At 40.9% G+C, this 71,895-nt stretch overlaps 1 protein-coding gene across 1 annotated transcript; it reads left to right on the plus strand.

Annotated features, from left to right (window-relative positions):
* Positions 1-51,386: 51,386 nt before the first annotated feature.
* Positions 51,387-52,502, plus strand: LOC147432084 (putative hemerythrin-like protein C869.06c). Its single transcript, XM_086492089.1, has 3 exons — positions 51,387-51,625; positions 51,705-52,090; positions 52,184-52,502. The coding sequence occupies exons 1-3, from the start codon at positions 51,398-51,400 to the stop codon at positions 52,317-52,319; spliced, it is 750 nt and encodes a 249-aa protein (XP_086348215.1). The 5' UTR covers positions 51,387-51,397; the 3' UTR covers positions 52,320-52,502.
* The last annotated feature ends 19,393 nt before the right edge of the window (positions 52,503-71,895 follow it).

A 71,895-nucleotide genomic window follows, 5' to 3' on the forward strand; every position in this document is an offset into this window, starting at 1 on the left:
GTTAAAGCTACACTCAAGCAAGGTGGAAAGATGATCAGTTATGGAGAATACTTGATGGGGCCACATTTGATGCCAATGGTCTTTTAGCCCTAGTATCTCATCCTTCAAAATCCCATGTAAGTTTAGGAAGCCAAGCTTTGTAGAAAACCCTTGTACTACCATGTTTTTTCATTACAGCTTAACTCTCTCTACTAACTATGTATATGCCTAGAGTCTCGTGAGGGATGTTTTGTCATTACAACTTAACGCTCTCTACTAACTATGTATATGCCTACTTCTCGTGAGGGATGATTTTTTGGATAACATTTTGAATGCCTCTATACTGAGTGGTTAACATGTAACTTATTGGCAGCATGGAAGTTGAATTTATAGTTATTCCATTATGTCAGTTTAACATGGTTTGGACTCTAGTTTTTGTGCTTTGGCTCAATTTATGTTGTGGGTTGTGTGTGTTTGGTTGTGGCTGTTGGATGGTGCCACACACGTAAGTTAAGTGTTTTTGAGGCCATGTTGTGTAGTCATTAGAGGTCTCTTGTCATTATAATCATGTTGTGTTTTAGCATTCTAGCACTAGAAAGTAACAATACAGGTACCAACCAAGGTACTTGGTGTACTTGATGTGCAGGTAGATATTCTAAAAGGGAACTTTCAAAACACCCACAATGGTAGTTTAGGGTACCCTATCTGCAAACAGATACATGTGAAGAATGTTGGCACAATAAAAAAATTGGTACTTAAAGTAACTAATTTATAGATATGTTCCATGCATGTTACTTTAAGTACCTAATCTACATACTTCTACATTGTAGAACATGCACTAAAAACATGTCATTGGTACTTTGAGACTACCTGGATACCCCCTTTACATACTTGAACAAGTAGTCAGATGCTTGAAATCTGAACTATAGTTAGTTTAAATTTACTTTGAAGTACAAATGTTGTACAATAAATGGAAGATAGATAGTTTGTTGCCTACACTCTGATATCATGTGAGAAGTGGTGGTGGGAGAGAGAGAGAGAGAGAGAAACACCACACATGGACTGTAGAAAGAGAAAACAGAACTAGGAGGCTACATTTGTAATTAGGTGTTTTGGGAGGACTCAAGTACAACAAACAATAGTTGCAGCGAGTGAAACAACTGTTTATTAGGCTCAAAGATACATAGACCTACAACACCGTTGGCATGCTGTTGTACAAATTTTGGTAAACCTCTGGATATAATCTCAACTTATGTGTCTCTCCATGCAAGGGTTCCAAAGGTATCTTGATGGATCTAACCAAGTGAGATGCCAACAATACTTTTGGTTGGTCATGAGGTATGTAATAAACATCCTTGGTACCAATGACTAGCTCATATTAGTAGCCCTCAACCAAATAGGAATTCAGAAAAATGCAGTTGTCCCAATAATCTCTTAGAGCTCGTGTTGTTTTGTATTTCTCCTTTGAGCACTTCAAGAGGTAGAAGTATGCTCTGTCTTCGTTTGTATTTGTGGCAAAGTTGTCACCTACACGCAGAGAATCACTAATGGCATCATGATGTTCACCATACATAGGAAAATCAGATCCTTCATTGTCACTTGACTGATCACTTTGTTTGTCACTATTGTCCAAGGGTTCGATGGCAATATACTCTCAGTTTTTGACGTGTATTTTTAAGGCATCGCCTCCAAAGTTGTGACATACAAAACTGACAAAAATATGAGAGAGCTTTGTAGCAAAGCGCACACTTGTCAGTCCTAGAGTGTCCATTCACACAATGAAAAGAGCGTGACCCTTCCACTCGCTTGCAATTCCAGTTCCTCTCCCTCTTCAGATCAACACCTTTACGTCCCAAAAAAATTTGAGTCACCTCTGACTGGGTGTTTTCATCATGAAATTTATGTTTCAAGAAACTAACCACATCCTTGGCACACTTCCTGTGCCACGCATCAGGTTTTAATTTGCTCATGTGTTAGAGTCTTCTTGACAATTGCACCGGACCCATCATGCTCTCCTTTGCCATGGCCGGATGATGCAAATAAACTCCATAACATCTCAATGCCAGTCAAAGAGTAGTACCTAGATCAATGACACGTCTCAAAGACTAGGAGAAAACAAGAATCTAGATATCATGCTCAAGAGATTAGAGAAGCTAGAATACCTTGACACGAAGAAAAATGGCCTAGATTCCTTGAATTGAGTAGCACACCCGTCTGACCAGACCCAATGCCACTTCAAGGAGTTGAATCCTTGATCTTGTAGCCACACACTATGCAACTGCATGCAATGCTGCACAAACAATGTTTCATGCTCTTTGTCATCAGAGATGTAAAACTGTATATACTTCAACACCATGTTAGCCACGTCTTGAACATAGGTGATGTGCACCAAGCTTGTGACTTGTGAAGAGTACCAATGAATTGATTGGATTTCATTTTGGTCCTTGAAAGAGTAATTCTCAGAAAAGTCTATAACAGAGACTACCATGTCTCTAGGAAACCTTTGAATGTAGCCTTTGAATTCCTGAGATTGCCACCTGGCAAAATTGTGTCTGATGTAGGTGGTTAGATGCTTTTTAAGGAAGGATGTAAAATCTGTACATCCCATTTTCTTGACCAGTAGATCCTTGCGCTTCTTGCCCTCTTGATGGGTTGATGCAATATCTTCAAACACCTTTACTAAAATCTGGAATGCATTTTCAGATTCTTCTTTTGAACAGATCACTAACCGCTGCGATCCACATTGATCACAGTCTCCCTTCAAGCAAGAGAGCTTATGAAATGTAGACTCATCCGGCTTTGGACTTTTATCTCAACCAATTTGTTTGATGCTATTGTGGTGCGTGTATGCAGTAGCTCCACACTTTCCTAGATCCTCTTCTATGAAGCATACTTGACACTTGCAGCCACACCCTTCATTGTGCACTTCTGTCTTGCTTTGTCTAATTTGGTTGAATGCATCCTTGAGGTATATCATTTATATGTGAGCAATGCAACAACAACTGTACCTATCCTTCAACTTGCAAAGAAACCAAGGTTTCAATCCCTCAAAACATCTGAGAGAGATCTTGATGTGTGAATATTGCATTTGGAATCTCCTATAAAATTCCACCTGTCAGTGAAAAGAAAATCTTATCAAAACTTTGAGGACGTGAAGAGAAGGTTAAATTCATTGCAACTTGAACATGCTACCTAACATGGTACTTTTTAAACCTTTTGTTAGGTACTAAAGTACCTAAGCCACTGTAAATGGTACTTCATGAAGCAATAGTTTTTGCAAAGTACCTAAGTCCTTGAAAATGATAATTTAATAAGTACCTCAGAGAGTACATTTAAAGTACCTATATACCTAGAGTTTGTATTTTGAAAGTACATGCTGGTGGTCGCATGCTAGCTTCTACCTAATCTCAAGGTACTTTTGAAGCTTCCAAGTAGCCCAAGAGAGCCTATTGGTATGTACTGTCATAGTTGTAAAGGACCTATGAGTTTACAATGGTGGTTTTAAACTACCATTAAATGTACATTCGTTGTCTAGGAGGACCCTAATAGAACTTATGAGTTTACATTGGTGCTTTTGACCACCAAATCCTTTGAAATGGTAGTATTACTAGCATTTACATGTAGGTACTCTAGGTAATCTTCAAAGTAATATATTTTTACAAGGTACATGTAGCAAAATTGGTAGTGTTGAAGTACCTACCTAGTCTATGCACTTTGGCCCAATGCACTTTTTTTTGCCTTTATGTATACTTGAGGTACTTTTTTGACCTCATGCTAGCTTCTACCCAGGATGAAGGTATTCTTCATGGTTCTAAGTATTTTAGGAGATCCATGTGTATATATTGGTGGTTGAAGAGTTTGTATATACTATATCTATGGTGCTTGCTATGGTGATAGTAAAATATATTTGAGTTTATATTGGTGCTCCAAGAGTACCAAAAGATTGCGTTTGGAGCGTACACACCTCTGGGGCTTCACAAACAACATTATACATGATGTAATACTACCTAAATGCAGTTACTACCTATACACATGGTACCTATACTAGAGCATGCAAGAGAACAAAATAATTCAAGCACTTTTCAAGCATACTTGGGACTCATCAAGAAAATGTATTAGATGCTTTATGTAAGATTTTTTGTTGGAACTAGGGTTGCAAGGAAACGCACACAGCTTGGAGAAGACGAAGGAAGCTTGGCACACAATAGAGAGTGTGTGACTTAGTGTGCAATGGAAAGATATATAGCCCTAGAGTGATGGGCGTATATATAATGCATGGGGGGAAAAAACCTCCTAAAGAGGGAAAAAATGCCCCAGCAGTCCTAGTGTGTTTACACAAATCACTACCACATGTATATGGTAACAAATCCCCCTGGAGTGATGCGGTGAACGAGAGCTAGCACATGAGTAAAGGGAAGTGCCATGCCCTGAGGACATGATCAGTCCAAAAAGGGGAGTAAGCCCAAAGCTTTGTGGAAAGGTTCAAGCTTCTCACAAGACAAAGCCTTTGTGAGAAGATATGCAAGGTTGTCCTGTGTTGGCACATAAGCCAAGCTAATCTCTCCTGCTGAGAGCCTCTCCTTGAAATAGTGGTAATGCACCTCAACGTGCTTTGTACCAGCATGAAAAACTGGGTTCCTTGCAACTGCCAATGCGCTCTGATTGTCAGTGTAGATAGTGTTGGCAGTGTCCTGTCCAACACCCAAATCAACCATAAGGCGTCTGAGCCATACACACTCAACCGTAGATGTGAAGACTTCCCTGTACTCAGCCTCACTACTAGAAGTGGCCATAGTAGGTTGCTTCTTGCTCAACCATGATATACATGAACTGCCAAGCATGAAACAAAAACCAATTGTGAACACTCTTGTGTCAAAAAAACCAGCCCAATCTGAGTCCGAAAAAGCATGTAAGTCTGGCAGCAATGATCCCCAAATGGGATAAAAAAATCCAAGGTGTAAAGTGCCACTAAGGTAGCAAAAAATCCTCTTGACAGCCTACCAATGCTTAGACCCTGGGCTATGCATATATCTGCTGACCTATGAGACTGCAAACTGAATACCCGGCCTTGTGTTGTATACTTAAATGAGGCAGCCAACAGCAGTTTGGTAAAGAGTGACATCAACAGGATCACCAGCATCATGTAGACTCAACTTCAAACCTGTTTCCATGGGAGTGGCAATAGACTTGCAATCCTCAAGTCCAAACTTACATAGTAATGTCTCTATGTAACTTTTCTGACATAGGAAATACCACCATCACACTGCTTAAACTGTAAACCCAAGTAATGATGCAACAGCCCCAAATATTTCATCTTGAAAGTAGCATTCAAATCAGTCTTAAATTCAACAATATGTCTCTCATTTTCTCCAGTGATCAGCGAATCATCGACATAAAGAACCACAATGAGAAGTACATCACCCTCACACTTTACATACAATGTGCTTTCCGTTGGACTGTTACAAAAGCCTTGTTTGACCAAATGAGTGTTAGCTTTCTCATACCAAGCAAAAGAAAAGTCTTCTTACATCTGCACACTTTGTCCTCTTGTCCTTTCTTGACAAAACCACGAGACTACGTCACATAAGCTTCCTCAAATATGTCACCATTCAAGAAATCAGTAACAATGTCTATTTGATGTACATCCCAACCAAAATGAGGTGCCAATGCACATAGAAAATGCACAGTAGTCATACAACAAGTGGGAGCAAAAGTCTTTTCATAATCTATGCCTTTTTGCGGTGCATAACCCTTTGCAACAAGTTGAGCCTTATGGCGATTGATCTCACCATCCGGCTTGCGTTTCAACTTATAAACCCACTTCATACCAATGGCCTTTATGCCAGGAGGAAAATCACATAAATTCATGTGTCATTTTCTATAGTGCATCATATTATGATTGCATGGCAACCATCCAATTTTTGAATTTTGTGCTTCATCAAAAGATAGAGGTTCCTCAACATCATGTAAGCTAGACACAACCAAAGCATAACAATCTGATGCATAAGATGCATGGCAAGAGCGTGAACGAGTATGACTAGACAAAGGTGCATCCAATCTACTGTCACGCAATGTATGCACCAGCCATTTTGGCATACCTCTAGCCTGCTCATTTTCAACCCTTTCCTCATCAAGTACATCATGTACATCTGCATCAGTAATAGGTTGATCTATAATATTTTCGGAAATCCCCATAGGCTTTACATTTACCTCATTGGAATTTACATTTGTATTTCCACCACTGGAAAGAGGAAACAAAGTGCCGTACATGATAGCAAGGGCTGAACAAAATCTTCAACAAACACTACATCCCGTGAAACTAGAATACACTTTGTTTGTGGATGATACAACCTATAACCTTTTCTTTCAGCACTATAACCAACAATTTCTGCGCTGTGATTGTGGCACCAAAGCATATGCCAAACAACCAAAAACATGCATGTGCTCAATAGAAGGCTTTCTATCATGCCATGCTTCATATGGAGTAATAGACTGCAAAGCTTTTGTAGGACATCTGTTTAGTACATAAGTGGCACAGATGATGGCCTCAAGCCAAAAAGAATGCGGCAAAGCTTGACTTTTGACCATACGTCGTGCCATTTCTGTAAGTAATTTGTTTTTCCTCTCAATAACACCATTTTGTTGAGGTGTATAAGGCACTGTACATTGGTGTTTTATCCCACGACTAGCCAGAAATGCATTAAATTCATGAGACGTATACTCCCCTCCTCAATCGGAACAAAGGGTGTCCATAGTACATTTCGATACATTTTCATCCATAGCCAAAAATTGTTTGAAGCACATAAAAACTTCGGACTTCTCTGTGAGCGGAAATACCCATGTATGCTTAGAGTAATCATCAATGAAAGTCTCAAAGTAAAGGTAATTGCCCAAGGACGGAGTTTGCATGGGTCCACAAACATCACTATGCACAAGCTACAACCTGCATGTGGCCCTAACTGAACCATCCTTTGGAAACTTTGAACGTTGCATCTAACCCAAAAATACAGCCTTCACAAACATGTTTGACAGGTGCTTCAAGAGGCAACAAAGAAGCAACCATATCAGATTTCTGCAAACACAGCGAACTGGCAAAATTAAATGACCAAACGTGCATGCCAAAGTTTTTTTATATGAAATAGCCCTTGAATTTGCAACTACATTTGCAAAATTTTGTCCACACTTGTCATTTAAGTGAGCTTATACAGCCCACGGCACAAAAATCCAGATGCAACAATTTATCACCAAAATTGAGATCATGAACTATACATCTATCATCCACAAATTTGACTACAAGTCCAAGTCTAGCAAGTGCAGATACAGACAACAGATTCTTCTTGATCCCAGGTACATAAAGTGCATCAACAAGTGTGAAAGAATTGCCATTTGCAGCAGTAAGCACAATCTTTCGAGCTCCCTGAACCGGATAAGAGGCATTGTTGGCACAAGTGACGGAATTCCCATGGGGGACAGACTCGAGAGAGGTGAACAATTCACAATGTGAGGTAATGTGCTTTGTAGCATCACTGTCAAAATATCACACATGTGAAAACAACAACTAACATGCATGCATCATGGACAGCAGGATTGTAAGTGCACTTTGCACTAAAAGCCATTTTGCATCAACATCAGCATCACAGTCTCCTTTCACAGAAGACTCAACAATGGCTGCATTTGTAGTGGAACCAGCATTTGCAGTGGAACCAACCTCTTTCTTTGGCCTTCAATTTAGGACACTGCTTGATCAAGTGATCATTAGCTTTACAATAATGGCAACGCATCTTCTTTTTTCTCTTATCACCAAAATTTCCAGACTATTTGCTACCAGCAGAAGCATTAGGAACAAAATTTTTGCCACTCGTAGCAGAACCATAAGAAGTGGCTGCATTGCTATTACCAGCCTTTCTTTGAGAAGCAATAAAAGCCTGTTCAACTGCACGCTATCTAGTCCTTTTTTTTTTGGAAAGTGACTCTCAACAGAAATGTGCATAATGCATCAACTTGACAACTTCAGGATTTCCTTGGGTCATAAGTCTCCAAGTACTAGCAAAAGTTTGGTAAGAATCTGGTAAGGCATCAAGAACAGTCCGCACAAGGAAACTGTCTAAAATGACTTCACCTGCAAAAATAAGCTACTCATTGATATCCTTGACACTACCAAGGAAAGTGTCCATCTCATCTTTCTCATGCATAATCTTTGACTCTAGCTCTTTATGCAGCAAAGCAATTTTAGCCTCATTGCGAGTTGATAAAGACCAGCCAAAATATCCCAAACCTGTTTTGCAGATTTTGCTGAAAGAATGTGAGGAACAATGGTGCGCTTCACAGACAATGCAATCAATGCATGAGCCTGTGCATCCTTTACATCCCAAAGAGATTGTTCTGCCGTAGGCAAAACAACTCTAATAGCAGCAATTCTTGCAGCAAGACCTGCAACATCCTCAACATCGCCTGCATCCTTAGAACCAGGAGTAAATCAATCCCTTCGTAATATTCCAGACGCCCTTTGACACAAGAACATGTTGCATCATGTAAGCCCACATAGGGTAATTGTCCCCATCCAATCTGTCCTCAGCACAGCAAACATCTTGAACACATTTGTGTTGTTGTCAGCCATGGTAAATGTTGTACATGAAGTGAAAATTGCCCAAAAAGAGGAGAAACAAAGCGGGAACAACACGTGCTATATAGCACAAACTGTAGAAGACTATAAGGCGTGTGGTGGAGCTACTGGTGACTGAGCCCGAGAGGACGCAACCTGCTCTGATACTAATTGTTGCAGTTAGGGTTGCAAAGAAACGCACACAGCTTGGAGAAGACAAAGGAAGCTCAAGGAACACAATAGAGAGTGTGTTACTTAGTGTGCAATGGAAAGATAGATAGCCCTAGAGTGATGGGCGTATATACAATGCACGGGGGAAAAAACCTCCTAAAGAGGAAAAAAATGCCCCGGTGGTCCTAGTGTGTTCACACACATCACTACCACATGTATATGGTAACATTTTTGTCCCATACGCTTTCAACGTCCTTTTTGTTTAGGGACATTCGCATCTCTGTTTGCCAAAAAGAAAACACAATGTCTCTTATCTCCTGCGTGATGCAATGACTTTGAGGCTGTTGACATTGGCATAATTGCAATGGAAATGCTCCTGCTTCAGTCTGCTGTAATTGTGAATTAGCTGCTGTAAAATTTTCTCAATGCAACCACCCTTTGAGCCTTGCCATCTCCAAATTTCTTATAGACCTTAATGGATCCCCTTTGATATTCACCAACATCATGCATAAAGCTCCTCTTAGCTTCAGCTCCTCCTTAGACAAGGAAGCTTTGACTTTGGTGATTGTGCCTTGTATGTTGGAGAGTATAGACTTCTCTAATCCACAATGCAGTCGTCAAAAATCTAGCTTCTCTAGAAGCATCAAGAGGTGGATTTCTTAGCTTTGCAATTTATGCCTTTTGTAGCTTCTTGCCAGCAAAGCACCATTGTTTTGAAAATTGTACTCATATCTTTAGTTGTTGACAAGCATGATGCATTCCGTTCTCTTTTTGTTTGATGACTCTCTTGTTTCATCATGGCCCAATACAGTCGCATCCTATGTGTGGCTTCTTGGCAAATCGTGGTGGTTGAGTAATTAGTGCGGCCATGAGGGGAGATCCCATCATTTCTTGGATTGTCCTCGACATGATCCTGAGATGAGTGAGACCACTCCATTCAATTTGAAGCTTGATAATGGTAACCAAAACCATTGTCTGCAATTATTGGCTACCCGATAATGTGGCAATTATTTGGAGGATGTTATCGGTGTCCAATTGCTGCTTCCATGGACGTGGGCTGCAATCCAAGTTGAAGAATCTTCCAATGCTACCGGTGCAACACAACCCCCTCTTCCAAGGTACTCTCACCCACACAAAACCATTGCTTTTCCTCTCCCAACCTGCTAATGCTTCCATCCACGGGTAGCCATCCACCTTTAGTGTAGTGAGAAGGTTGCTATTGTTAAATTTCCAACTGCCATATTTGAGCCACACTAACGTGGGGCAAAGTAGACAAGAGCCTTGCCCTTTTGAAGGTTGGAGCATGTTGGTTTCAATTTTTGAGTGCATTCACATCAAGCCAAGACGTAGACGTCATTGAGGCAGATGGATGTGCAAGCCATGCTAGCTTGCTTCAAGAGAAGGATAGATGAGGGTAGATTGTTGAACATCATGCAAGTAGAGAGAGAGAGGGAGAGAGAGAGAGAGAGAGAGAGAGAGAGAGAGAGAGAGACTCAGCTATAGCAGCACGCATGAAAGGTAGACGGACATACATTTTAAGAAATCATTAAAGTGGTTGGATCCGACGTTTCAAAAAAATAAACATAAAGCATAGTCTCACAAGAATATCTTCAAAAGTGTGCTAAATCACCATCCATAAATGCCTCACAAAGAAGTGTTAAGGACACTACTTTTTGCACCATCTTTTCATGTTATCACCACCCAGATATCAAGGGTTCAAAAGTGGATGAATAAAGTGAGCAAATCCTAGATGAAGGTCAAGTATTTGTGGAGCAGCAAGCAGGTGAAGATGTAGATATAGAGTCGATATATGATGTCGGTGATGAAGAAGACACAAGCTCGAGTTGCTGGGAGACAAGCAAGGAGGATAGAGAAGATGAGTCCACATACTATAGCAAAGAAACAGAGTCCGATGAACCTGAGCTGGTAAAGGTAAAGCTGCCTTATTATGTGTTTGATGATATGGTGATAGCCAATGATCAAGAAGAGCAGAGAACAAAGCAAGCCATTGTGCTTAATGGAGACCAAGTGGAGGAGTCTATGCCCACCAATGGAGGTATGCAGATAGAGACAGTATGGATTCCTGTCGCAAGGAATGAAGTGGCCTTACCTATGGATGATGACCATGAGGATGCAGTGTGGGGAAAATTTATCTCTACCTTGGCAGAGCATGATGCAGCGGTAGAAGGAGAGATTGAGGTGTGAGCAATTGAAAATGATGACCAAGTACGTTTCTTGACCTTGAAGAGCAGCTAGTTGTAGCAAAAGGTCTTGGTGATTCAAGAATTGAGTGCGGTACCAAGGAGGACGCGTTCGTGCTGCCAAAGGTGATGGAGGTTACAATGTATTAGGCATGTCCAATGGTGGATAAAGGATAATCCCAGGCAGTAGATGTGTTTTGTAATGGGAATGGCTTATGAATTTTGAGAATAGAGGAATTAAGAGAATTAGAGTGAGCATTTTTGTGAGATCACTTTGAGAACATAGAGGGTGAACTTAATGAATGGTAGTAACATAAACATAGTACTTAATTAACTTGGCATTACAATAGTTTTACAAGAGAGAGAGTATTAGCGAACATGACAATAGTTGAGGACCGGATTTACTTGGAGCCCCCCTCCAAAAGCCATTTGTATTATAGATTCTCCCATCAAGAGAGACTTGGTACAATACAATCTTTGTGTTCCTTGTGACCTTGGTGATGCTATGAAGATGGAAAGCTTCATGCATCATGAACATAACATAAACTTTGCAAAAAGCATTAACTATCCCAAGCCTCAGTCCCAAGGCCTCAAACACTTTGAAGGTGGAGACAGAGCTAGCGGGAGGGTAGGGAAGAGGAAAAAGAATCATCCATAGGAGAAAGAAATAGTTCCTCACTTATCATCACTCTTCTTGATTAGCATAGCATAATAGCATAGTAATGAAGATGAAGAAGATGGCAAGCTTAAGCATTGAAGCATGGATCTTGGTTGGATTTGCATTCCATAGTCAAGATTGTTGGCGCAGGCTCTCAACTTCTCAACAAGCTTGGAGAAAGAGATGGAGCTTGCACTTTGCACTTCACATAATGAGAGAGAGAGAGAGAGAGAGAGAGAGAGAGAGAGTGGGAGAGTGTGTGTGTGTGTGTGTGTGTGTGGGAGAGTGTACCCCCCCCCCCCCCCCCCCCCTATCAAGCTTTGGCCACCTCTCTCTCTCTCTCTCTCTCTCTCTCTCTCTCTCTTTGAGAGAAAGAACTAAATTATTTATTTTTAGGCATCTAATTTTTCATTGGACCCCTTTAAAGTCTATCCAATAGGATACAAGTACATCATGAGGGCCACATGTGGAGGATTTTTACATGTATCTTTTATGCTTCTCAAGTCATTTTGTTTGAATTGAACACTTCAAGCACTTAGTCAATTAAGCATGGAAAACCATTTATGGCTCTTGAGAGTTTATCCTTAAATTGAACACTTCAAAAACCTTAGTCATTTAAGCATGAGAATCACCTCAAGCTTGATCAAGGTTCCCACAAACACTTTAAGCACTTTAGTTAGCAAGCCAAGAAGCACCTCATGTTTGGGTAGGATTCCCACCTCAAGGTTAGCCCTAGCTTGCCTAAGGTCAAAGGACTTTTTAACACTAACTTTTGGAGGTCTTTAATGAAGGTAACCCTAAGGTCTTTTAAGCTCCATTAGATGCACGTTGCTCTTTGATATACTACCTGATTTTGGACCCCTATTGAGATGTAACCATCTCTCCTCTTGGTCCTTGCTGAGGTAAATCTAGAAGCACTTATTGCACATTGCTCTTTGGTAGACTGTCTCCTTTTGGACCCCTATTGAGATGCAACCATTTCTCCTTTTGGTCCCTTATGTTGTGATAGGTATAGAAGCAAACATCTATATCCTAACTCTTTTTCCCCTTCTTCTCATATTAAATAATGAGTTTAATATGAGAAAATCATTTGGTAAATTTAGATATTATATTTTATGACATTACCTCTCTCTTGAAATCATAGTTGTCCTCGACTTTGAGGTAGAGAAGATAAATCTTAGTCATTAGTCCATGTTTCTTAGTGGGTATAGTATCCTCTTTTACCCTACGACATCATTACAAAATTGATGACTAATCCATTTGGTGCTCAGGAGACTTAGTTGCCGCAAGCATGTCTACTCTTTAGTCCATATCATACTTCCAAAGTAGAGTGACAAGTTCTACTTGGTGTTTGGGAGACATCGTCACCACAAACATGATCCTAAGCATGCATACTTCTTAAATTTTGTGCAAAATAAAAGAAAAAGAATGACTTTCATATGACAAAAACATTGTTCATTTAAAAAGAATTTTCATTTGCTTACTCTAGTATAGCATTGTAAGCATTGACAAGGTTCATATTATCCTTAAGCTAGGTTCCTTACATCCATCTCGCATCTTTAAAAGGATAATTCTTAAACTTAACAAGATATCATTGGATAACGTTATCGTTTCTTAGTAACTTGTCTTTGTGTCGAAGAATGGATTTGGGATGCAAAACTCTTCTTGATCTTTGATTTCTAGCGAGTCCTCCATTATTGGTTCTTTTTGTGGCTCTTCTTTTAAGGCTTGAGTAGGATCACATGGTTAGCATTGTGAATGATCCAATGGTTGGGAAACTTTAACTAATAAGCCATCTCACTGATTGGCTTAATAATTTTTAAAAGAAATGACCATAGTATCTTTTTGCTAGTTTAGCATAATACTCTTTGTGACTCGTGGTATTCTTGCCCGTAGTATGCTTTAGATGAGCCTTGAGAAACTTTAGCAAGACCCAATCATTTTTCTTAAAGGCTAAGACTCTTTTGTGCTTATTAGCAACATCCATTTTTTGCCTTTCTTTGAGATGGGTATAACCTCTTTAATATTTGGAAAAGATACTTGCGAGTCTCAGCTACATTATCACATCAGCAGCAACGAAGGTCTTCCCATGTACTTTAAGATCTTCCCTCTTTAACCTCGAAAGGTGCTTTCCCCATAGAAGTATGTACAATGTCATTGTACGCATACTCTATAAGAGTATAGACTTGTCTCATTGAGAACATTGATCTACTTCCATGACATATGCTTTTAGTAGATTCAAGAATCATTAGATTAGTTATTTCACTTTGGTCATCCGTTTGTGGATGATAGGCCAAAAGAGAAATTTAATCTACTTCCTAGATTCTCAAAAAGACCCTTCTAAAAATTACTGGTCATTCTAGGATCTTTGTCCGACACTATGGATGTTGGCAAGCCATGATATTTGAAAATTTGAGATCTAAAGAGGGTTGCCGTTTGATGTGCCTTAATAGTCTTTTTGACAGGCATAGAGTGTTTTCTTGCTAAGCCTGTCGACTGAAAGAATACAAGTTGCTTCCCTCGATTAAATTTCAATTTTTGGTATACCATGCAGTTTGAAATATATTCTTGTATGTTTACTTTTCATGGTAGACCGATAGAAATACATTTCTACTCCTTGAAGAGTAGATAAGGGTCTTTCAATGTGTCCATTGGCCAATTGCAATTTCATTCGAGTTTGTCCAATTGCTGGATGTCCGCAGGATTCTATACTGCTTTTGTGGCTATGGCTATGCTTGCCCCACTATCTAGTATTGCCATGGTTTCTATGTCATTATATTTCACTGGAAGGGTGGTGTTTCCTTCTTCCCCTTCGTAGTATTCTCCGGTTTTGTTCATTGGAATATATCTAATCTCTTTGTTATCCATTTTGTGTTTCGGTTTTCCCAAATTTTTTGCGATTAGACTCATTATTCCCACCGTCTCTAGAGTTTTCTATAGATCATTCCATAAATATGGTCTAAATTTTAACAATTCTCCCAGAGTAAGAGTGCATTGAATGGGTGTAGACATGATTGAATGAATGTTGTTTACTTCTAGGGTTTGTTTCGCTCTTTTTACTTGAGTGGTCTTACACACTATGGATTCATCTTTGTTATCTCCCAAGTAAGAGGGTAATGTATTCAAGGTCAATGGTTTAGACATTCCTGAAGCTTCAAATCTGCAATCCCCATACAAGGATTGTATATCCAAGTCCATATCAGGGGGTAGGTTGTCTAACCATAATTCCTCTATAGGAGCTGACTTTAGAGTTAGGCTCCCATCATTGATCTCTTTAACTTTTTTCCATAAGTGTCTTGGCCAGTCTTCCTCTACGAATGGAATTGCGTCTAAGACAGCTTCGCTGTCTAGCACTATTAGTTTTGGCTCTTTTGTTTCAAGGTGGGGTTCTACCATGTGGCACTTCGGATTTTTCTTGATTGTCTCTTCCGACAAGCTTCTCAGGTTTTGCCATACTTTCAAGCTTGGGTTTTTGTTTTTCCAGCATTTCCTGTGTGATTCTTACCAAATTTTGATAAGTTTCAAGCTTAGTTGCTTCCATGTCTGGAGAAGGATAGTTTTTCCATTTGTTTTCCATGTTTTGTCTTGCTTTAAATTCTGCTTGGTAGGCTTCCAAGGCTGCATAAATAAACTCAAAATTTTATCAACCAAAATTGATCCTCCATATTTCACGGTTGTTTCCTTGATTTTGCTTCCAGTTTCTTTCACCTTTTCCTGGAGTATTTGTTTTGCTTTTTGCTTGATTTTAGACCGTTGTTTCTGTGTTCTCATCTCATACCTTTTGCTCCTACTTCTTTTAGTGTTTTGAGAGGCAATTTTTGTATTCTCTGAGTCGTCAGAGGAGTTATGTTTCTTTTTCTTAGCCTGGGCTCTAGTGATTACCTTGATTGGAACAATCGGTTCACTCTCAGATGAGCTACTAGGTATCACTTGGACTACGTTTACTATTGTTTTACCCTTGTTTAAAGGATTTTTAGGACAATCTTTCGAGAAGTGTCCTCTCTTTTTGCAACATTATATGCAATAAGCTTCAATTGTCTTGAGATTCTTGTCAGGCTCTGGGCATTCATTTTTCCAATGATCATCTACACCACAGTTATGACAATTTCTCGTCCTTGGTTTAATTATGGGTCTTACCATAGGAGGCCTAAAACCTTGATTAGCCACATAATACATTGGTGCAAGCTCTAGTGGAGCATAAATCACAGGTTCTTCCATTGGTGGTGGATGTGAATTATACCAATTTCCTTCTACCATTACTATAGTTGGACTAGGCTCAGCATAGGGTGTAACAGGCACTAGTGCTTATTCATCTATGACTCCTTCTGAATGCATGTACTTTACAAGAACTGCATTATGTCCTGGATACGGAGGTTGTTGACCCAACACGGGTTGAGGTCTTTCCATACCCATCGATGGTCTTTGAGTTGGTGCCATGTTAGGTTGATATCTGTACATGGGTTGTCCTTGTGGCCTCATGGGCACGTACTGAACATTCCCATTATACTTTGGTCGGTAGTAGCACTCATTGGTCTCATGGTTAGTCCATTCCCCCTCGATTACACACCATTTATGCGCTCTAATTGGTTGTCCTTGTTGAGGTATCCCTTGCCCTGGTCCCCTCATAGGTGCTTTTTGTATGTTATTCATCATGTCATTCATCCTTTTGAGCATGTCTTCTATGGCTGAAAGTGGTGCTACAGTAGCCGTTCCCACTTGAGCTGGTTTGGTGGATACTGTTTTCTCACTTTGGTTATCCTAGTGATATCTTTTCATTGAAAATATCACAATTGTTGTTATCATATACATGTGGTAGTGATATGTGTGAACACACTAGGACCGTCGGGGCATTTTTTCCCTCTTTAGGAGGTTTTTCCCCCCGTGCATTGTATATACGCCCATCACTCTAGGGCTATCTATCTTTCCATTGCACACTAAGTACCACACTCTCTATTGTGTGCCTTGAGCTTCCTTTGTCTTCTCCAAGCTGTGTGTGTTTCTCTGCAACCCTAATTCAAACAATTGGTATCAGAGCAGGTTGCGTCCTCCTACGCTTAGTTGGCAACTGCGCCAACACACGCCTATTCACTCTCTTCGGTTTTGGAGAGGTTTGGCGAGCGTTCGTAGGTCGAAAAATATTTCGGGTGAGCTCGCAGAGCTCAATCTGCTCAGATTTTTTATTTGGGCTCATTTCGGCCTACGTTTCCACTACAAGCAGGTCTGCACAGGCAATTTTGTCATTTTGTGCAAAATTTTTGTCAGTGCCATTTTCTGCATAACAGGTGCCTTATAGTCTTCTACGGTTTGCGCTATATAGCACGTGTTGTTCCCACTCTGTTTCTCCTCTTTTGGGGTAGTTTTCACATCAGTTGCAACATTTATCATGGCTGACAACAACACAGATGTGTTCAAGATGTTTGTTTTGCTGAGAGCAGATTGGATGGGGACAATCACCCTATGTGGGCTTATATGATGCAACACATTATTGTATCAAAGGACGTTTGGAATATTGTGCAGGGCATTGATGTACGTCCTGGTTCTGAGGATGTAGGCGATGTTGAGAATGTTGCAGGTCTTGCTGCAAGGATTGCTGCTATTAGAGTTGTTTTGCCTACGGCAAAACAAGCTCGTTGGGATGTAAAGGATGTGCAGGCTCATGCATTGATTGTGTTGTCTATGAAGCGCACCATTGTTCCTCACATTCGTTCAACAAAATCTGCAAAACAAGCTTGGGATATTCTAGTAGGTCTTTTTGCAAGCCACAATGAGGCTAAAATTTCTTTGCTGTGTAAAGAGTTGGAGTGGAAGATTATGCATGAGGAAGATGATATGGACACTTTTCTTGCTGGTGTCAAGGATATCAATGAGCAACTTATTTTTGCAGGTGAAGTCATTTGAGGCAGTTCCCTTGTGCAGACTGTTCTTGATGCGTTACCAGACTTTTGCTAGTATTTGGAGACTTATGACCCAAGGAAATCAAAAAAGTTGTCAAGTTTGATGCATTATGCACATTGTTGTTGCAAGAGTCACTTTCCAGAAAAAACAGGACTAGACAGCGTGCAATTGAACAGGATTTTATTGCTTCTTAAAGAAAGGGTGGTAACAGCAATGCTGCCACTTCTATGGTTCTGCTGCGAGTGGCAAAACTTTTGTTCCCAATGCTTCTACTGGCAGCACTTTGGTTGTCATTTTTGGTGATAAGGGCGAAAAGAGATGCGTTGTCATTATTGTAAAGCTAATGATCACTTGATCAAGAAGTGTCCTAAGTTGAAGGCAAAAGAGGCTAAGAAGAAAGAGGGTGGTTCCACTACAAATGCAGCCAATGTTGAGTCTTCTGTGAAAGGAGATTGTAATGCTGATGTTGATGCAGAATGGGCTTTTAGTGCAGAGTACACTTACAATCCTATTGTCCATGATGCATGCATGTCAGTTGCTATAGATTCACATGAGTTGTATTTCGATAGAGGTGCTACAAAGCACATTACCTCACATCGTGAATTGTTCACCTCTCTCGAGTCTGTCCCTCATGGGAATTCAGTCACTTGTGCAACAATGCCTCTTATCCAGTTCAGGAAGTTGGAAAGATTGTGCTTATTGCTGCAAATGGCAATTCCTTCACACTTGTTGATGCACTGTATGTACCTGGGATCAAGAAGAATCTCTTGTCTGTATCTGCACTTGCTAGACTTGGACTTGTAGTCAAATTTGTGGATGACAGATGTACAGTTCATGATCTCAGTTTTGGTGATGAAATTGTTGCATCTGGCCTTTTGTGCCGTGGGTTGTATAAGCTCACTTTGTATGACAAGTGTGGACAAAATTTTGCAAATGCAGTTGCAAATTCAAGGGATATTTCAGATGCAAAACTTTGGCATGCACGTTTTGGTCATCTGAATTTTGTCAGTTTGCTGAGTTTGGAAAAATATGATATGGTTGCTTATTTTCTACCTCTTGAGCACCTGTGAAACATGTTTGTGAAGGCTGTATTCTGGGTAAAATGCAGCGTTCTAAGTTTCCAAAGGATGGTTCAGTTAGGGCCACATGTAGGTTGCAGTTTGTGGGCCCAAGCAAACTACGTCCTTGGGCAATTACCTTTACTTTGTGACTTTCATTGATGATTACTCCTAGCATGCATGGGTATTTCCGCTTAAAGTGAAGTCCAAAGTTTTTATGTGCTTCAAATAATTTTTGGCTATGGCTGAAAAAGTCTCGAAATGTACTATGGACACCCTCCATTCCGATCGAGGGGGGGAGTATATGTCTCATGAATTTAATGCATTTCTGGCTACTCGTGGGATAAAACACCAATGTACAGTGCCTTATACACCTTAGCAAAATGGTGTTGCTCAGAGAAAAAACAGGTCACTTACGGAAATGGCACGATGTAAGGTCAAAAGTCAAGCTTTGGCGCGTTCTTTTTGGCTTGAGGCCATCATGTGTGCCACTTATGTACTAAACAGGTGTCCTAAAAAATCTTTGTAGTCTATTACTCCATATGAAGCATGGCATGATAGAAAGTCTTTTATTGAGCACGTGCGTGTTTTTGGCTGTTTGGCATATGCTTTGGTGCCACAAACAGAACGCAAAAAATTGGATGATAAGGCTATCAAATGTATGTTTGTTGGTTATAGTGCTGAAAGCAAAGGTTACAAATTGTATCATCTGCAAACAAAGTGTATTCTGGTTTCACGAGATGTAGTGTTTGTTGAAGATTCTGTTCAGCGCTTGCTGTCATGTACTAGAGACAGTAATGTAAACTCATAAGACATTTATGACACTTTGTTGCCTATGGGGGTTTGTGATGTTAGAGATCAGCCTATTACTGATGCAGATGTACATGATGTACTTGATGAGGAAAGGGCTGAAAATGAGCAGGCTAGAGGTATGCCAAAATGGCTGGTGCATACATTGCGTGACAGTAAATTGGATGCACCTTTGTCTAGTCGTTCTCGTTCAGGCTCTCGCCATGCATCTTATCCATCAGATTGTTATGATTTGGTTGTGTCTAGCTTACATGATGTTGAGGAGCCTCTGTCTTTTAATGAAGCACAGGATTCAAAAAATCGCGGTTTTGTCAAGAAAGGACAAGAGGACAAAGTGTGCAAATGTAACAAGGCTTTGAATGGATTGAAGCAATCTCCTCGTGCTTGGTATGATAAAGCTGACACTCATTTGGTCAAACAAGGCTTTCGTAACAGTCCAACAGAAAGCACATTGTATGTAAAGCGTGAGGGAGATGTACTTCTCATTGTGGTTCTTTATGTATATGATTTGCTGATCACTGGACCAAATGAGAGACATATTGTTGAATTTAAGGCTGATTTGAATGCTACTTTCAAGATGAAAGATTTGGGGCTGTTCCATCATTACTTGGGTGTACAGTTTAAGCAGTGTGATGGTGGTATTGCCTTGTGTCAGAAAAGTTACATAAAGACATTGCTATGTAAGTTTGGACTTGACGATTGCAAACCTATTGCCACTCCCGTGGAAACAGGTTTGAAATTGAGTCTTCATGACGCTGGTGATCCAACTGATGCCACTCTTTACCAACTGTTGTTGGGTGCCTCATTTATGTATGCAACACAAGGCCGGATATTCAGTTTGCAGTCCTACAGGTCAGCAGATTTATGCATAGCCCAAGGTCTAAGCATCAGTAGGCTGTCAAGAGGATTTTCCGCTACCTTAGTGGCACTTTACATCTTGGCTTGTTTTATCCCAAGGGGGGATATTTGCCGCCATACTTACATGCTTTTTTGGACTCAGATTGGGCTGGTTGTTTTGACAAGAGAGTTTCCACAAGTAGTTTTTGTTTCATAGTTGGCAGTTCATGTATATCATGGTTGAGCAAGAAGAAACCTATTGTGGCCACTTTGAGTTGTGAGGTTGAGTACAGGGCAGTCTTCACAGCTACGGTTAAGTGTGTATGGCTCACATTCCTTATGGCTGATTTGGGTGTTGGACAACACATTGCCAACACTATCTACACTCACAGTCAGAGTGCATTGGCAATTGCAAGAAACCCAGTTTTTCATGCTCACACAAAGCACATTGAGGTGCATTACCACTATGTCAGGGAGAGGCTCTCAATAGGAGAGATCAGCTTATGTGCCAACACAGGACAACCTTGCAGATCTTTTCACAAAGGCATTGTCTCGTGAGAAGCTCGAAGCTTTCTGCAAAGCTTTGGGCTTACTCCCCTTTGTGGACTGATCATGTCCTCAGGGCATGGCACTTCCCTTTACTCATGTGCCAGCTCTCGTTCACCGCATCACTCCAGGGGGGATTTGTTACCATATACATGTGGTAGTGATGTGTGTGAACACACTAGGACCGTCAGGGCATTTTTTCCCTCTTTAGGAGGTTTTTTCCCCGTGCATTGTATATACGTCCATCACTCTAGGGCTATCTATCTTTCCATTGCACACTAAGTAACACACTCTCTATTGTGTGTCTTGAGCTTCCTTTGTCTTCTCCAAGATGTGTGTGTTTCTCTGCAACCCTAATTCCAACTATTGTCTCCTAAGTCAATAGCAGCTGACACACACTCTTCTAGGGTGGTATGCTTCTTTCTATACAGTATAGCATGAAGTTCTTTGTTTAGCAGTCCCTCTAGAAACAATGAAACTAGTTGTTCTTCTATAGGTATCTCTAGCTCTTGGCATCTGGCAATGTATTGTTTCATTCGAGTTGCACAATCCCTAACAGACTCACATTGTTTTTGTTTAAGGCTGTAGATTTGAGTCACCGTATTGTGTTTGATCCCCATTTTGGAAGAAGAAGCTACAAAACCTTGAGCTAATGTATTCAAGTCCATGATTGACCTTGGTGGAATATTTTGGAACCATGTTAATGCTTTTCCTTCTAATGTCATTCCAAACCCCTCAAATATGCGTTCTGCTCTTAGAACTTGCTTAAAGCTGCCACGCGGTCGTATGGATACACTGATCCATTGTATTTTCTGACCCATTTTTAAAAATCAGCTGGTCTGACACATCTATTTGGTTCAACTCCCGGTCTCCTGACAGTTGGACCTGTTCTAAATCCTTCAAACCAGTCTGTTGAAAATAATGACTCATGTAGCCCTGGACGGGCCTTAGTGTCACCTAGTTTTCTTCGTGATGAGGTGGTTTTTGGTTTCTTAACATTACTCTCAAAAGATCTCTCACGGTGTTCATCTCTTGGAATAGTTTCTGGTCCTTGGACCAATATCCAATCCCATTATTGAATACCCTTGATATTTGGTTTGTTCTACCTCCTCAGGAGTCATCATAACGAAGTTGTTGTTATAACAATCCCTAAACAGGTAGGTTGGTAGATTTGCTGATCCCTTATCTTTGATCTTGAAGATATAGATGATCTTCATGGTTGCTAGTTGTCCTGATTTGGCATACGAAGTTCACAGAAGATCTTTTACATTTCTATCCTCCTAACAATAGACTCCGATCCTAGGATTATCTATACTAAGCTGTTTCAAAGGCTTCAAATCAACTTGATCGTATCTCTTGAATTCTAAAGTTGGTGATCCTTCTTTTGCGGCCATATCTGGAATTTTGGTATTTACTTCTAACCCCCATTTGTCTATCATGTTAGGGTTTTCGACTTGTAAATATTGAGTTTCGTTTCTATCCATGTACGTTTTTCCTTGTTTTTTTGTCCTGATCTCCTCTTCGAACTCAATACCATGGTCAATGCGAATAGCATACTCTTCGTTGGGGTTCAGGTAAACCTGAGCTCCATGGCGATTAGTCTTATAAAATGAGAGTATATGCTTATAGCGCATTGTCGTTCCGGTTTCTGAGTGAGTCGAATAGGAAGACATTTTAGATGTTGAATCTAAGAAGGTGTATGAGACTTCTTCAAGGATAGTGTGCAAGGAATTGCATTGATTCACGCTTTCTTCGGTGGATACTCTACTGGTGGTTTCTCCAAATATGCCTTGATTTCTTAGTACACGACCAGATCTAAGGTTCTTAAAGACTTGTGATGCCCTGGATAGAGTACTTACCTTTGGATAGACTTGTTGTCAATTTCTTCCAAAAAACTTGACTTGATTGCAACTTCTGTCAACCTGACAATTCCTCATCTGAAACTTGATTCCTCTATCAATTCTAATCAAGTTAGCTATTCTTTTACAAAGACTGTAATTTTTGCTAACTATTGTGATTGTTCTATGTGTATTACTGCCAATCGAGCTAACTTAGTCAGCAGTGAGATTTTCAGACTCGACTTTGGCAGAAATCAAAAGATTAATCTGCAATGTGAAAACTGAGTGAACATGTACCAATTTGGATCCAATCAAACCCAAAATTTCCTGGTGGCCTTGTATTATGCTGGTCTAACACTGTACAAGTTCAAAAGTCAAAAAAATGGTATCTCTTTGTAGCAATAGTAAATAATTGCGATTATTTACTTTTGTCATTTTTTTGCACTTTTTGGCTTGGTTTGCCAAGTATACAACCAGTTAAGATCCTTGGACAAGTTTGGACAAAATCTGTTCAACTGTTTTGTGTCCGTAGACTCTGATTTCAAGAATCTGGCTTAAGTCTCACTTTTTTGTTCCAAATTTCACCAAAATTGATTTGTGTGGTCTACTAATTATTTACTCTAGCTAATTTTTTGCAAGTTTTTGTCCCAATCTTGACACAGATCTGTTAAGCATCTCAATTTAAGGTCTCTAGCCAAGTTTCATCAAGTTTGGACAATTTTCGGTCAAATGGTCATCAGTTTTGTGTCCGTAGACTGACTTTGCAAATTTGGTCACAATTTTCAATCCAATGATCCAAATCTTACCAAATTTGGTTTGTGAGCTTATTACAACATGGTAAAACTAGTGGTATGCTAACTTGGTTAAAAAAGTTGAAAAATGAGACAGATGTAAATAATTATGATTATTTACTTATGGTAAATTTTTACATCTTTTCGGTCAACTGAGCATGTACACATGTCTATCACATTAATATAAGCCTGTGAATCAAATTTCATCAAGTTTGGATAATTTTTTTCCCAATTTACACTCAAGTTCTTGAAAGTGAGTACAAACTTTAGTTTTACCCAGCTTTTTGCAAGTTTGGTAATCCAAATCCAATGTGCCTTTACAAAAGTTGTTAGTACACATGCAATGAGTTACTGGTATAAACCTTGGTCAATTTTGAGCTCAGAGTAAATAATTGCGATTATTTACTTCAGGCTTAAAATGAAATTTTTTTTGCACTTTTCAATGGACATTCTTTTCATGAGTTATTTTAAGCCTATAAATCAAGTCAAAACTTAATTTGGCTTAAAATATCAAGAAAAAGTAAATAATCTGAGTTTTTGCAAACTCTTGAAATTTTTACCTCAATGTGTCTTTGAGCTTACCCACTGGTTCATACAACTTTTGAGCATACTCTCCAGTCGGATTGAGTGGTTTGAAGTCTTTTCGTGCTATTTTTAGGCGTAGACCTGAAATTCTACAACTTCAAATAACAACTCACAATGATTCTGTTGGAGAGAGCAATGTTTTGAAATCCACATCGGATCCTACTTACCCTACTCCTAGGTTCTCATGCAATGGGTTGTGAAAAGTGTCCACAAACACTCATTTTTCTTGTTTTTTACGGTTTTGTGAGCATTGATCTTAAGACTTGTCTCGTCTATCAATCATTCCCAAAATCTTAATCTAATTATACAATCCTACAATCCTAAAGGCATTCGACAAGTACGATTTACCTCCAAACTACCTCTACACAGCAAAAGACGACAATCTTAGGCTATGCGATTTCTAAAAAGAAAGTTTTTACTCTAAGAGATCCTAGAGGAAGTTAAAGGATAACTTCACAAGACGCTCATGTTTTTTCTCTAGTTTAGGTCTCTTCGATCCCCGGCAACGGCGTCAGATGTGGGACGGGTGTCTAACCTCACTCCTATCTTATTGCATATTTAGCAAGAATCACGATTAGATTGTCAATCCATGGGACGAAGCTGACTCGACTAGTGCATAGAGGCTACAAAAGGTTGTCAATCTCTCGAAAAACAACAAACAACTCGCATCTAACTCGAGCTACACTTAAGTGACTGAAATCACCAAAAGCGAATTGCTCATCGGCAAACAAATCACATCCATTACAGCATCAAATAGCATCCAAACGTAATGAAACTTCTAAGACATGTTTATAAGACCTAATCACACATGCTTATGGTCTCAAATCCCACTTTAGGTCAAGTGTCAAAATCGCGATTATTAACAGCAATGGATTTTTGACCTAGTTGTTTTCGACTCAGAATGCACATAAATGCTTAGCAATGATGCCCCAATACCCCACCTATGCTTAGTTTTTTATTTGTATGCTCCGCGATTTGCATGCATGCGAACTTCATCTTGCAAGAATTTGAGCACTTCACTTGTCGTTCGTTGTAAGAACACCTTTGATGATTCTTCACAAAAACTCGTCGTTTTTGTGAAGGCTTTAAAACTTTGAAGCTACCTCCTTGAGGAAAACAAAATTTTTGGAGGAAAACTTGCCTTCCTCCAAGAAGTGAAAAGGAAGGATGAAGCTACTTTCTTGAAGTTTGAAGCTTTTCCTTTCCTTCTAGTTTTCCTTTCAACACAAGTAGACTGTCTTTCCTAGCTATACACAACAAGGACCAATAGCTTGATGGTAAAGTGTTGGCCTCTTATCCTCATGGCGTGGGTTCAACCCTCCTTCATACAAGGGTTAAGTGGACCTTCTTGCACGTGCAGCCAACGGCGCCAACGAAAGCCTTCGGAGCCTCGATGCCGTTGAGTTGTCGGTCGAGTTTGCCTTGGCCACCCACCTTGGTCGTGCGCTGTGGAGGACGTAGATGGGACGGCCGCAGTCAGTTGCCGCTGTCTGTCCACGTGCTGCTCGCACAGGAAACTGTGTCTACCTTCTTTTTGCTGCACAACGGAGACGTTGCTGTCTATGGAACGTGGGAGACAAGTAGAGCGTCGCACACACATGCAAGCCGCTTTTAGCCTCCTCCCAAAAATAGCTCGGATACCAGTGAAAGGGCGATGGTAATGCATGTGCTAGTCTCCACCCAACCGTGCTATCTTATAGCCTCTCCCTACTAGCGTACACACTGTCCGACCGTGCCAATGGCCTTGCCCATAGGACCCATGTTCTTACATTTGGTAGAAAAGTTAATAATCGAGATTATTAGCTTTTTGGCCAAAATGGGGGAAAATTGCAACTTTGTTATCGTGGGACCAAAGTACATGATGCCTTACAACCAAAGTACATGATGCCAATGGCCTTGCCCATAGGACCCATGTCCTAACATTCGGTAGAAAAGTTAATAATCGCGATTATTTGCTTTTTGGCTAAAATAGGGGAAAATTGCAACTTTGCCATCATGGGACCAAAAATTACTTAGCTGTAAATAATCCCGATTATTTACTTTTGTTGCAAATTTTTGTATTGACTTTATGAATTTGATCTTTACATGTTTTTATGCATCTATGCATTCTCAAAAATTGATTTGAAGCAAATTGGACCAAATTTGTCAGCATTTCAGACTAAAGGACATTTTTTAAAAAATCTGTCAAATTTGCTAACCTTGACACTCTATTCACTCAACAGGAGCTATGCAAGCCGCAGAGAGGGCCAAGAAGAAGCTCTCGCAAAAAAAGGAAAAGCTCCAAAACCTACCGCCATACCAACTGGATTCCGATTCAGTCAAGAATGCCAAAGCAACCTACCTATTAAAGGAACATCTTGAAGAGCATAACACAACAGTGTTCACAGGAAGATTCAAGAGCGAGGAAGGACATCAGGTATAACTGCAACTTCTACCCAACGAAGTGTATGATGTCGCCAGAAAGCCCGAGACAAAGAAGCCAACCGAAGGCTGGGACTCAGAGATTTCTACGAACAAGAGCCGTGTGGAGTGGACTTCCAAAAAGCTTATGAGCTTTGGTCCACAATAAAAGAAAATGGAATTGTTCAAATTTCTGACCAGCAAGGAACAAAGTTAAAGTGGTGATTATCAAAGAGATATTGGCAGAAGCACTCAAAACTGCCGACCATGAGGGCACAAGATAGAAAGACGGTAGGAACTTTCACCAACGAAACCATTGCTGCTATATTTGTCGACCTCATTCAAAAACAGGTGGAAGAGCTCGCAAGGTTGTACGACCCGCACTTTCATTTCCTCACCAAGAGACCGCCAAGGTATACAACACCAAATCATGCAGTTGCCACAACCTTTACACAAGTTCTCAAATAAGCAACCAGGCAACCAATTGACCATGCACTATATGTTTTGTCCACATTGAAAGGGACAAAGAAAGAGGAAAAAATTACATACCTGGGAGCACCAGAGGTTTTGACCAGAATCGCCTACCATGCTATCGACATGGCCGACAACTTGCCGCCTGTCCCACATTAGAACACTTGGATAGTGTCAGCACATCCTTCCTCTCGAGCTACAAGATCTGCCAAGAGAACATACAAGTCAGATGAAGAGTTTGTTGAGAGCTCACCAGAGAGGCATAGTAGTGAAAGCTCAGATAACGAGGAGAAACGAGCACGAAGGGAAGACATAAAAAGAAAAGTCATGGCAGCACACCAGGAGGAACCTGTACAAAAACAAGCCCGATTTGAAAGAGGAAAACACTCTTACGAACGCATCCACCAAGCACAAGGAAAGGACCCGGCAAAGTGAATACCCATTGAGCTTAAGGGTGCAAGAACAAAGCATCATACCAAGAAACAAGTCGAAGATCCAACTGAATTATTGGAAAAGATGTATCAAGAAGCAGAAGCTTTAAAGCTGAAAGAAGCCCAAGAAATGGAACAGAAAGCTAAAGAGGCGGCGGAACAGCAATAGCAAGCAGAGGAAGCAACGGAACAAGGAGAAGCATAGCATGATCAAGGTGATGTGTCTCCCCAAATTTCTTCACCTGTTTCAGAACAGCATAATCACCCCAGGCCAATCCCACCACCTTCACCAGTGGATAAAGCCAAGGAGACATAGCCTGAGCCCACCAAGGAGACAGAGCCTGAATAAAGAAAAGCAGTTGGCTCTGCACAACAGGCAGCTGAATCTACATAAGAGCAGCAAAAAGAGCAAGACATAGAGCCAGAAAGGGTAGCGAGTCCTGCACCAGAGGACACTACAAAGTTCGAGCAAACAAGAGAACAGGAGTCTGAGGAAACACCTTCCACCTCAACACAGCAAGATAGCAAGATAAAGTCGAGGCATCCACGAAGCCTCAGGATAACACGACAAAAGACGATCAGCCACAGCCTCAAGAACAACAACAACCAACCACCATGATGTAGCCAAAAGATACACAAGAGACTGTAGAAACATCAAGGCATGTCACCAGAAACAAGGATTGGCAATAAAACAATGAAGTGATCCTGCAAGTCAACGAGTATGCCAAGCAAATGTAGGACATGACAGAAAGACTCCGTTGTGCAGCCTTAGCTGCAGCACAAAGGCCAAAGAACTAGAGATGGTGATTGACGCACTCCAAGGGGAGCTAAACAATATATTAAACGTCATCACCAATCTACAAAGGCAAGTGCAGGAGTTGAAAGCGGAAGCTGAACAACATCAGCTAGCACAAGATAAACAGTAGAAAGAAATGGAGGAGCTCGATGACTTGCTTACGAAGATGCATGCAAAGCAAAAGATGAACAGCTGACAGACGTTACAAATGAAATTCTAACTACAACCCTGTCAGTTCAGAAGATTCAGGTACAATTAGATGTAGCAAATGCTTCCCTACAGTACTCAGAGCAAAGAATAAATGATCAGGCAATTTTCTTGCGGTAAATACGAGAGAATCCAGCCGCAGCCTCCATCAAAGTAACAAACAAGGTCTACAAAGCATCAAAGAAGAAGAATAAACACCCCAAGCTAAAGTTAAAATTGGAGCAGTCTTAGCACAAAGACCTGGCTTTAATGTGGGTGCAAAGGGAAGACGAACTGCTGAAAGAAACAGCTGAACTTAAAAGAGTCAACCAACTGTTGCAAGAGGGACGGCCAGAAACACAAGAAGAGGTAGGCAATTCCGATCAACCACAAATAGAGATCCCCTCAGTTAGTTTTACTAAGATGGAGACACAACCAGCAGAAGAGCTAAGTGGCGAGGAGGAATTTCAAGTACACATAATTGAAACGGATACAGTGTCAATGGTCCAACTCTCAAAAGCTGAGGAAGATGCACTGAAAGAGAAGATTACACAAGATGTAGATGAGCAGTGGAAGGCAACAATGGATTGGAAGCTCCGTCAATGTTACACAACTCACTCCCAATCAAATCAAATCAATGCGCAATGGCACCAGCTCACTCCCAATCAAATCAATGCGCAATGGCACCAACAATCCCTGCCCTATCGTTTGATAAAGGTGGAATTGCTCCAAGTAAAAGAGAGACTGTACAAAGACATGCAGGTAGACGGTGCAGATCAAGACCACCCAAAGTGGAGGCTCAGCTGGTTGAACAAGAATCCAAGGTATTTGATTCTTTTCACAAGAGCACCTGCGGCCTTACAAAAGGATCCTACTTTCTGTCCAGTACCAAGAGTAAGTAAGTACCTGGATAGCACATGAGGCACTAACACAGAAGCAGCCAACTTGGCTAAATTATGCCAGATTGTTTGCTCTGGGAAAGGGACCACCGACAGAAGAGTACATGGTGAAAACCCTAACGGGCGTCATGTCCTTCTTCAAAAGTCTAACAGATTTATCATGTGCAATGCTATATAAAATCTGCCGAATGCTGCTCACCTGCATCAAAGTATTCCATGAGCCAGAGCAAGCAGGTGCCCCTTGGATGTCATTCCTCGAGGATAAAAAAGGATTATGCTACGACCTTAGTGGTCAACCATCGAAGAATTCCTCTATGGCTTCTACGCTAGATGCATGTTTTTACCTTCTCACAATATGATGGCGTTTGAGGAAGCATTCTACACAGGGTTCTTCATTTGGCGAACAAAGATATTAGGGCCAGTGATCATCAACTTGACATCAAGGTTTGTAGGCTACTCAACGATGGAGCTAAAAAACAGAGTCACTATGTAGTTCTTGCAAGTGCCAGATAAAGAGAGGAAGATCAGATACTAAAAGGCACTAAATGCGCTTAAAGACCACCTCGCCAACTGTCAATTCGAAGACTACTTCATGCCATAAAGCTGTGTCAAGGGACGACACAGGCAAGGAAGGGGGGAATGTTAGCAGCAAGCTAAAACAGATACCATTTTTTGGAGCTCCCATGTAAAAACACTTACTATTTTTTATAAATCGAAAATATTGTAACTTCTAATTTTTTGGGTAAACCTTGTAATAGTTGAGCCGGGGCTACAAGCTTCCAGATTGTATCAACTGTCAAATGTTACCTATCTTTAGTTAGAGCTTCCACATTATTAGTTTTGACCACCAAAAACCTTGGCTAAGGTATAAAAGCCAATTTTTGTAAGTTATTTGTAAGTTTTGGATATTGAAATACATAGCGTGAGCTAACGGCGCTCACTTCTCTCCTTCTTGCGCTTCCTACTCCCTCCCTGATTGTCACATTGCAGTCGCGTTTGTTGCATTGCAACCGCAGGTAAGAGCTCTACGCATTGACATAAACACATCACAGTATTTTGTTGCTTTTGGCGTCGTCGACCCGCGGTCTAATTTCATCATAAGTAGGAATTTACACCTCAAAATAAAAAACTAAGCATAGGCGGGGTATTGGGGCATCATTGCTAAGCATTTAGGTGCATTCTGGGTGGAAAATGACTAGGTCAATCCACTGCTGTTAATAATCGTGATTTTGGCACTTGACCTAGAGTGGGTTTTGAGACCATAAGCATGTGTGCTTAGGTTTTATAAACATGTCCTCGAAGTTTCGTTATGTTTGGATGTCATTTGATGCTGTAACGGATGTGATTTGTTTACCGATGAGCGATTGGCTTTTGGTGATTTCAGTCACTTGAGTGCAGCTTGAGTTAGATGCGAGTTATTAGTTGTTTTCCAAGATTGACAACCTCTTGTAGCCTCTATGCACTAGTGCAGTCAGTTTCGTCCCATGGATTGACAATTAATCGTGGTTCTCGCTAAAACTGCAATAAGATAGGATAGTGAGGTTAGAAGCCCATCCCATAGTAATACACATCAACTCACACGTCGTAATATTTCAGTGGGTTAAAAAATGAGTGGAGAAAACGGTACACACGAGGAAGCTCGAGGTAGCCCCAAGATCTTTTTTCTTGAAGGTCGATTGAGTGTGATTTTTGATAACAACTCGATTGGCAGGGATAACTAATGTCACTTTGTTATAAAGCCAGCGATTATGGATCGTGACTCCATCAGAGCCATGACGGTCAACGGTGCTTCATAAAACTAAAAGTGTCAAACCAGCTTCAAGTCTTCAGTCCACTTGATTCGGTGTAGGTCAATTTCCAAGTGTTCAATATGGCATGCTCGAGTAGCAAAGGTTGATCCATGAGACCATAATTATAACCTTAACCATAACCATAACCAAATTCTCAAACCATAACCATAACCTTAAGCGGACACTACAAGAAATGGCTTCATCAACGACGCCAAATTATCGACGTCGTTGACGAGTGTCGGTATATGCATTGCTACACGTGGAGGGAGATCCAATTTTCACAAGAATTAAATTTTGCATTATCGATGCCTATACCAATGTATATATTGACGCGCATACCAATGCATATATCAACACATATATTGGCGGGCATACCGACACCAGCACCGATGCCACCTGCAAAAACAGAACCGCGGGTTCACTTCTCATGTTTCGTCCTATTTTTTCAAAAAGTCTCTTGCTCTCCTCTTCTCCCTTGCTTCAGATCTTTTGTAAAGGGACTTACGGGGTTCAAATTTGCACTCATACACTTGTCGACAACAAGAAGGTGATATTATTTTGTACATTTATAGTAGGTTTTTTGGTTTTTGTGTATGTGTGTGACATAGTGTGTGTGTTTTTACAGATTTGGCACGCACGACATCTTCTCTAGCGTTTTGTGCTCACTCAGGCCAGTTATGAGGTGCACTATCCCTTTCTTTTTTCTCACATACACATTCACACATAATTTAACACATAAGTAAATAAAGATGCACATAAATTTACACATAATTCAATACAATACACACACATAATTTTTTTAAAAAATATTAAATAAAAACAAAGTAAAAATTTAGAAAAAATATATTAAATTTGTTAATTTTTTATTTTTTCTAAAAAATATTATCATTCAAAATAAAAAATAATTAAATTTGATAATAAGAATACGTTTAAAAAGAATCATTCATGAGTTATTTTGATTCGATTTAAATCATCTTTTACTTAAACAAAAACATTTGCTACTTTGTTATGTTTAAACTAAAACTTAGTTTGTTTAATAATACATTTGACCATTTAATTCGTTTAAACCCAAACACTTAGATTAAAGTGTTCGGGTTTGTCCACTTTAATTAGTTAGGACTTTTTGCTTAGAATGGCTAGCTGCATGTTTTAGTTAGCTTAAACTTAGCATTTGGCCATTTCAATCCGTTTTCGGGCCATTTCACTGTACTTAGAACTAGCTGCTTAGAGTTAGTGGATTTTGGTCCTATGGTCGTCTTTGGATGGTTAAGGTAGGTTTTGTAAAATCGCTTAGGGTTTGACCACTAATAGATGGCCCTGTTCAGACGGTTAGGGTAGGCTGCGTAAAGCCACTTAGGTTAGGCCGTTATAAATCGGATTAAGGCAACATTTGGCCATTTCAATCCACTTAGGGCTAGCCGCTTGGGGTTAGCGGCTGCTGGTTTGGCCGCTAATAGATGGCCGTGTTTGGACGGTTAGGGTAGGTCGTGTAAATTCACGTAGGTTTGGCCGTTCCAAATTGAGCCAGGGTAGCGATTGACCATTTCAGTCTGCTTAGGGTTGGGCTAGCCGCTTAGGGTTAGCATCTTAGTGTTTGGCCGCTAATAGATTACGGCGTTTAGACAACTAAGGTAGGTTGTGCAAAGCCAATTAGGTTAGGTCGCTCTAGATTGGATTAGAGTAGTGTTTGACCATTTCAATTCGATTAGAACTAGATGCTTAGGGTTAACAGCTTAGGGCTCGCAACTTTTGGTTTGGCTACTAATAGATGGTCCTATTTGGAGTGTTAGGGTAGCACGTGTAAGGCCGCTTAGGTTTGACGGTTCCAAATCAGATTAGTGTAGTGTTTGGCTATTCTAGTCTCCTTAGGGCTAGCTTCTTATAATTAGCGCTTTTGGTTTGGTCGTTAATAGATGGGTGCTATGTTTGGACAATTAGGGTACGCTATGTATAGCTGCTTAGGTTAAGCTTCTCTAAATCAGATTAGCAAAGTATTTGGTCATTTCAATTTGCTTAGGACTAGCCACTAAGGATTAGCGGCTTAAGGTTAGCGGCTTTTGGTTTGGCCGCTAATAAATGATCGTATTTTGAGTGTTAGGGTACTTGTGTAGAGCCGCTTAGGTTTGGCCGCTCTAAATTGGATCAATGTAGTGTTCGGCCATTTCACTCTGCTTAGGGCTAGCTGCTTACGGTTAGCCGCTTAGGGTTAGCGGCTTTTGTTTTGGCCACTAATAGATAGTGCATTGTGTTCGAATGCTTAGGGTACGTTGTGTAAAGCCACTCTAAATCAGATTAGAGCAGTTCTTGGCCATTTCAATCTGCTTAGGGCTAGCCGCTAAGGATTTTTGTCTTAGAGCTAGCGGCTTAGGATTAGCGGCTTAGGGTTAGCGGCTTTTAGTTCAGCAGCTAATAGATCAATCGTCTATTTGAAGCATTAGGTTAGGCCATGTAAATTGCTTAGTTTTGGTCGGTCCAAATCGGATTAGTGTAGCATTTGGCCATTTACATGGCTTAGGGCTAGGCGCTAAGGGTTAGCTACTTTTGGTTTGTCCACTAATAGATTGACATATTTGGAGCATTAGGGTAGGCCGTGTAAAACCGCTTAGGTTTGACCGCTTCAAATTGGATTAGTGTAGTGTTTGTCTATTTCAGTCTCCTTAGGACTAGCCGCTTAGGGTTAGCGGCTTTTGGTTTGTCCGCTAATAGATGGTCGTGTTTGGATGGTTTGATTGATAAGAGTTTTAGGATAGATTGTTATGTATTAGGGTTTGTCCTTGATCTACATGCATTGTCATTGTTACGAGACTTGCACCCTCCTGTTGTATGTGGTTAACTGCAATTGGGATAGTTGGCTTAATGGTTAATTATGTGTTGTCTATTTGATTTTACTAATAATGAGTGCATGATGATTTGTAGATTGGAATTTTGGGAGTTGAGAAGGAGGCATCAACAAATAATGATCCTCTTTGTCATTTTATCCATGCACAATATTTTAGACTTTTTATTCAATAAGCCACTATGGCTAATGTAAATATCTCAAATGAGAACTCACCCTTAGGGAACATGCAATAAGTGATATGCTCCGCTCAAGTACTAAAGTGGACTAGTTGTAAAAGAGGGGCCTCCAATTTTGACACCCAAAACTCAAATAAAAAATCAAATACCAAACCCCAAGAACGGGTGCCGTGGAGTTTTGGGTTATGATTTTAGGACTTTCTTGTGTAGATGCCCTAAATTTTCCCTTCCCTCTCTCTTATGCTATGTTATGTTATGCTATGTACTCCTTAATCAAGTCTACGTCTTTTCTTTTACTCTCTTACACTGCTTCCTTATCAAGCTTGTGTGTGTGTGTGTGTGTGTGTGTGTGTGTGTGTGTGTGTGCTCAAATTTGGGAGAGAAGGTGACATGTTGGTGATGAAGTCTACGAGGAATTGTTGATTTGTCTAACCAACCGCTCTCTCCTTTCTCCCAATAGTGGTATCAGAGCTTGAGGTTCAAGAAAATCGGTAATCAAATTCAAAACTTCAGGGAGTAAATTGTGAATCGGCATTATCAAATTCGCAAGTTGAAGCTAATTGGCGATTGATCGACAAATCAATAAATTAAATTTGATCATTGACATCAAGATTTGGAATGGTCAATTTACATTTCAACTTATGGCTAACTTTTGTTGATTGTGAAGGCGAGAGAGAGTCGAAGAAATAAGAGAAGTACGAATTGAGAAACAGGCATCAGAGTGCCATGAAGAAAAATTTGAAGGTCAAGATCCACCGACGTAGACAATTGTGGCTTGTTGAAGGAAAATAAGTAAAGATCAAAGAGAACAAGAACCAACAACTCATGGCCGAGACTCGAGCTCAAGAGCTCATGTTTAAGGGAAGTTGGAAGACCAATTTATCTCAAATCAGGTGTAAGTGACTAAGACTCAAAGTGAAGGGCACGTCGAGAATTTCCATGGGAAACACCTCCTGCAAGTAGGGCGACATTGCTGTCGACCACGGTGAAAACTTGCAGAACCTCCATCAAAGCGGGCTCCCTGAGCAGCTAAAACTTTTCTTCTTCTTCCTCGCTGTCCAAGAAACTCCGTAGCAGTTTCCTTCGTCCTCTTTATCCATTGTGCAATCAATGTCGACCTGCTCGCTGCATACAAAGCCATTTTCACACCTTTTGGTTTAAAAGGTGAGGCCTCTATTATTCTCGGGTCAGCCACCCATGTTAAATTCCAAAAGCCACTCATAAGCAGCCATTCACCCCCTCAGTCGAACCCTTGGTCAACCATGGACACAAGCCGTGAAAAAGAATGAACCATGGATCTCTTTGGCCGCACAACATCAACTCCCTTTTGTAGCTCCAAGGCAAAATTGACCGCCCACCATCAAAGTCTTGCAATCCAACCTTGAAAAAAAACAACCCCTCGGCTACCCACTCTTTGCCTACTCGATGACCTCCACCATAGTTTCAAGGGTAATGCATTAGCCAGAGTTAAGCAAACCGTACGAATTGAATTCCACAATGAAGAGTAAATTATCTTACCGATTGTTATTGCCATCATTTTTGGGGACACGAGAGATTGGACACCAGCAAAGGTTCAATTGTTCCGCAGACTAACCGCTCAATTTTTCATCATTCTCAATCGAACTTGGTGCACCATATTTTTGGACTGGACACCACCACCGACCCTCAAGCTATGTACCCATTAACTTTTGCTTATGCCTTTATTTTTATTTCTTAGCACTATCTCGCATATCATCATATACATATACATCACAACCCTTTATTTAAAAAAAATGTAAAAACTTTTTAAAAGAAGAGATTTTTTTTTAAAAAAAAGGAAAGAAAAAGCACGCAATCATGGTACATCTTCCACAACCACCCACAATAGTTGAGCAGCTCACTAGTCTGCAACAATCTGTCACTTTATGAACGCATGCAAAGGCAAGAGCTTGAAGATAAATTATTGCATTTTGCATGCATAGAATTGACATCGGCACTAAAGCAAAACAAAATGAGTAGAAAAGCCTTCACTTTCAAAGATTTTTAATGGTACTAAAGATTCTAGCACGGTTCTAGCTTGGGTTAGTCAGCTAGATGACTATTGAAGACTTTCCCGAACGTGAAATGGTAAAGTGTGCATCACATTATCTCACTAGTAGCGTTGCATTGTAGTGAAACGCCACCAAACAGCATGGTAAAGGACCACGTACTTGGCATGCATTCAAAAAGGTATTTTTACCTCAATTTTTGCCCACACAGTATAAAGCTAAAGCATGACACCTGTGGGATTTAATTTGACAGGGTCAAAATGAAGACGTACAAGGCTACACTGATAGTTTTTGGAAATGTTTAATTCAATTGCAAGCTATTGAGCATGTCAGTCGTCGCAGGAAATTAAAGCGTAAGTATATATCTGGCTTAGCACTATAAATTGGTGTTGAGGTAGATATGTTTGAACCGGATTCAATGTTCAAGGCTATTAATTTGGCTCTTAATGCGGGGAAGAAGAAAGGTGGATAATCTTCTCACACCGAACAAACTGCTAATACTAACTATCACAAGAGAGCTTCTTTCTCTCCTAACTTTGACAGGAACAAACATAAAAGCCGTACCTTTTTCAAGAGACAAAAATTTGACAACTTTGCAACAACTTCTCAACCTTATGGCAACAGCAACAGCAACACCCAGCAGCGAGACAACCAAAATTCTTCCAACCAACGTCATGCTCAAAATTATAATGGTAACAAAAAGGTGAAGTGTTTCAAATGTTTCCAGTATGATCACTACACAAATAAGTGCCCAAAAGGTCCTGTTAAGAGCAATGGCAAATCCAATGGAGTCACCCGGAATCCAAATCAAAGACCTTTCAACAACAATCGTCCCAATGGTGCTACTGTTAACCTCATCGAAGATGCTAATCCCAACGACAATGAAGTGGAAGCCAACTTACAGTGAGGGATATGATCATGATGATAACCCATCTTCAGGTACTCCTATATCTCCTCACACTTTGTTTAAAATGCAAGGCACAGTCAAGGGTGAAAGTGTCACCATTATTTCAGATGATGGCATTAGACATGATTTTATTTCTACACGATTGACACAACAAAACTCTCTTTGAAATTTCTTCACCTCATAAAGTCAAAATTATTTTTAATAATCAACGTTTTAATTGCAAAACCCAAGTCACTGTTGAAGTTTGCATGGGCAAATTTACACAAGCACGTACATTTCTGGTAGGAGTCTTACCATGCACCGAGCGATTTTTTCCGAGCAAGGATAAACCCGAGCAAGTGTTTGTACATGATATAGTAAATTTTATCATCAACACAATATTTATCATTTATTATATATTCATGCACCATTATTACACCAATCGTCTTTTCCATGTCGTCTTGTCCTATCTATACTACAAGGCTGTGATCCTCATACAAACACACCCTTCTTACATGACACGTCGTCATCGACAAACACCATTAAAATTTGAAAGAATTCTTTTGTTACAATAAAATCATATTTTTTCTCTATTGACCAATATAGGATTTTTTTAATCAATTTCAAAAACAACAACCAAAACTTATACAGTTCTATGCCTAAATTTTTAATAAAAGCATCGTCATAACTGGAAAAAAGTTAGTTGTAAATATAAGTTAAATAATTAGGATCTTTTTATCATACAATGTGACAACCTCAAAGCTTAGGGGCGTGATCCTCATATAAAGATCTTTTTTCACAAAAGATTGAAGATGCTACCCCTTTCTATTTTGAATCATTATTTGAAAAAGTATGGCATATGTCAAATATCAAGAAGGCCATAACATCCACCACTCAATGGACAAGCACATTATAATTGGAATATGCTTTACATGCTTTCTCATGTGGAATATTCATGTCACCACCAATTATAAGAGTCAAATTCTACTCCAATCTATGAAGATCAAAGCCATGCCCTACTCTAAAAGGTAATATTGGAGCCTTCTTCGTAATGACAACACATTGTTTTGCAATTGATTATGTCTGTCCACTAGAAAGAACAACGCTAAGTGAGAGAAGATGCTTAGATATCTCTCTCTCTCTCTCTAAAAAAATGAGAAACAATATCACTATCAGAGGCATATTAATTATCGATCGATTTTCAACAAAAAACGCCATAGAATACCGGTCTTTAGTGTATTTTCAAAGCACAAAAAATGAAAAATCTCGATTAGTTTTGAGGGTTACCTTGAAGGAAACCGGCTAGATTTGGCAAATTAAAGTGTTAAACCCTCAAAAAATCCTAAATTTTATGTGGAAATTCTCAATGCTCTCCTTTTTTCCATTGATTCCTAGGTGTTTGGGAAAAATGTGTCTCTGCTTAATATCGTGCCTTTTTCAATTTCAAAAATGCTAGTATGTCCCAACAACTTTTGAAAAAAAAGGTACGACACAAATCCGAAGAGATGCATGTTGCAAAGACAAAGGATGGGACTGCCAAAAGGAAGGGCATGGAGTCATCTACTATAGCACGTTGGCACGAGCAATAGCGTGGGGCCAAGCAAGTTTTGGGGAGGCTTGGTTATATTTTTTTATTAATGTGCTGCTCTATGCTGTGCAGCGTATGCAGTCTCCTACGTGGTTAGCTCAATTGACTTGAAGATGCGTGTGTAGAGTAGTGAGAGTTCAAGTCCACCTTGCTGAGTTTTTGGTTGGACAACTTGCAAAGGTCTAATGCTGCACCCGTTGGAATCTCGACAAGATTGCAGCAATATAGTAATGAACCTATCAGTATGTTGAACCGAGTAGTAGGCTAGTTGAGGGTAAGCAAAAAATGAGAAATTTTGCCTCAGTATAGAGAAAATAGTGTAAAGCCCCAAAAATTAAGCTTAATTTTCTTAAACTTTCTCCTCGTAAATTCAAGAAAAGGAATTTGTATGTTTGGAAAAATGGTATTTCCTGAAAAGTGGTCCCTACAAACGCTCTTGGTGAACACTGCCTCACAAAATGTAATTTCTCTTTGTCGAAAAAAGAATGATGGAGACTGACTTAGATTTCTCTCTCTCTCTCTCTCTCTCTCTCTCTCTCTCTCTCTCTCTCTCTCTTACTTAGATAAAGATAAAACTAGTCCATTACTCTAATTCAAGACAAACATCACAAAATAAGATGTCTCATGTCTTGGTGGGTATTTAGTATTAACAGACCAGATACCAATCTTTGCTTACACAGAAGGAAAAAAGTAGTTAAACCTTGATAAAAGGTGGTCCTCCAAACAAGAAACCCATAGCACGCGCGCGCACACATACACACACATACACACGTGTTATCTTACAACTTCCTCTTGAATCACCGACCATGGTCGATGTTGCGACGGCTTTGATAGAATTATGATACACGACGATTACATGCATTACTTATTTGTCAAACCAGATTTCTTTTTTGCCAGCAGTCAATTTAGAAGTCAGCAGCTGCTTGTCAGTTTGAAAGGGCCACATATTGAAACCTCACCATCAACCCTATTGCTCGCACAAGACACCCGATCAGCGCAATTATGACGAGGGCTAGCATACCTCACAAATATCGGATCAACACAATTATGACTAGTATCACAATCAAAAGAACCATCAAGATGAGGCACATCACTTAACACCCATTGCTTGCCTTCTTCCCCAGTACGCCTAGCCTCCTCTGCATAGCCTTCTGTCGTGTATTTGTCGTCATCTAAATTATCCAAAAGCTTTGTGTGCAAATCTAGCTCTTCGTTTATAGCCAAGGCAATGTGTTTTGTGCTTGTCACGTCTCTTCAAGCTTCAAAAGGTCATCATCTTGATCCCGCATGATATGTCGTTGAAGCCCAAAAATTCCCTAGGCCTATTGCTCTATTGTTCTCCTTAGGTTCCCCTCTCCCATCCTGACTGAATAGATTACTCCTGTTATAAGCTTGGGAGGAATTTAGGCTGTTTGACATCTGATTCATCCTGGAATGAAGACTCAGAACCATGTCTGGTCGTTTGCTCAATTCCTTTTCATTCAAAGATTTGGTGTGTAAGGCAAAGTTTAATTTTTTTAAAAACTTTTGCTGCTCTCTCCCGAAAGCATGCGAGCCTTGGTCCACTGTTTGCTCCGTTTATTGGCCCTGTTCACGATTCTCCATTATGCCCCAAATTTGCTAGCACTAAATGGCTTGATTTGTTTCAATTCAAGCTCATCTACTGCCCGACCCTACCATCTCAATGTCAAATGGTTTTTCTACCCGCTTCTGGTTCCTACACTGTCAATTTCTGCTCTGCTTTGTTTCCTTCCAAGGCTTTCCCTTCTTGCTAGCAATTCTGAACTCGCCTTTGGTTTGTTGGCCCCCCCCCACTCTTCCCCTGATTTAGCTCTTCTGTCCAAGCTAGAGTCCAACACTCTTTTCAACAGAAAGTGAATGAACCTAGGGCAATTTGCAATCAACGCCGAAAGGTATCTATTTTCTCGATGATAGAAGGAAATAAGACAGTCATATGAATATCTGACGCACAATGAAGAAAACATGCAAATGCTTGTTATTGTTACCCAGCAGCTCAGCAAGTTAACGATCGTATTTCTGACAAGGTAACTAGGGGGAGATCCAAAGATTCATTATAAGGGTTAGTGATGGCGATGCGAGTGGGCGAGTAGGGTAAAGTGGGTGTGTGCACAAGTACGTGGGGCAAGGAAGCTTTTGGCCATAAGCGGCGTGTTTTGCTTACGGTGCTTGGCTTACTGCATCAAGCAACAGGGTCGGGCACTGTGTTTTTGGAGCTTGGTTGTTCTTCATATTGTGTCGCGGAGCTTGGTTTCCCTCCATTTGTAGCCCTTGGGTGGTGCTTGGCCAAGTGCAGCGGGGGTAATCCACGGATCATGATCCATCATGAGCTTCTGCAACTAATTTCTGACAAGGTAAACTTGTGAATTCGAGATGCTACAAGGCGTTCTGAGCTTCCTGCCGTACCGACAAGCCTTCACTTCACCTCATCAAGGACCCCACGCCCAGGTCACTCCCTCGACGAATCTGCGTTGAAACTCCAATGTTCTCAGGCAACTCTCTCTCTCTCTCTCTCTCTCTCTCTCATACGGGCAGCCCAGATTTGCCATAGCTGCAACCTACAAGCGTTCACGCTAGCATGCACGTAGCTGCGATTTAAAAAAAAACTCTCTGAAAGAGCGCGCGCTGGCGCACGCTCTTTCACAGAGTTTTTTTTAAAACGGGAAATTACCAAAATACCACTCTAATTTGAGGAAATTTCCAAAATACCCCTCAAATTTCAAAAATTCCCAAAATACTCTTGTATTTACTTTGGTTGGATTGTTCAAGATTTTCTAAATCGTCAATTCGTTTTTAACAATTGAGATCCATTTTTGAGTGCTTAGCATGTAAATTTGTCAGCAGTTACCATTGCAAAAAGGCAATTATGTCTAAAAATAATGAAGCAATTCATCTCCAAAGCCTACATAACCAACTCAAATTGTAGTTTTAGCATCTTGTACGATAGAAAATCACTCTTCTAGAAAATCAAATTATTTTTGGAGAAATTTACTCTCACAAGCAGGGGTATTTTGGAAAATTTGAAGGGCATTTTGGAAATTTATGAAAAAATATGGAGGTTATTTTGGGAATTTTTGAAATTTGAGGGGTACTATGGGAATTTCCTCAATTTAGAGCGGTATTTTGGTAATTTTCCCTTTTTTTAAACTCTGTGTGTGTGTGTGTGTGTGTGTGTGTGTGTGTGTGTGTGTGAGAGAGAGAGAGAGAGAGAGAGAGAGAGAGAGAGAGAGAATAGTTGCCTGTCTTGTGCACTCGTTGATAATCTCTAGTCCAGTAATGGTGAGCTCTGTGGCTTCTTTGGCAGTTGTTGCTCCCTTGTTGTCGCCCCGACAGAGAGCCTTTCCAAGAGCTTCTCCGGTGCCTTAGTCCCACTACCCTCGGTGCCCCCAAGAGTGCCAACCCGCTCGCCATCTCCAACGGCAGCCCCCAGTGAGCACCATGCTTGTGTGGAAGCTGTACTCGCTCTTTTTTTTTTCCAGAAATGTCTACATGATTAGAATGATTGGCGGCACGATGAAGAATACAGCACAAGGTCTCCTTGAGAGAAAAAAGGGTTGCGAACGCATTGTCATTGTCTCCAAGGATAAATCATTGATTTCTAGACAGATTAGGGCTTCTGGACAAGGAAGCCGGAGACCTGCACCTGCCTCTTGGCGTCAAAGCCCAGCACGCGGATGAAGGCTTCGGGGTGGGGCACACTCTGCAATTTTACGCAGCACCACGAAGGCATCTTGGTAGTCGAACATGGGCAGCTTCCACATCACTCAATATCACCCATCCTAGTAGCCGCTGCCATGGAAGTGCTCTCGGTACACGCTCCTGATTTTGTCGAGCTTAATGTAGGGGGTCCAGTCATTCGGCACCATAAAGTCCACCTGCTTCGCTCTCTCTGCCAATCCCCACTAGCAACTATGGACTCTCGACTCCAAGGAATGCCTGCTCTCTCTTCCTTGCCTTGCTTGGTCCAACATGTTCTTGTTTCTTCACACTTGTTGGTAATGACGATGGCAATGTTGCTGATAGTCCATTTGTCACCTATTGTGCTGCCTCCCAACGCTTTTCATTCAAGTACTACCCTGATCCCTTTCGCCCCACATCCTCAACCTACCGCTTTCTCATCGTAATGTTGTGCCTCGATCCATGCGAGTAAGGGTCTTTTGTGTTGTATCTTCACTTTTGTTAAGGTGCACTAGTGTATCCACCTGTCCTTCGAATATAGAACATGGAGGGCTACTCTATCAAACAGCCCATGGAGATGGTGTTGGCAACCCAATACATTCTAGTAGGTAAAAGTTTCCGACCTCCAGCACGTGACCCTAGAGCAGCTCTCCTTATTTTTCTTACCCATGTTGATGTTCTTGACATTTGGCAATGCAAACTGTGCTCATGAGGTCATCAATATCAGACTTGCATGTAAATAATCATCAGGACTAAGACTCTGAGCCTTTGGGTGGTCAGCTTCATCTTCTTCAAGATATCTTTTTTGCCTTCAACAAGGGCGTCACCCTGTTGTCTGTGCCTCGATTGGCCGGTGTCAATGATGGGCTCTTGCTAAGGGCCATTAATTGACTCGGCCACTTGGTGGACATGGCCACGTTGGCTCGCCTGGAGCTACAATTGCAATGGCTGTAGCATGCCATGCTTCACCTTCTCCATGACTCCCTTTTCTTTTGGTCCAAAGAGAATGGGCGTCCCTCCATGTGGAAATACAGCCGCCTCCTGCACATGGCCCATTGGTGTGCTCATCATGAGGTTCTTCCTCTTCTTGTTGAGGCCGGCTATGATATTGTCCATGTGCAAAGGATTATGTGCGTAATTCTTCCATGGCGGACGTACATCAGTATAGTGCATGATGCGTTAGGGAATTCTGACAACTTGGACCCCTGGTCCAATGTGATTTTCATAGAGAAGCAGCTGCAGCGGGAGTAAAAGGTAGATATGCAGCTAGATGGTGAGAAAGAGAATCGCAATAAGGAGTTTACAATGATTTTGGTCAGCCGCATGTCTGCATGGTTGGAGAGGTATGCATGCAACGTGCTGTTCAAGGATATGCGCACAAAATTTTTTAAGGGTGTGACGTTGGCGCCGCTCACGCACGTGTCCGCACCCAGCTTTGTGCGAGGCAGTTGTGACCCATCTTAAGAGGGAGATGTTGGACGTCTTTTGACTGGGGCACGATGAGACAGTAAGCAAACGGCAGTTTTTAACGGAGAGAGAGAGAGAGAGAGAGAGAGAGAGAGAGAGAGAGAGAGAGAGAGAGAGAGAGAGAGAGAGAGAGTGATGCCTATCAATTGTCGCATAGCACAGATATGGAGGTCCATGGGGTGGATTGAGGAGGCGGGTGTCAATCTCATCGAGCTGAGCAGCCTCAGATCAAAGTCGACGTTTGGTATCTCTAAACTCTCTTGAAGAAAATTGAGAGAATCATAGACATGGACCCACTTTCTGCTGCCATGTGGCAGTTTTGAGAGACGCCTCTCTCCATGATGGACAAGTCAACAGACTAGCAATTCCAAGCAGTCTATGAACTTTCCGCAGTGCTCATATAAACATGGAAAATTTAAGAGAATGTTTTTTCACTGAATTTCTCTAAAATTTGTAGGTTTTCTCACCTTCTACTTTGAATTTTGAAGATAAATCTCAAAATTTATGGATGGAAATATACTAAACCTAGGTTTCTTTTGTTTATCAACATGGTTGGGTGAAAGAGAACTTGCATGGGGAGAATTTGTCCTAAGAAAAGTGTTCATAACTTTATCCAACTTGCATACTTTTTATCAAAGCACTCGTTATAAATCCCTTGCATACTCTTTTATCAAAGCACTCGTTATAAATCCCCACCATTACCATCTCTCTTGACACCTTTGTCACCACCATCTTTGGAAACACCACTAACTTTCCCACCCCCTCGATGGTATGGTTCATATGATGGTTTGAACCAGCCTTCAATATATACCATGATATGAAGTTCTCAAAAGAATGACCTCATTTCAATAATCAAATTATTTTCAAGTTCCCACAGTTTTCTCTAGAGTAACTTAAAAATGCATAGTATGATATCGTACATCAACCCATAATAACTTGAGGTAGAGTGAGAGAGAGGAGAAGAAGAAGAAGTGAAGAGCTCCCAAAATCTCCTTATTCATGAGATTTGTTTGAGTGGCAACAACCTTAGCTTTTTAGTGTAAAGCTTGTGGTTTAACCCTTCGATTGGGGGGCTAAAATTGGCAAATAGTTTTTCATCACCCTTTTTATAGAAGCAATGGAACTATGACATATTGAAACCATGGTATACATACACAAATGTGTCATATGTGATGCTTAATGTATAATAAACACCCAAATTGTTAACAAGCTCTATGAGGTCCTGCGTGTAAGGAGGTACGAATATGAGATTTATATCCAACAAGGATCAATTGTAGTAGCAAATTGGAATGAGCTTCCAATACTTGAGGGCAACGATTTCCAAGGAGAGGAATATTAACATGCCATTGTAATGGTTTCTAGTGATCTAGCCCATCAAAGGAAATATTCTACCCAGAACTGGTTCAAACGGTTTTCTCGGTCAAAAAATTGTGGTTGATTTATCATTAAAAATAGGTGCAATGTTGAATTAATATTTTTGTTGTTGTGCTTGAAGTCACCTAAGAAATCATGTTTGGTTTTTATTTTGTATATGTGCCTTGCCCTATCTCGCTCGTTTTCGGGATTGCTCGGAAAATCTCGCTCGAGATTTGAGATTCCTCTTCTGGTAGCACCCTTGCATGGTCTTGATCTGATTTTGAGAATGTCATTTCGTCATGAATTTGATCCGTTGATTAATTATAAAACACATACCATGTCTCTCACTCATAATAATCAAAATTTCTCCATCCAAGCAACACTAGAACATACCAAAATTCCACTTCTCTCGCACACTCAAGCCAAAAGAGCAATTCAAAAACAAGGAAAAACATATTTGGTGTTGGTAAATCAAATCTCCACTGAAACTGAAGCCTCACATAACTCCTCACATGATGATTTTCTTTCTCAATTTAAGCGTTGTTTTCATGCATGATCTGCCACCTGGAATTCCATCTTCACATCCAGAAGACCACAAAATAGATATTATACCGGGTAGTGAACCTCCTTGAAGAGCACCTTATTGTGTAAATCCGACTGCACGCAAGGAGATAGAAAATCAAGTCATTGACTTGCTTGATTGAGGACTTATAAAACCTAGGAGTTCACCATATGGAGCTTTAAGACTTCTTGTTCAAAAGAAAAATGGAACTTTTCGTGTGTGTATTGACTATAGGGCTTTAAACAAGATCGCCATCAAGAATAGGTTCCCTATTCCTAGAGTGGATGATATGTTAGACAAACTAAAAGGGGCAAACATATTTAGAAAAATTGACCTCAAATCAAGGTATCATCAAGTCAAAATGTTTGACCAAGATATCTACAAAACTGCTTTCAGAACACAAACGAGACATTATGAATTTCTTGTCATTCCATTTGGTTTAACATATACACTAGCCACATTCACACGCATGATGAACATAATTTTCATTGAACCTCAAGATTTTTTCATTGTATTCTTTGACAACATTCTTGTATTTGATCAGAATAAGAACATAAAGAGCACTTGACATGTGTCTTTGATCTGCTTGCACACAATCACTTGTATCAGAATCTTAAAAAGAATTCATTTTTCCAATCTGAAATTGAATATTTGGGACACATTGTTTCAAGTAAGAGAAAACATGGAGACCCTAAGAAAATTGAAGCCATTCAGTCATGGCCTAGACCCAAAAATTTGCATAAGCTTTGTTCTTTTATTGGTCTAAGTAGTTATTAGAGAAAGTTTGTACGTAACTTTGCTTACAACTCTCATTACCTCACTCTCTTGTTAAAGAAATATTATCCTTATGTATGGTATGAATTGTAAGAAAGTTCCTTTAATGCACTCAATCTAATGCTTTGATAAATGCACCAGTACTACAATTGCCTGATTTTGATAAACCATTCTTTGTTGTAGACAGTGATGCTAGTGGAAAAGGTATCAAAGCAGTTCTTATGCAAGATAACCATTCACTTGCATTTGAAAGTAGTAAGTTTAAAATGTCTCAAGAAAAATTTAGTACATATGACAAAGAGTTGATTGTTGTTGTACATGCCTTGGAAATTTGAAAACACTATTTAATGGGTACTGACCTAATCATCAAAACTAATCAACAAAGTATCAAGTATTTACTGTCTCGATCCTTAATAGATGATAGTTATATTAAGTGGATTGTCTTCATTCAAAGTTTTCAACTCAACATTGAATACCAACCTAGTAAGGAAAATGTTGTACCTGATAATTTGACTCAAAGACCCTCTCTTAATAATCTATCAACCACTATAATGGGTACTTCATTTCATTCAATGTTTGACACTTATGCACAAGATAATGATTTCAAAACCACATGGTTGCATATGATTGAGAATTCTATGCACATATTTTTGGAATATACTATTCAATAATACTTTCTTTATTTCAAACAGAAATTGTGTGTAACTAAACCTTTTCGTATATTGATCATTGAAGAGTTGCACAAACCACCTTATGTTGGACATAGATGATTTTTTGCTACTTTTTAAAACTTATGTCAAAATTTATATTGGCCTACTAGATGAAAACTTATGTTAAACAGTATGTTTCAACTTGTTTGTTTTGTCAAAAGATCAAAACGCCAACATGTAAGAAATTAGGACTTTTACACCCTCTCCCTATTCTTGAAAAACCTTGGGAACATATTTTAATAGATTTTTTAACTTGATTTTCATTCATTGCTCACAAGCATGATATGATTTGGATTGCAATTGATCATTTTTCTAAACAAGTATACTTTATTCCTTGTAAGAAAACACTCACAACACATCAAACTGCACTTCTATTTCTTAAAGTTGTCTTTCCACATCATGGTGTGCCCAAAGTCATAATATCTAATCGACATTCAAAATTTTGTAGTGCTTTTTGGATTATTGTTTTTAAAAATCTTGGAACTACACTTGATTTTACTTATGCATTCCATCCTGAATCTAATGGTCAAACCGAAGTCACTGATTGTAGTATCATTGACTTGTTAAAAACTTATGTTTCTTCTCAACTCAATGACAATTTGCATATAACAACACCACTCACATTGCCACAGGTAAATCTCCATTTGAAATTGTGTATGGTCATTCTCTACCTACTCTTGCTTCACGTCTTTCTACTGTTGTGCCTGCCGCCGCCCGCTGATGATTTTACTACTAATTTGTATGATGTTTATGCAAGTGTACATTCTGTCATTAAACATTCACAAGAACTTTATTACTAAGCATGCTAACAAGCACCACAAGGCACATCACTTTAAGGAAGGTGATTATGTTATGCTTCGTATTCAAAATGAAGGATAAAAAGTGTTGATACTAACGTTTTTGTTAAACTTGCTCCTCGTTTTTACGGTCAATTCAAAATTTCTGTTGTGATCAATGATGTTTCATTTCGTTTAAACTTACCTTCACATTGACACATTCACAATGCATTCCATATTATTCTTTTGAGACCTTTCAAAAGACCCCTACCTACACATCACATTTATGAGGATCCACCTTCACTTGTGGACCAAGAAGAACAACTCATCCCTGCACAAATAGTTGATCACAAGATTATCACTACACGCACTAGCATGGTTTATAACCGCTATCTTTTGACCATCAAAGGCCACCCTAGAGAGGATGCCAAATGGATGCCTGAAAAGGTTTTTCGCCTTCCGAGACCTTCTCCACACTTTCCATCACTCATGGTCCAGTTGATTCTCTATTGAGCAACTGAGGACAATTGATATCTCTGTATGTTGTTACGAGACTAGGAACCCTCATGTTGCATATGGTTAACTGCAATTGGGATCGGTGGCTTAATGGTTAATTATGTGCTCTCTATCTGATTTTACAAACAATGAGTGCATGATGATTTGTAGATTGAAATTCTGGGAGTTGAGAAAGAGGCACTGGTAAGTAATAAATTTCTTGATCATTTTACTTTTACACAGTGTTTTATATCTCTTATCAATAAGACACTATGGCTGCTTTATAAGTAGGAGAGTGAGAACTCACCCTAAGAGGATCATGCAATAAGTAATTTGTTCCACTCATAACTAAAGTGGGACTAAGTGTAAAAGAGGGGCCTCCATTTTTTGGCACCAACAAGTAATATCAAATTATAGATACCAAACTCTATAAGAGGTGCCGTGGAGTTTGACGCTAAAATCTTTAGGCCTTTCTTGTGTAGATGCCTTAAATTTTTCCTTTCCTCTTTCATATACCATCATGTGTTACTCAGTGTACTCCATGATAATGTCTACATCTCTTACAATCCCTCTTACTCTCTTTCTTTGTCAATCTATTGTCTTGTGTGTGTGTTGTCATAGTTTAGGTGTGTGTGTGTGTGTGTGTGTGTACTTGAATTTGAAAAGAGAAGGTGACATGTTGATGGTGAATTCTATGAGGAATTGTTGATTTGTCTAAGCAATCGGTCTCCCCAACTCCCAACATGGCTGATGATCGGGATGAGGAGTTTGAGCGTGAAGTTGGTGCTCTTCTTGAGACGATGCATGAACTTGAAGATAAGCAATCAGATATTGAGATAGAGAGATGGATGGAGCCGTGGAGTTTGATGACAAAAATGCAGAAGCTTACATAGAGACACGACTTTTGATTACTTTTGATGTCTACTTTTGATTAATGGACTTTAATTATTGTCCAACAATGAATTCCTAGTGATTTGTGTTGATTGAGATGTTTATTCGTGATTAAGTGAACTAACACAATGTATATATGTTTTCAAATTAGTTTTTGCAACCATGGCAAATGACGAGGAGCCATACTCAGAGAGTTTTAGTTTTTGAGTTACTCCAATGGGCATGTCACCAGAGCAGATGCAACATTTCTTCTCATACTTTTTCCTAGAGCACTGTGCCTACGCACATCAATTTTGGATAGCATGTCCTTTGATGAGCTACAGCTACTCAGACCCTCAGACTAGCGATCCAGTCACAACGGCTGGTGGCATCACACCTCAGACCAACGTTCCAGTTACACCAATTAGTTGATCTACACTGGAGACTATGCTTTCTCGTTCCTCTTCGAGACAATGCAAATCTCATCGTTCAGGTGGTGACGGTGGCTGTTGTGGTAGTGGAGCTATCGACACATCTACACCTCTGAGAGAGCATACATCCTCGGGGGGTTCACCTCTTAAACATGTATGTTACCGCATGAGTTTAAATGAATGGGTTATTAATTGTCAAAATGTCAAAATTTTAACAAGATTATATCATCAAAAAGGGGTTTTTAATTGATTTTAGAGAAAAACCTATAAGTATTTGAAGAGAAAATGGTCATTTTATTACCTTAAGCATGTAAGTAAAGAGGGTCTTTTTAAACACCCCTTGAATGCACGTTATATGGATAGTTTCTTAAAGGTGCACCCCCCAAGCGTTCACCTCTCTCTTTAGTAGATAGTACATCAACGGGTAAACCACGACTATTTATGTGAAAAGATTTCCTGAACATTGTTTGTGCAGCCCTCTCATCAACCCACCAACCTTTCCATAAAGAGGCATACCAAAAATACTATAGAATTTCCCAATTCGTAGGACTTTGCAACTACCTTCTTGTATATTTTTCTGGTTTTGCTTCCCTTTCCCAGGGTCTACAATCGACTAAGAGACATTTCACACACTACAAGGCTAGGGTGGAGGTGACACCAGCAAACTTGTCTTCTCATTGCTAAACCACAAGTATGTCCGGACGATTTCACGAAAATGGTGAATTGGGTGGAATTCAAATCAAATTCGTCCCTTTGTTATTGGGGGAGAAAACTTGAAGACTCATTGGAGATGCCCGAGTCTTTTGCTGTCTCTCTCTCTCTTGCTCACAAGTGGCTAGCATGCCACCGCAGTCTCTTCTCTCCCCCGTGTGATGCCACTGAAGCTTTAGAATCTCTCTCTCTCTCTCTCTCTCTCTCTCTCTCTCTCTCTCTCGTTTACGAACAACAGAGCAGGGTGAGCCCTCTCTCTCTCTCTCTCTCTCTCTCTCTCTCTCTCTCTCTCTCTCTCTCTCTCTTTGGGGTCGGTGACGAGGGTGCTGGGTGTTGACGCAGGCGGGGGTTTTGGGGAGGGAGGGAGCAGAGGGAGGGAGTGGTGCCTCATGATGTGTGTGCATGCATGCCAGTTTGGTGGTGGATATAGGGCGAGTTGGTGGGTTGCAGGAGTAGGGAGGACGTTAGAAGGAGCACGGGGGCGGTGTCTGTGCAGAGTCTCTCTCGCTTGGCTGATGTGGAAAAGGGGGTAAATAGGGGAGGGAATCTCGACAGGGTATCAGAGGTTATTGGGATTTCCCTTTTTAGTGAGCCAGGTAGTGGTATATGGCGGGGACCCGGCCCATCTAATCTCCATTTCCAACCGGCTCAAGGTTAAACTCTCCCGAACACTCCTCAATGCACAATGATCTAGATTCACAGTGTTACAAAAAAACCAGGGTACAATGTAGTTTAACCGGCTAAAATCATAACATCCCGGTTAGATTTTGAGCTTGCCTTGAAGAAAACCGCAAAATTCACACAGGTTATAGTGAAAATACCGGCAAAAGCTTCAAATTTTGACCAAAAAACTGGGTAGAATTTCAAGTTTGCCCTTATTTCCTTCCGTTAGAAAAAATGTATTTTTCTAGCCCTGAATTCTAGAACTTGAAACATCAGAGAGAGGAACGGCAGACGAAATTGCATGATAGGCACGTGGAGTGGAAAGATCGAGAGCAGGAATGGAAGCCCCATACTACTTCCTATTTTAACAGCAGAAGACACGATGAAAGTGGATTAAAATGACCGTCGCCCAGCATGTCAACTCTCATGGGCTCTCCCTTTCTTGCCCGCGTTGTTGCCCTCACTACCTCCTACAGCTCCCGAGCTACCATCTCCCACATTCCAGCTTCCACCCGGATCTACAGCTGTTCTCCCTCCTTCCGGCACGCCCACCTCGTCCACGCCACCGCTGCCGACAATATGCTAGGTAGTAATGAAACCCACATCGTGGATGCCATCGTCCAAGACCACACCGAGATCAAAGCTTACTATGAGGTTTCTCTACTAAGTATCTTTGTACAGTATTTTCGGTCTGCGTCATGCTCTTTATCGGCTGATCTCTTTGTGATTGCAGCAATACAAGAAGTCTGTCTCACTGGAGGACAAGCAAAAATGGAGCAACCAGTGGCGGTGGGAAGTGGCACGCCACTCGATAGGCGAGGAGCTGGTAGCATACCCGGCCCTGGAGAAGTATGTGCCTGGTGGCCTGGCCATGGCAGATAAAGACCGTGCACAGCACCACGAGGTGAAAGAAAATCTTTCCTTACTGGAGAAGAAGACAGCTGGCCATGATGCCTCAGCTTTCGACAATCTCATGGACCAAACACAGCAGACTCTTGACCAGCACATTCGGGAAGAGGAGGAACATGACTTGGTAAAGCTCCGAGAATGCTTGCCCCCAGAGGAAGGCATGCGTCTCGGCTCGAAGTTCAAGCGCACCAAGAGATTTGTGCCGACGCAGTAAGTGTACACTAATTAGCATGCTGCATGTACGTCTTGCCTTCCAATTACTATTTGTGAAACAGTGCTAAATTTGTCTTGATGTGTTTGTAGCTCGCATCCAAGTGCACCTGAAAGGCCTCCATTCGAGACGGTAGTTGGCCTCTTGGCGGCACCCATTGACAAGTTACGTGACATGTTTGAGAAGTTCCCGAGTGCAGACGAGCTGAAGGAAGTGAAACCCAACTAGCTAGCTAATACCGACGGCGCCGCCGGTGATCTGTAGCTCAGGATGATAAATATGTGGATACACCGAATAAAGGAGGTGCTGGTGCGGCCGCTTGTGCCCGCCTTTGCATTTCTGCATTTTCAAGCGCATGTAAAAAGTGTGTAGGTTTTGAAGATTAATCTAAGAGACTTATCCAGTTTGCAAGAGCAGTATCAATTTTGAGTTTTAATCACGCGTGGTGCGACAGCTTGCAAGAAATCAGGTTTTCTTAATCAGCTTGCGACCCATATTGTAGCAGGGCTTTGGAAACTCGACCCAATTAGCATTTCCCTTAGCATTTTTTAAAGTTATGTAAGGCAGGTTGCAATCCATTGCCAAATGTGCGTGCGTAGTGTAGTGTTACAGTTGTGCCTCGTGATGGGCAGGTCGAGAGCTGAAGACAAACCGTCAAGTGACGCTCTAGCCACGGCCCCGGCACACTTGTCTACCTCGCGTTGACGCTCCATTTCACCTACAAATGGAGCTACATAGCAGTCTTATGATTTCACGACCTTCAATAGCGCAGGGAATTTTTACCTGCATAGTGCAAGGAAATCCTAAACAGAAGGAAATGCTTAAAAAATGCACTCAAATGGAGTAAAAATGCACTCGGGATTCACTTCTTTGATACGGAGATAAAAAAATCGCGACCTTCCATTTTTCATTTTCATGGGGCTTATGGTTTCCTATACTTCACTTACACATTTGAAGGATTTGTATTTTTCCCCGAGATTGGGGGTGCAAAAAAAACTGCAAGTTTTTGTAAGGCTTCCAAAAATAAATTTCCTAAAGCATTGGCATGAAAGCTACAAAAAAAATTTAAGATCCGGTGCAATATTCATTTGTTTTGCTTTACACATCATATAATTTAAGTTAATTTTTTATTTGGAGAGTAGGATTTAAATTTAAAAAAATGTGGACGTAAATTGTCCTCAAGGCAGGGCTGTGCATTGGCCTAAAAGAAAAGGAAATCAGGTTATCAGGTAATTAAGAAAATAAGATTTCATTAAATAATATCATGGCACAATTGATGTAGGACCATGAGCTATCCATTTGTTCCAGTGGGTAGTCTTCTGAATCTCATGTTGAGAAAGGAGGGATGGGTGACATCACCCACACTTGCTTGTGCAATTCTCTGGAGTAGTAGACAAGAAAGGTCAGAAGGTGATCCACACAACACAGGGTTTGATTCTTGCTTCTCCGCACATACCAGATGAAACAACCTTTTAGTTGATTCTAGAGGCAAATATCCATATTATTAGTACACGTCCTTAATATTATTAAGTTCTTCCAGCTAAAGTGTCTTGGGTGTAGGGGAGCCACTCCTTCAAGGTCGGGGGTCGGGGGGCTGAAGATCACAGCCATCCAATGAGGACGTCTGCAAATCGTGGAATCTGACGAGTCGTCCGTCAGATGTCTGACAAGTCAGCACGCGGGAAGCTCTCGCCATTCCACTAATCAGGTCAGTCCAGTTCAGCAAAGGGAATGCGCTCAGCTGCCGACACATCAGCGCTCATAATCCCCAAAATCGGAAGGATGGCGCACAGTCAAGACTCAGTGGGTTCTTGAGGCAAATTTGCGCCAGATGCCAGGGCTGTACACTGCTCACTGATCAACACAGTACGTCACTGCTGGCCCCCCTTCCCCCCACGCTTGAAGGCCGGGAATGGTCGCCTACTGACCATTCCCATAATCAAGGCTCCCGGCCTCCGCCGGTCCGCCCATGATTAATGGGAATGGTCAGTAGGAGACCATTCCCTACCCCATCATATTGTAGCACCTTTGAGTAACTTTGTTCTTTGCGCAATTGTACACTTAACTCCTCTGCCTTGTGGCACCTGGGGCAAAGGTCCTTTGTCCTCCTGGTCTTGTTGGCTTTCAAGCCATTCCATAATCCATCAGAAAGAGAGTTGATTGGATTGGGAAAGGCCCATAAGCATTTGAATATGTAAGTTCCACTCCTTTCTGCTCAAGGACACCTTTCTCCATCTTTTGTTGAGTTTGACCTGCAAGTCTTATGTTAATCACCTTCCTACACAACCATTAAAATATACAGTAGCAATTAACTGGAGAGTTTTACCTTTGTGGGAACCAGTGGGTTCACTCTTATGGTTGAAAAAAAGCTTTGTAGAAACTCTTCAACCCATCTGGGTGTAGAATCTGAAAGCTAAAAAGTTACTTTGATGGATTGAAAGTCCTTCCATGGATTGTTCTTGAACAGAGGTTCCAATAATTTAGTCCTTTTTTTGAAGCACTTATGTACACTACTTGAAGGAGAGATGTCAAGACCATGAAAAAGCTGGCCAATCCATAGAGTCATGCATGATGTAGATGTACTCAGAGGATATATGTGGGTAAAACCTTATTATTTTTAATGCTTTCCCAGGCTTCCCAAAATCTGTAGACTCTATGCTGACAGAGGACAATGTCTTTGATTGAAAAACCAGTCCATGCTATGTATTTCTACAAACAAGATCTGTGAGCACGTTTGTGTATTGAGGTTAGTCCGGTAGTCCTTGCTGAAGGTAGACATGAGTATCTATTTAGCAACCACTTTGATGGGAAGTTGTTCTAAGTTTAAAATGCCCAAACCTCGAGCTTCTTTAGAGCGGCAACAAGTGCTCCATTTCACCTTAGGTATCCTTGAATTGTCCTCATCCCCACCCCCACAAAAATCTCCTTGCTAGTTGGATAATCTTATTCAGCTCGGATTTGAAGGTTTCCAGCAAGCTAGGAAATACATTAAAGAAAACTAATAATGGTTTAGCTTAAAGACCCTCACAAAGACTCTTCTAGAGAGGGAAGGTTGCATGTTGTACCAAAGGAAGACTTGACCTAAATTTATTGAACATCCATTCAAATCTCTGTGCCATTGTAACCTTGAAGCCCATTGGTATACCAAGCAATGTGAATATATTACCATCTTCCAACTGATATCCAGCTTGACAGACAGTAAATGGTGCATAGCTATTATTCGACTTGAAACTTGTTTTATCATGATTGATTTGAGAGCCACTAGCCTAAGAAAAAATATAAAATCGTTGAAGGCATAACTCTGTCTAGCCTACAACTCTGTCCATCCCATTGCAATCCCTCTAATAAGTCCTTTGATTAAGCAATCACTTACCAACCAGTCCAAGGCATTTAATTTGAGGAGATAGAAAATAGGAGAGGGCGAAGGGGCATCCCTATCTAATAGACATTAAAAGAAAGAGGATGTTGTCAGTTCTCCATTAATGCATTACCAAACAGAATATAAACATATCTGATAAATGACTTTTCAAAACCAGTGTCCAACAAGAGACAGAAAAATAAACTCCCACTCCATTCTATCATAAGCCTTGTCAAAGTCTATTTTGAAAAATATGAAATCCTGCCCTGATTCGGTGTCATACTCAAGGACCTATGTGAAGCTGCAACATGGTGTGGGAGGCGATGGTGTCATTGTCACGAGCTCTAGAGAAGTCTTATTTCCCATGTGTCAAGGTGACCACTGAGAGAGAGAGAGAGAGAGGTTTTGTTTTGGTTTTCAGATCTTGGGAAGTGAAGGCAAAATTGTTGGGTGAGGCATCCCAATGTCGAGGTATCTACAAGCAAGGTAAGGGAGAGGTTCAAGGGAAGATCTTTAAAGTGCCATCGCCATTTTTGGGGGGGAGCAATCCCTCCCCCCCGCCCCACCTCCCCACGCCATCACGGCCGATATTGCTCACTGCTTATGTTACTCCTACTTCACCACTCTCGCCATCATCAAAGCCCTCTCGACCTTTCTTCAGAGTCATGCTCGTGCTAGACCTAGCATGGTGCAACATAGAAGTAAACGTTGAAGGTGGATGACTCTCTTGGCTAAAGGTTATGCTTAATTTGTAGGCAAATCCAGGTTTCCAACAATGTCAGGAGCATGTGAGCTTCCAAAAAACTTCATTATTAATCTCTCTATGGGTTATGAACCTTCAACTTATACACATGCTTGCAATAGTGCTTTATTTTCCCCCCCAAAAAAACATGGGAAACCAACATATGATAAATTTTAGAGGTAAATTGACAATTTGAAGGTTTACTTCGTACACTAAAATCTCAAAATGGTAGGTGGGATTACACTAAACCAAGGGTTTTTTCCAGCACAGGCTTGTAAATTCCAAAAATAGATTTGGCAACCAGTAATCAATCCTATTATTTCGCTTAGATAGAATCTTGATGGATACCTTATGGGATCACTCCTTTCCTCTCCGATGAGAGTAACACTACCAATCAAAGCCAATAGTTGAACACACGATGCCTTTACCAAGGATTCATAGTTAGTTGTGGTGTTCACCTTGCCTGAGGACCCTGTGTGCCAAGTGAGTGAACCTCACCAGTTAAAAAGAAAATTCATTTCCATGCAATGCTAGTCTTCCACTCCCCCTAGCTACCACATAGTTGCTCGCATGCGCTTTCCAATGCCCTCCATGTGCGGTGGCGTTGAGCATTAGCTATTGCTTCTTGGTTTTGTTTCTTAAAAAATTCCACTGCTTCTCTCCACGCAACCACGTGCCAAACTTACTTGCCTTTTCCTCTTTGCTCCTCAAAGAATCTCGTGAGATTCGCCTTAATGAGACCTTTTGGCAAACCTACTCGACCTTTTTCTCTCCTTGTTCATTACTCGAAACAATCTGCGTCCCATTGATTTATGCAAATAATAAGAGCGAAAAGGAAGAAGAGATTAACATAAATCTGCATCAAAGTTGTGTATATATACTTGAGGCAAACTATTACACACTTTGAATTCGGATTTTTCCTTTATGTGGGCTTTAGCTACCCCTGAATTAAAAAGAAAAGTGCTCAATTGAAACAATACAATCTATATTTAATGTGTGTTCTGATTTTTATTTTAATTGATAAAGTTTCAAAGCCAAAGTTAGAAAAATGTTTCTTCATGCATCTTTCTTAAATTTCAAACCTTCATGATATCATATCTCATTGCAATCAATATATAAAGAAGCCTAAACACAACTCTGGTACATTTAAAAACATGAGATATTTGAGTGTGCGGTGAGTATGTACTACCACATTTTACTCTTGACCACTGAGAATGCAATGAAATAAGTACAGTGGAATTTGCACACTACCATGGGAATGGCATGTTCCTTCATATTACAAAAACTGGAAGGACCAAAAACTCCTCCATGCAAGGATACTTACATGTTTTCTTTTTTTCTATTAATAGAAGAATGGAAGAATACATAATAATAATAATGAAATTACTCTAAGATCCTTCAACCCTATACTATTATCTTTTAACCATTTGTACCTGCTTTTTGCAAGGCACACCTTAACAAGAATCCATCTTTTGCCTCTAGCCAATTGCAAAACCCACAACGAGTGAGACCCAGCACGAGGTACATGATTATTTGACATGCTTCCATTTGTTTGTTGCTTGCATATTACTAGCAAATGAATATCAAAACCTTCTTGCCGTAGTGCATTTAAATGTGTATAGATTGAATTTAAAATAATTCTTCAATGGATCAAGCTAAAAAATGTAAGATACACATCAATAGATTAAAAGAAAGATATCGCACTTCAGTGAAAAATAAGCTTGGAAATATCGTATAGATTGCAGATAAAATCACATTAATTGAGACTATAAAATTTAAATTATTCTAATGTGACAGCCATTCATCTTCAATCAACACAAAAATTTGTTTTACACTACTTTTTGTTCCCCTACTATGCATGCATGCAAAACCGCTAATCGACATCACCTAATGTTTCTACATCTGCACTTGCATTGTCAACATCAAATAATCTATTAATATGTATAAATTCAATGTTGTGTCTCTCTTTGCAACCCAAATTCTTGCTAATCAAATTCAAGGTCTTTCAGATTCTCTCTTACCTTGTTCCGTACTCGATTCATCAACGTTCTTTTTTCGTGCTCTCTAACTCAAATGGTTGCCAATTTGTTAGTGAATTCTACTCTTTATCCCTCCTCTTAACGAAGCTCTTTAGTTAAGGCGGGTAGAGAGGCGGAACATGTGTCACCTCCTCCCACCCTCCTCCCGTATGTGCTCTCTCTCACTAGTTAAACATGCATACATATCAGCATTTAGTAAAGTGAAATTAAAGCAATGAGGGCAATGCTCTAGTAGGTGCGCATTACAATGGGCCATTTTGGAAAGGTGAACGCTGTAGTTTCTTGGCGGTGTTACCATACACATGTGGTAGTGATGTGTGTGAACACACTAGGACCGCCGGGGCATTTTTTCCCTCTTTAGGAGGTTTTTCCCCCCGTGCATTGTATATACGCCCATCACTCTAAGGCTATCTATCTTTCCATTGCACACTAAGTAACACACTCTCTATTGTGTGCCTTGAGTTTCCTTCGTCTTCTCCAAGCTGTGTGTGTTTCTCTGCAACCCTAATTCCAACAATTGGTATCAGAGCAGGTTGCATCCTCCCAGGCTTAGTCGCTAGCTGCTCTAGTACACGCCTCCTCACTTTCTCCAATTTCAGTGAGCTTTGGCGAGCGTTCGCAGGTCGACAAATACTTTGGGAAACCTCGAAGAGCCGGGTCTGCTCAGATTTTCGATTTGGGCTCATTTCGGCCTCCGTTTCCACTACAGACAGTACTACACAGGCTATTTCGTCATTTTGTGCAGATTTTTTGTCAGTGCCGTTTTCTGCGTAACAGGTGCCTTATAGTCTTCTACAGTTTGTGCTATATAGTATGTGTTGTTCGCAATCCGTTTCTCCTATTTTTGGGTAGTTTTCACATCAGGTGCAACATTTACCATGGCTGACAACAACACAGATGTGTTCAAGATGTTTGCTGCTGAGGACAGGTTCGATGGGGACAACTACCCTATGTGGGCTTATATGATGCAACATGTTCTTGTGTCAAAGGGCGTCTGCAACATTGTGCAGGACATTGATGTACGTCCTGGTTTTGAGGATGTTGCAGGTCTTGCTGCAAGGATTGCTACTGTTAGAGTTGTTTTGCCTACGGCAGAACAAGCTCGTTGGGATGTTAAGGATATGCAGGCTCATGCATTGATTGCATTGTCTGTGAAGCGCACCATTGTTCCTCACATCCGTTCAACGAAATCTGCAAAATAGGCTTGGGATATTTTGGCTGGTCTTTATGCAAGCCACAATGAGGCTAAAATTGCTTTGCTGTGTAAAGAGCTAGAGTCGAAGATTATGCATGAGGAAGATGACATGGACACTTTCCTTGCTAGTGTCAAGGATATCAATGAGCAACTTATTTTTGCATGTGAAGTCATTTCAGATAGTTCCCTTGTGCAGACTGTTCTTGATGCCTTACCAGAATCTTACCAGACTTTTGCTAATACTTGGAGACTTATGACCCAAGGAAATCCAGAAGTTGTCAAGTTTGATGCATTATGCAGATTGCTGTTGCAAGAGTCACTTTCCAAAAAAAACAGGACTAGACAGCGTGCAATTGAACAAGCTTTTATTGCTTCTCAAAGAAAAGGGTGGTCACAACAATGCATCCACTTCTTATGGTTCTACTGTGAGTGGAAAAACTTCTATTCCTAATGCTTCTGCTGGCAGCACTTCGTCTGGCAATTCTGGTGATAAGGGCAAAAAGAAGATGCGTTGCCATTATTGCAAGGCTAATGATCACTTGATCAAGTCGTGTCCTAAGTTGAAAGCCAAAGAGGCTAAGAAGAAAGAGGGTGGTTCCACTGCAAATGCTGGTTCCACTACAAATGCAGCCATTGTTAAGTCTTCTGTGAAAGGAGACTGCGATGTTGATGTTGACGCAGAATGGGCTTTTAGCGCAAAGTGCACTTACAATCTTGCTGTCCATGATGCATGCTTGTTAGTTGCTGCAGATTCACATGTGTGGTATTTCGACAGTGGTGCTACAAAGCACATTAACTCACAATGTCATCGTGAATTGTTTACCTCTCTCAAGTCTGTCCCTCATGGGAATTCAGTCACTTGTGCCAGCAATGCCTCTTATCCTGTTCAGGGAGTTGGAAAGATTATGCTTACTGCTGCTAATGTCAGTTCTTTCACACTTGTTGATGCACTTTATGTACCTGGGATAAAAAAGAATCTCTTGTCTGTATCCGCACTTGCTAGACTTGGACTTGTAGTCAAATTTGTGGATGACAGATGCACATTTTATGATCTCAGTTTTGGTGATGAAATTGTTGCATCTGGCCTTTTGTGCCGTGGGTTGTATAAGCTCATTTTGTATGATAAGTGTGGACAAAATTTTGCAAATGCTGTTACAGATTCAAGAGCTATTTCAAATACAAAACTTTGGCATGCACGTTTTGGTCATCTGAATTTTGCTAGTTTGCTGCGTTTGCAGAAATCTGATATCGTTGCTTCTTTGCCGCCTCTTGAAGCACCTGTCAAACATGTTTGTGAAGGCTATATTTTGGGTAAGATGCAGCGTTCTAAGTTTCCAAAGGATGGTTCAGTTCGGGCCACATGCAGGTTGCAGCTTGTACATAGTGATGTTTGTGGGGCCATCAAACTCCGTCCTTGGGCAATTACCTGTAATTCGTGACTTTCATTGATGATTACTCCAGGAATGCATGGATATTTCCGCTTAAAGCGAAGTCCGAAGTTTTTATGTGCTTCAAACAATTTTTGGCTATGACTGAAAATGTCTCGAAATGTACTATGGGCACCCTTCGCTCCGATCGATGGGGGGAGTATATATCTCGTGAATTTAATGCATTTCTGACTAATCGTGGGATAAAACACCAATGTACAGTGCCTTATACACCTCAGCAAAATGGTGTTGCTAAGAGGAAAAACAGGTCACTAACGAAAATGGCACGATGTATGGTCAAAAGTCAAGCTTTGCCGCATTCTTTTTGGCTTGAGGCCATATGTGTGCCACTTATGTACTTAACAGGTGTCCTACGAAAGCTTTGTAGTCTATTACTCCATATGAAGCATGGCATGCTCAAAAGCCTTCTATTGAGCACGTGCGTGTTTTTGGCTGTTTGGCATATGCTTTGGTGCCACAAGTGCAGCGCAGAAAATTGGATGATAAGGCTATCAAATGTATGTTTGTTGGTTATAGTGCTGAAAGAAAAGGTTACAAGTTGTACCATCTGCAAACAAAACATTCTGATTTCACGAGATGTAGTGTTTGTTGAAGATTCTGTTCAGCGCTTGCTGTCATGTACTAGAGACAGTAATGTAAACTCATAAGACATTTATGACACTTTGTTGCCTCTTTTCGGTGGTGCAAATACGAATGTAAGTTCCAATGAGGCAAGTGTACAACCTATGGGGGTTTCTGAAAATGTTCTAGATCAGCCTATTACTGATGCAAATGTACATGATGTACTTGATGAGGAAAGGGCTGAAAATGAGCAGGCTAGAGATATGCCAAAATGCCTGGTGCACACTTTGCGTGACAGTAAATTGGATGCACCTTTGTCTAGTCGTACTCGTTCGGGCTCTCGCCATGCATCTTATGCATTAGATTGTTATGATTTGGCTGTGTCTAGCTTACATGATGTTGAGGAGCCTCTGTCTTTTGATGAAGCACAGAATTCAAAAAATTGGATGGCTGCCATGCAATCAGAATATGATGCACTCGTAGAAAATGACACATGGACTTTATGTGATTTGCCTCCTGGCAAAAAGGCCATTGGTACGAAGTGGGTTTACAAGTTGAAACGCAAGCTGGATGGTGAGATTGATCGCCATAAGGCTCGACTTGTTGCAAACGGTTATGCACAACAAAAAGGCATAGATTATGAAGAGACTTTTGCTCCCACTTGTCGTATGACTACTGTGCGTTTCTATATGCATTAGCAGCTCATTTTGGTTGGGATGTACATCAATCAGACATTGTTACTGCTTTCTTGAATGGTGACATATTTGAGGAAGTTTATGAATGCAACCTCGCGGTTTTGTCATAAAAGGACAAGAGGACAAAGTGTGAAAATGTAACAAGGCTTTGTATGGGTTGAAGCAATCTCCTCGTGCTTGGTATGAGAAAGATGACACTCATTTAGTCAAACAAGGCTTTCGTAACAGTCCAACAGAAAGCACATTGTATGTAAAGCGTGAGGGTGATGTACTTCTCATTGTGGTTCTTTATGTTGATGTTTTGCTGTTCACTGGACCAAATGAGAGACATTGCTGAATTTAAGGCTGATTTGAATGCTACTTTCAAGATGAAAGATTTGGGGTTGTTGCATCATTACTTGGGTATACAGTTTAAGCAGTGTATTGGTGGTATTGCCTTGTGTCAGAAAAGTTATATAGAGACATTGCTATGTAAGTTTGGACTTGAGGATTGCAAACCTATTGCCACTCCCATGGAAATAGGTTTGAAGTTGAGTCTACATGATGTTGGCGATCCTGCTGATGTCACTCTTTACCAAACTACTGTTGGCTGCTTCATTTATGTATGCAACACGAGGCCGGATATTCAATTTGCAGTCTCAGAGGTCAGCAGATTTATGCATAGCCCAGGGTCTACGCATTGGCAGGCTGTCAAGAGGATTTTCCGCTACCTTAGTGGCACTTTACATCTTGGCTTGTTTTATCCCAAGGAGGGATCATTGCCGCCAGACTTACATGCTTTTTCGGACTCAGATTGGTCTGGTTGTTTTGACATGCGAGTGTCCACAAGTGGTTTTTGTTTCATGCTTGGCAGTTCATGTATATCATGGTTGAGCAAGAAACAACCTACTGTGGCCACTTCCAGTTGTGAGGCTGAGTACAGGGCAATCTTCACAACTACGGTTGAGTGTGTATGGCTCAGACGTCTTATGGCTGATTTGGGTGTTGGACAGGACACTGCCAACACCATCTACACTGACAGTTAGAGCGCATTGGCAGTTGCGAGGAACCCAGTTTTTCATGCTTGCACAAAGCACATTGAGGTGCATTACCACTATGTCAGGGAGAGGCTCTCAGTAGGAGAGATCATTTTGGCTTATGTGCCAACACAGGACAACCTTGCAGATCTTTTCACAAAGGCATTGTCTTCTGAGAAGCTTGAAGCTTTCCGCAAAGCTTTGGGCTTACTCCCCTTTGTGGACTGACTGATCATGTCCTTAGGGCATGGCACTTCCCTTTACTCATGTGCCAGCTCTCGTTCATCGCATCACTCCAGGGGGGATTTGTTATGTGGTAGTGATGTGTGTAAACACACTAGGACCGCCGGGGCATTTTTTCCCTCTTTAGGAGGTTTTTTCCCCCGTGCATTGTATATACACCCATCACTCTAGGGCTATCTATCTTTCCATTGCACACTAAGTAACACACTCTCTATAGTGTGCCTTGAGCTTCCTTCGTCTTCTCCAAGCTGTGTGTGTTTCTCTGCAACCCTAATTCCAACAGGCGGACACTAACCATTGCAGTAACAACGATAGAGCTTGACCTACATCAACTTCATTCCACCAAGCACACAGAAAGCACTTGCTTTGTTTGGTCTATGACGCCAATTCTTTTGCTGAGCCTTGATTTTCTTACAAACCAAGAACCAAATCCTAAACTTTGACCAAGTATAGTTGTCACTTTTTAAACCTATTGATTGATAAAAAGAACTACTTGAGGATATGACACTGTCTATGTATTTGCAAGATTTATATACCCTTTACACTATGCATTTTGATTTTGATTGCTTCTACATGTTGCCTAGTGAAGGCTCTTCAACCTGATGTAAGTCTCTCTCTTTGTTTCTCAAGTTTTTCAACAAGTGCTTACGAGCTATTTTGTGTTGGAGTTCAAAATGTAAAAATCTCATTGACAAAATGTCAACTGTGTAGGACAACTCTCGTCATTCCTAAGTCGTACGATATCTTGAACGCACGTTTTACCTATTGAAATTAGGTTTAGAGACCACTCTTGTTTCCACATCAAAATACTATTTAGAGGTTTGGAGATTATATGATTGGCCATTCTAATTTTCTTAGTCATTCCTACAAGTTTGGTAGCATTTGGATTTTGTTTGATCATTGAATGACAAAGATTGATGTGAGGTTGTTGCAAATCCTAAAATAAGATTAGAACAGACTGGGTGACCATTTAATATCTAGACTTAAGTAGTGGTACAATAGTAGATGTACTGCAAGTCTAAGAAAACCAATCACACATGGCTATTGAACATAAAGGCTAACAAACCATCAATGTGATCTCTAATATATATGAAATGCTCTACCACTATACCATCATAATCTTGTGCCCTCTAGCAATTTGTCAATGACTCACCTCACCATATCTACTGTGATGAAAGTAGAAGGACAAGGCTAAGATGGATATGGAAATGGTAGTTGCTCTACTACTATATATAGAGAGGATGCATATTGTGTCCATGTCTTTGGAGAAATAATGACTAGCGAGAGTAAGTGCTCTCTAAAGAGACGCGAAGCCTCCCTAGAGCCTTGACTCGAGCATCTAATAATCTCTCAAAAGCTAAGCTAAGAAAGTTCCTTTTTGATGCCTTATAAGACAAATTTCAAAAGCTATCTTCTTTCGCGTAGTTGGGCCCTTGTCTCTTGGCCCTCATCATTGTACCTACTATGAGACAAGCTCCTAGAACGTGGTTTCCCAATAAGCGGAGGGTGACGAAAAGATGTGGCTACCATTGTGTATCATCCCTATCAAAGTGTGTGTGTGTGTGTTTGTGTGTGAGAGAGAGAGAGAGAGATGAAAATGAAAAATAATATATTAACGTCTTTAGTGGGCCAAATTGAACTATGAAACCAATCCGTTACAAACTGGTGAATCTGATACCATGTCTAGGTACCGTGTCATAGAGAGAGAGAGAGAGAGAGAGAGAGAGAGAGAGAGAGAGAGAGAGAGAGAGAGATGAAAATGAAAAATAATATATTAATGTCTTTAGAAGGCCAAATTGACCTATGAAACCAATCCGTTACAAACTGGTGAATCTGATACCATGTCTAGGTACCGTGTCATAGAGAGAGAGAGAGAGAGAGAGAGAGAGAGAGAGAGAGAGAGAGGTGTTAATTGCATAAAACCATAGTTTCCTGAGTATTTTACTGCTAGACAGGTCCCACGCACGCAACCATTTAGATGTAACCAAAACTCTTTCCTCACATGCTTGGTGCTTTTATGGCAACATGTATTTAAGGCTTTGATTGGAGGCCACCTCATAGAGGCAACAAATTCTCATTCTTAACTTGCTTGTAAGGGAAAGATGTTTCATGGTAGGCTATGGTGAGAGTTCTCCAATTGCCCGCAAGTTTGCACTATCATCATCTTTCCCTTGGCATGTGATTCTTTTGCACCACTTTCAAACAAGACAATAGACAATGCTTCATAACTTGTCCCCTGCCAAGAAGATATGGGTATTTGCTTCATTTGTTTGGTTTCATGTTGCTAGTGATTTTTTTTGTGTGCCATGAATTGGTTTTTTAAAAATTCTCTCATGCTTGTCATCCTTAGCATTTTCTTCAGTACTTCGGTTGCTCGCACAATTGGACCAAAAGGAATGCCTTTAATGATGATGGTGCAAGTGGTATGTATTCCAATTCCAATCAATGTTTGCCAAAAGAGCTTACCATTGAACTTCTTTGAAAATAAAAAATGCCCATTGAGAGGAGGAAAAAGAAAATTCCCACATAGATTTTAAGAAAACTAGTGTGAAAATAGCAAAGTTTAGCTCAATATTTCACGTCTTGAAAAAATCATGAAGGGAGATTAGGTATGGTGGCAAACAAGAATTTTCCCAAACATAGATTCCAATTGAGAGGTATCTTGTTTCTTCTCTCACGAGTGCTGGGGTCACTTCTATTGCAGATGTACAAAATTTGGAAGGATTGTCTGGGCAATGTATCATTGCTTGATTCTCTAACATGACTGCTTTGCAACCTTTGTTATGGGCTTTTCACGTACGTGTCCAATATTAGACTCGCACTACTTGCTTAATTGGTCGTTTTAGCATGCGCATTTCTCTTTGGTAATTATTGATCAATGTGTGTGTGTGTGTGTGTGAGGCCTGATGCCTTACCTGTGGATAAAGGCAAGGTCAAACTACTGCTTCCCCAAATCCTCCAGGTAAAGGAAAGTCGGTATCTTCTCCTAAAACCAAAACAAAGGGAAAAATGTGGACTCGGCAGAAGGATCTCCTTGGGTAATCCCCAAGAAGACTGTTAAGATGCGTTCACAACTTTCTTCTTGTAATTATGTACCTCTTGAAGTAAAATCTGCGGGGCAAGAACCTCTTCCTTGTAATGATAATCGTACTCTTGCGGATTCATGGAATAAAGTGGTGCACTCTTACAAGGATGCATTGGTTCATGGGACTTCTCAAGCACCTGCAAGCTTTGTTGGCCTCTGAGACAGGCATGCAGAATACTACGGTTGAATCACGGGCTACTGATGTTGATGTGCTTATGGGCACATTAACTTAGTCCCTTCCTTACTTTGACTCTGTACATATCTCTTGAATGCATAGTTGGATTAAATGCATTTCATATAATGTACGTGGGTTATGTAACCTGACAAGTGGAGATTAACATGGCACTATGTACATACATGAAAGACAAACATTGTGGTTTTGCAAGAGCATAATCAACATGAATATGCTGGGCAATGCTCGTATTTTGTGGGATACTGAATAGCATATGTTGTTTCGTTGGGCTTTTCAGATGTTGTGATTATGGTTAGGCATGAGTTGCAACCAGTAATGGCATACAATGATCCAGCGGGTCATTGGTGGTCCAATGCACGATCAATGGCCAGATTTATAAATTTGGTGGTGTTTATGCACATACAACCTTGGGACAATGATTTGTTTTGTGGCGTGAGATATCTTCTTATCCATCGCTTTCCAATGTGCTGTTTTGTGGTGATTTTAACAATGCGCCAGCTTCATTTGATAACACCACAGTACATTCGCACATGCTAAGCATAGAATTGCACGCCTGGAAAGATCTCGTTGCATATACACGGATGTTGGACTTATGGACCCTCTTGCATCCTAATGTTTCGAGGTATACATGTGTTGAAATCACTTCCACGCTCTTGCAAGAGTTGCTTGGCGGTCAAGATCCTTATGTGCATTTTATGTCCACGTAGGGTTTGGGCGGTTGGCCCATCCTTTTGGGTCATGCTGGCATTAAGAAAAAAAATCAATAATGTTCTTGATGCTAATGGATTCCAAAGGAAAAATTATAATGTGTTGGTGAGGTACCAAAGGAGTAATAAGTAAGGCACGTCGCCTGGCAGGTCACGATCGACAGAGGGATGCTAAGTTCTTTGGCGATGGCAAGGCGGCAAGCTCTTGTGGTCTCCTCTCTCTCTCTCTCTCTCTCTCTCTCTCTCTCGCAAAAGGATTTTTTCTACATATCGTGCAAAATCAGCATAGACCATTCTTTACTTTTATTTGATCATGCTCATATTGTGATGCTGTTGCGCTTTGGGCAACTACATTATGATCACCCTCTTTCTAATAAACGTCTGTTGCACATCAACAATGCATATCTTTTGCATGAAGCATTTCGTGAGATGATCTATGATGTTAATCCCCCTTTGGTTGGCCAAATGTATCTTGATCCTGATGTGAGGACGCCAAGCATGTGTATCAATGCCCCCAACTCTTAGCTGACACGTTTGTTGTCGGAAAGTGAATCCACGGTCCTTTGTTGGGCCCGGGTGTGTCTGCAACATAATGATAAACAAAAATTGGATAAATGGCAGACTCGTGCTCGACATCGAGCGTTTGTGGACAAGGGATGTGTCTCAAAGCAGTTTTTTAAGCACTTGCATCATTCACAGGCCTTTCAAACTATTAAGCGGGTTATGCAACCAAGAGCTTGGACAACCTCAAAGCGCGAGCGTGCAGATGCCATGTGTCTCATTTTAAGATTTTTTTTGCCAAATCCCGCTCAAGTTATTCATGCACACCAACTTTTGTTATCTACAGTGCATTCCATTGTCCTACCTCAAGATGCTTTGGCCATGGAGGCAGATTTTACAAAGAATGAATTGCACTCAACAATGCTTGCTCTTGGAAGATGGCGTTCGCCTGATTGGGATGGGCTTATTGTGGAATTTTATATCTCCTTGTGGGAGCCTCTGAAAGAACCTTTACTTTATATGATGAACACCGCGTGGGCGACACAAGATTTTCCAATGTCTTGGAAAGAAGGTTTGTTGAAGTTGCTGCCTAAACAAGCGCTTTGTGAGCAGTTCTTGCATTGGCGGCCGATTTCTCTTATGGATGGTATCCATTATGAGCAGTATGGCTTTATTCCTCGCTCGCCAGATTTTGGATAATCTTGCTAATGTAGTAATTGGAATGAAATATGCCAAGTATACCCAGCAGGATGTTCTCGTAATGCAGGTAGACACTGAAAAGACTTTCGATACGGTTCAGTGGGATTCCGTTGCCGTTACAATGCGGGCCATTGGTTTTGGGTCAAAAATGGTCAATGTCGTATACTTCTTGTATGCTTGCAATACATCTTCAGGCCTCCTTGACGGAGAGCTGACACAACCTTGGCCGCTTGGATGCTCTGTCAGACAGGGTTGCCCACTTAGCGCCTTGTATGCCATTGCCACTCACTCTTTGTTATTGTATTTGGATCACTTGACTTCGCTCGGTTGTCTTCATGGGTTGAAGTTACCAAATGGGAAATACTTTGCTGGGCAGGCCTATGTTGATGATTTATTGTTCATGCCTCGTAATAACCAAGATGATGTGCGTGAAATCATACAGGCATTGGATACATCTGGCTTGGCAGCACGCCTTAAGGTTAACTTTTGGAAAATCTAAACTCTTGCCTCTTGCTGTTTGTGATTGGCATCATCTTTTGTGGATTGGCAAGATTCTCGATCCGCACGTGGTGGTCAGGCACTTCGGATATCCTATCGGCTGGCGGTCATTAACACAGCAAATCGATTGGGTCATGCAATGATTGAATGTCAAATTGCACTATTGGAAACTATCAACATGGCCACTACATGTTCGACTTCGTATAGTACAAAGTATCATGATGGCATATGTTCAATTTTACTTGTCGTTGTTGCATCGACCTTGCTCCCACCTCCCATTGCTTATGTCTTGTATTGTATCTCACTTGTGGCGCACCAGTTCTCATGAGAAAGGCCTCCGTTTGTTAGCAATGGAGAAACTTTGCAATCCAAAGCGTCTTGGGGGGGACTAAATATTTTGGAGCTTGGTCGCCATGCATTGGCAAGGAAGGCTATGTTATTGCCTACCCTTGCACTGCAATCTCAACCATGGACAATTATGGTTGTTGATCTATGTCGGCATGTTAGCACTCCTACCCTTTGATCATTGGCAGACTTCCCTTCGGGAGATTGTGTTTGGCAAGATGGTCGGTAATATTCTTAGTTTCTTGATCACCTCTGGCTTGCTCTCCGCTTGGAAAGTTGTTACGGATCATCTCTCTTGGCATGGCAGTCAGCAAGCAAATGGGAATTCCTTGCATTTATAAAGCATTCATTGGAGCAAGTTGTTTTCTTTTACCCTGGTTGATCGATCGCCTCGTCACAAGCCTACTTACTCTCTGGTCGTGGCATACGCACATTGGATGATGTGGTGGATTCATCTGGGAATTTGCTTACTTTTTCTCAAGCAGAAGCACGCTTTGGGTTGGGCATGCATTATTGTCAGATTTGGAACCTACTTCAACATATGCTGGATGTTTTCCTCCCCATTCCGCCGCTGGCTAGTGGATGCCGTATGCAAGATTGGAATTTATCGAACACTCCTTTGGATGCAATTTCTGCCCGCCATATCTATGTTTCTCTCATGCAGGACTCTTGGCTGGCTGATCACTGTAATGCACTTTGGGATTTACACAAATCTGATCAATGGTGGAGACAGGCTCTTACTGCAATCTGGAAGTCTCACTTGCCGCTTAAGGAGCGTTTGTTTCTCTGGTGTTGTTTGCTGGGAGTTCTTTCACTTGGAACTCTCCTTGCGGCGCGTCGCATTAGCTCCTCTCGTTGCGTCGGCTGATCCGCTGTTGATGAGACTGTCAGACATTTGCTTTGGGAGTGTCGTTGCACCAAGGCTTTTCTTCGCCACGTTTCTGCTTGTATGCACCTTCGATTTCCCTCAACAGTTTTCCACAAACGATTCTGGCTTTTTGGCATTCTACCGACTTCCCTCCAACAATTTTCCATCTTCTTCACATGGGTCAGATTTTGGTCGCTATGGTCTTTGTGGCACCGTTGCAATCTCCGCATGTTTCACCGGCTGATGCACATGCTTTTCCATCATTCAAGATTTTGCTGAGGCAATCATTACATTTTGCCTTTGACATTGGGGACATATCCCGGGAAATCTTGCAACTCTTTTATGTTTGCTTTTAGCGCTTTCGCATCGTAGAACACTTATGTGTTCTTCCCTTTGTATCTGATCTTTTTGGTGGATTTTCCTCGCTTTGAGGTTTCCCACAGGTAAATTATTCAAAACAAAATTACTAAATTAAAAAAAAAGTGTGTGTGTGTGTGTGTGTGTGAGTGTGAGAGAGAGAGAGAGAGAGAGAGAGAGAGAGAGAGAGATGAAATGAAATGTTATATTAACGTCTTCAAAAGGCCAGAATGACCTATGAGACCAGAAAGTTACAATGTGGTGGATCTGATACAAAGTCAGAGTAATGAAATGACAAAATAAAATAAAATGACAAAATAAAATGCTATGGAATCCGAAACAGCTAGGTGTGAAACGCTAGGTGGGATAGCTAAATCACAGATCACAAAAGATCCAGCATCGGTCATTGGCGGATCTCATCAATCTCCTCCATGGTCAATAGCCTAACCGGGCATCGTGCATGTCGGGCCAAAGTGATCCGAATCCTCTAATGCAGCCTCCGTCGATGCTGTGTAGTCCTCCGCAGTCGTGGGCGTCTAGATCTCCCTAGCTCGGTCACTCGGTCGATCAGTGTGCCTCTAGTGTGAGGCGGCGAGCTCTTCTGTGGTAGTAGCTCCTCCGGGTGTCCAGTGTCTGCTCTAAAGAAGTCTGTAATCCGTCTCTGAGACTGGCTGGCGTCTCCCCTAATCATGCTCTCTCTGTGTCTGCGTAGCTCGAGCAAAAACAGACCCAAGCATCTCTGATCCTCGTACCGCATGACTCTGGAGAGTGGTCCGAAGCCCTCTCTGAACAAGCAGTGGAAGCGGCCGCGTATCTCGTAGTAGACGGGGCAGTGGCATGTGTAGTGCAACTGTCTCAGGCTCTAGGTCACACAGGGGGCATGTCATGGCCTCTGCTGGTACTCTACTGTATCTCCCAATCTCGATCCGCAGCTGGTGTGAAGATGTGCGTATCTGGCCAGTAGCACATCGTATCCCATGAGACAAGTGAGTGTCCATGTATCTGGGTCTCCTCACAAAACCGTCCTCCTAGACCTGGAGAAGATGCTCTCTCTAGAAAGCCATCTTCGTGCCCAGCTCATGTGCTGGCTGTATCCATGTCCTCCTGGTGTCTACCTGAGTCAGGTCCTGGCGGATGAGCCTGGTGATCTCGGATTGTGTGAGCGTCAGAGAAGGTGCGGGGGTGCATCCAGCAAGTACTGGAAGGGGGGCAGTCTGTCTATGCTGAACCCCTATGCCTGAAACCATGATGTCA

The sequence above is a fragment of the Adiantum capillus-veneris genome, chromosome 20, assembly GCF_014529385.1.
Source record: "Adiantum capillus-veneris isolate H3 chromosome 20, ASM1452938v2, whole genome shotgun sequence".
Taxonomy (NCBI): Eukaryota; Viridiplantae; Streptophyta; class Polypodiopsida; order Polypodiales; family Pteridaceae; genus Adiantum; species Adiantum capillus-veneris.

What these genes read in the sequence shown, in the direction of transcription:
- LOC147432084 (XM_086492089.1), top strand. Translation starts at nt 51,398, where the DNA reads ATGGGCTCTCCCTTTCTTGCCCGCGTTGTTGCCCTCACTACCTCCTAC. An exon ending in AGATCAAAGCTTACTATGAG is followed by an intron (nt 51,626 to 51,704) that starts GTTTCTCTACTA and finishes TTGTGATTGCAG; the next exon opens with CAATACAAGAAGTCTGTCTC. An exon ending in AAGAGATTTGTGCCGACGCA is followed by an intron (nt 52,091 to 52,183) that starts GTAAGTGTACAC and finishes ATGTGTTTGTAG; the next exon opens with CTCGCATCCAAGTGCACCTG.